Source organism: Euleptes europaea, chromosome 1 (assembly GCF_029931775.1).
Source record: "Euleptes europaea isolate rEulEur1 chromosome 1, rEulEur1.hap1, whole genome shotgun sequence".
NCBI lineage: Eukaryota > Metazoa > Chordata > Lepidosauria > Squamata > Sphaerodactylidae > Euleptes > Euleptes europaea.
Genome location: NC_079312.1, coordinates 7885352 through 7951989, shown reverse-complemented (window position 1 = coordinate 7951989; position 66638 = coordinate 7885352). Strand labels below are relative to the sequence as shown.

At 46.0% G+C, this 66638-nt stretch overlaps 1 protein-coding gene and 1 pseudogene across 1 annotated transcript; one reads left to right on the top strand and one right to left on the bottom strand.

Annotated features, from left to right (window-relative positions):
- Positions 1 to 22008: 22008 nt before the first annotated feature.
- Positions 22009 to 23326, bottom strand: LOC130480652 (zinc finger protein 665-like; annotated as a pseudogene).
- A 22763-nt stretch (positions 23327 to 46089) lies between these two features.
- LOC130480567 (zinc finger protein 345-like) lies at positions 46090 to 55565 on the top strand. The gene is made up of 8 exons (XM_056853195.1): positions 46090 to 46183; positions 47159 to 47229; positions 47440 to 47566; positions 51368 to 51538; positions 52208 to 53434; positions 53601 to 53662; positions 54657 to 54759; positions 55225 to 55565. The coding sequence occupies exons 1-8, from the start codon at positions 46090 to 46092 to the stop codon at positions 55563 to 55565; spliced, it is 2196 nt and encodes a 731-aa protein (XP_056709173.1).
- The last annotated feature ends 11073 nt before the right edge of the window (positions 55566 to 66638 follow it).

The following is a 66638-nucleotide window of genomic DNA, read 5'->3' as shown; positions in this document are numbered from 1 at the left end:
TGGAAATCTGATGAAGCCCGACATAGAATTGATAGCAAAGTGGGTTTGTGATGCATGGGAAGAGATTCCAGAGGACATAGTCCAACGCGCCTTCAAGAAATGTTGCATTAGTAATGCTATGGATGGCAGTGAAGACTGCGCTTTGTATGAGGACGACAGCAGTGATGGTGATGACTGCGAACTCAGAGATTATGACAATGTCTATGCTGATACCCTCACACCAGCTGAAGCTCTGTTTGGACATACAGATGATGAGGAGGAATCCAGTTTTGAGGGATTTTAACTCTTGTGTTTTAGCTTGGTTGCTGATTGAGCTAAGGTTTTTGCACTTTTAACGTTATTGTTGATACCATATTGTTTTTGTTGACCCTCTTTTGCACTTACAGAGCTAGTTTACTGTTTTTCTTTGAAATAAATATTCAAAAACATTTAACCTACTGATGCCTCAAGTAATGTGATTTTATTGGTATCTATTTTTATTTTGACATTCACCAGTAGCTGCTGCATTTCCCACCCTCGGCTTATACTCAAGTCAATCATTTTTCCCCATTTTTTGGGGTGAAATTAGGTGCCTCGGCTTATACTCGGGTCGGCTTATACATGAGTATATATGGTACCTGAAAATGCTGTCTACTGAGTCAGACCCTTGCAGGGTCCTCGCAAGCAGTTACACCATTTTAAACGCAGTGACGGTTGGTCCATCAAAGTCAATATTGTCTGCTCTGACTGGCAGTGCCTCTCCAAGCAGGCGCTCTACCACCGAGCCACTGACCTTCCTCCTCTAGATCCTTCATGGAAAGTTCTTGGTACCCCAAGGGGGGAGTTCTACCTTTAGAGAATACTTGACACACCATTGAACAGGGGTGTCAAACTCATTTGTTACAAGGGCCGGATATGACATAAATGTCACTTGGTTGGGCTGGGCCATGCCTCATCTACCCAGATCAGGACTGGAGGAGGCGTTGCTGCCTTGGCTGGCTCATGGGCTGGATCCGGCTGCAGGCCATATGTTTGACATCCCTGCCATAGAAAAACAATAAAACCTGCCTGGGGAGTCCCACCTTTTGATTCATGGCAGATCAGTGAACTGCACAGCCTCCTGAACAGGCTGCTGCATTACCTTGCTGTTATCAGAAAGCAGTGAAAATTAATTTTATAAATTTATAATTTCAGCATTTTTAGGCCCCTTTTCTCTATGGAGAAATCTAATGCAACTTACCAAGAGAAGAAGGCTGCAAATTACAAAATACCAAGAAATGGTTCCCTTCCAGCCCTGCATTCAAAGGAAGCACCAAGCTGTTCATGATATTCATCCCTTACCTGAGCTGGCTGCATCTTAAGTGTTTCCACTCTGCCCCAAAGAAGAGACGATCTGGAACCTGGCTCTAAAGCTCTTCCACGTCCTGTGAGGGAGACAAATTCATCTTTATTTGTTTACACTTTGCAATCTGACAAGTAGAACAGGATTTGGAGGATTTGGATTTGGATCTTGTATTCCTTGCATAGACATTTTGGCTGGATCCCAGAGGATGAAGAGAAGTAGCACCTGCCAAAATTCCCCTTAACTGCACAGCAATAGAATGGACAAGAACCCCACTATGTCCTCAGGCTCCTTTTGCATGGAGCAACCCTTTCAAATTCTTCTTACAAGCACTCCCCCAAGAGCAAGCTTTGCCATTCATTCCTTGAAGAAACAAGATCCATAGCCCTTTTGAGATAAAACATTCTCTTTCTGGTTCCATGTGGATGGGAAGGGAATAAATCCCGTTGGAAGAGCTGCATAAAACTGGACATGGGGGTCTGTTGCCATACCCTCCTGTCCAGAGCAACTTCATATAACTTATGTTATTATTCATAGCTGCATGATTTTTGTTTATTATTTCATTAGATTTATACTCCGTCATTTCCCAGCCAAAGACGGGCTCAGGTGGCTTACAATCTTCAATACAATGACGTACAATCATATACAAGATAAATTTAAAATTTTACTAGGAATATTATCGAAGGCTTTCACGGTCAGAGTTCATTGTTCTTGTAGGCTATCCGGGTTGTGTGACTGTGGTCTTGGTATCTGTGGCAGGCATCTTCAGAGGAGTAACACTGAAGGACACTGAAGTAACACAGAGAGACACTGTCCTTCAGTGTTACTCCTCTGAAGATGCCTGCCACAGCTGGTGGCGAAACGTCAGGAAAGAAAATACCAGGACCACGGTCACACAACCCAGATAGCCTACAAGAACCAATTTACTAGGAACCTTTGTTTTTAAATTCAAACATTATCATATCTTGTAATTTGTTCGATGATTTCCTGACACCATTGAATGCTGTAATCCATTTACTAATTGGGGAAATGTTTTTTTGGTCATGCTTGTAATTTGTCTTTGGTCCCAGTGAAAATGAAAATAATAAGTCACACAACAGATACACATAACCATACATTAACAAAATGCAACAAAAGAAGGAAACATCCAACAATGACAGATCACAATTTTTAACAAAATAAGAAAAAAAGAAATTAAAATGTTTGCAGTTACTAATACGTAAAACGGTCAGTTATTTGCAGCTGCAAACACATTATTGATATATGAAGTCACCTCTTTTCCTAAATTCCTGGGACTAAATAAAGAATGGGGGAAAGATTTATTTTAGACTGCCAAGAAAATATGTACAGATTTCAAACACCATAAAAAAGATCCGCACTCTTGATTTTTTGCTGATCTAATCTGATCAGCTAATTTTCCAAACAAAGCTATATTATGCAAACACACATGCCATGCAGTTTTTTCATCAGATTGCACTCGATTTCATCCTCCACCGCCCCATTTCTCTCTCTCTCTCGCTTTAATTTCTGCTCCCCCTAAGAAAGACACCCCCACCTCTCCCACCCCATTGCACCTTAAAACTCTGTGTCTCCAAACAGGCTTTCTAACTGCAACCTCCAAAGCTCCCGCTCCCAGGTATTTGCAGAATGAGAAAGGGGCTGGAGCAGGAAGGGGTGCCTGCAATTAACAACCCCCCTCGCCCCCGTCCCCCATTCCCTTCCTCTCTAGGCACTTTGAACTCACCTGGTTTAACCATCAGAGCACCCAACTCAAAAGTTCTGCCTCTGAGGAAGGATTAGGCCAAGTAGGGCTTTCCCCTGGGCTGGGAAGCTGCCTTCCGGGAAAGGGAGCCAGTCAGGAGTCGCGGAGACATTCCTGCCTTGCCAACACCGTGGGAAAGGAGCCTGGGATTTTCCCAAGCAGGCTAGCAGCAGCAAAAGCAGCACTCTCTCCTGTTGCTGCAAAAACCTGATGAGTTTAAAATGCATTTGGGCAGGAAGGGAGTTGCAAGAAAACGAGGGGGAAAGGGGAAATGCAAGAGGGGACAGTGGGGGACATTCTATTTTTTCGGGCTTGCTAGTAGGGCTGGAGATCTCCCAAATTACAACTGGGCTCCAGACGACAGAGATCGGTTCCCTTGGAGAACATGGGTGCATTGGAAGGTGACATTATACCAACTGAAGTCCCTTGCCTCCCTAGGATCCACCCCCCAAACTCTCCAGGTCTTTCCCAACCCAGAGTCGGCAACCCCATTACAGACTTGTAGCACAGGCGGCCCTTCCACACCCTGACACCACAGGCTCTCCTTCCATACATACAGTTGCATGAGCCATTAAAGAAAAGTTTGCTTTATTTCTGAAATTACCGTGACATATCTCACATTGCTTTAAAAAAAAACCAACGCCCACCTTTGCTAGTTTCATTTAATAATGACACCTGCCTGTGTCACGGGCTTTGACATATTAGAGCACTTTTGATATGGTAGAGATACACACTCCTCATCTCTTTTATTGAAACATATAAAAAGGACATCAACCCACCACAAAAGAGAAAGTATGGAAGGGATGGCATATAACTCCTTCCAGGCAGGTTATGTTTTGTTTCAGTTCTCTTTTTCTGTGTATTTTTATTTCGAAAGAGCATTACATATAAAAGCACCAACAACTGCGAAGGAAAAAAATGTCTCTGCGTCGAAATGGGACCACCACCTTCAACCCGCGTCCTATTACTAAGACCACCTGCTCAGGATTCCTCCCTAAATCACCCATTCTCCAGCACCCCAAACAGGAGAGAGACAAGGCCGCAGCCGGCCACCTCCCTCAGCCTTTCCTGGTCCTCTGCTCTGCGCAGCCCGCTGCTAGGGCAAGAGACGGGGTAGAAAACGGCAGACTTAAGGATCCAGCCCCTAACCCCTGGCTGAATTTGTTAGCGGAAAAACTAAAAGTACTGGGACTCCCAATCTCTACTCCCTCTGACAACCTGGTTCCATCTCATTTAGTGGCAATCTTGAAGAGATTGAAGGAGTTAGACTGGGCCAGTACGGTTGGGAGGGCCAGATGTACTTGCTCCGGTTTGGTTCTGGGACTCCCCCCACCAGAGACGCTCCCAGAGTTCCACTCCACGGTTTCAATCTTCTCACATCGCCGGGCTCTTCTTTTAGCTCGTTTAAATGCCTTTCCAACCATGGTCATGTTAGGCAGATATACCAGGATACCTGTTCCGGATCGTCTCTGCCCATGTAACACGGGCGAAATTGAAACGTTGGACCATCTGATGCTCCGCTGTCCTCACTGGGGTCAAGGTAGGAATACTCTTATTGCTCCAATTCTCACCAGGTTGAACCTCCCTTTACATGCCTGGCTGTTGCCTTTTTTGCTTGGCGACTCAACTATTGGTGCAGCCACATCGAATGTTGCTCGTTTCTTGGCCAGAGTGGCTACATTTAAAAAGAATGAACTTTCTACGCCTACCTCTGGCAACTTTTAGTCAGTTCGCTCCGCCCCCGGTTTATTTTAGATAGGAATTTTACTTATTGGGCTGACGCCTAGTTTTTAGCTCTGTTAATTTAAGACTGTTTTACCTTTACTATGTTTACTATGTACTAAGTTCTCTATCCTCCCCGTGTTTCCTCCCTCCCCTCCCTCCTCCCTTGGTCCAAGACTGCGGTTATAGACCTAATAAATATATATATATTAGAGCACATGAACATAACATAAAGGTTGTACATATGCAGAATCATTCAGACAATAACACAACTACAAACAATGCATACAGACTTTAACATTACATACACACATTGCATACATGAAGAACTTAATATTCCTTTTAACAGAACAGACAGAAAGTTAAAAGCAAAAGGCTTCTGTCTTTCACATTCAAATAGAGGCTGCAGTAACATTCAAATGACTTGTCCTTGCTAGAGACATGCTCAGTAAAGATGCCCTCCAGACAGTGTGACATCTGATATGTCCTCTGGATAGAGATAGTGTAAACATCTTTCTAACACAGAGAGAACCCTTCGCAGAGCCTTCATAGACCTTCACAGTTACAGCTGCAATGTCAAAGACTTGTAGATAAGCTAGCTGACTATTTACAGAGAAGCTTCTGTGATACAAAGTTGAAATGTAAACAATATAGTATTTTGTGAATTAAATAAGAATGCTGGGACTTAGAATTTAATGAATGGTATCAAATGAAAGGTCTTGTTCTGTGGAAGAGGATGATATTAATACTGAAAATATAGCGTAAGTATAAAGCTTATAACAGATTTTTAATGATTGTTTATAATTAGCAGCAAAGGCTCCAGTAAGGAGAAAGCCATACAAAGTCATAGCAAAGGACAATGGATTGAAGGATAGCCCAATCCTTCACTAACCTTTAGCTTCTAGATATAAGGACAGTGACACCTGGCTACAGAAAGGGTATCACATGCCTTGACATCACCTAACAGCTACAAGGTGATTGAAAATGTATAAATACAGACACAGAAAGGCTAGTAGCTCAGACTTCTCTCTTAGAAAGTCTCAAAAAAGGCTGATTGGTATTACTAATATATTATTCTAGAGTGTGAATTAGATACTTTAACCTAAATCAGTGGTTTTTGACTGTTATATTTGAAATATTGGATTAAGATTTTGAATCGTATGTAGAACTTGCTTGCTTAACAGTATACATTGTTACATACATTGTTGCTGCATATACAGACATTGTTAAAGACATTGTTACTGAACATAAAGACTTTGTAACTTGCATTTACGCGTATTTACTGGAAGTATAACAATAAAAAGACTTGCTTTTAAAAGTGAGTAAAGTCGTTGAGTCCCGCTAAGTATGTGACTGGCTGATTAAGATAACGTATCACTTCTCAGGAAGTGGTCCATTCTAAGAGTCTAGTCATTAGAACAGCGCAACCCGCTTCACCTGATATTCCACAAGTTTGCTATTTTGTAACTCGTTTGGTCATTAAAAAGGGGTTATTGCCAGCTCTGGGTTGTTATTAGTGGAAGTTGGCAGAGGGAAGGTCGGTTTCCTAGGACAAGATTTCCAGGGCTCTTATCACCTTGTAGAAGGGCTGTCTTTTGCAAGCTGAGTCCTGGTTTCTGCGATGTCCAGTTTGTTTCGTTAAACAAGAGGACCACATTGCCAGTCTAGCAAATGCCAGAGACTTCCAAAGTTAAATTTGGCTCATCATAAAAATTGTATCAAGCAAGAACTGATTACTTAATTCAAAGTCCTCATCCTCTGCAAGGTTCTGTTCTCTGTTACACCTGCGTGCTTAACTAAACAAATCTTGTATTCTGTACTTTGGAGCGTTGTTTAAAAATCATTTTATATATACACACATACAGAACAAAAAAATCAACTTTACAATGACACAAACAAAAGAACCATTTAGTAAGTTCATATCCAATAAAAAAAGGTGATACCATCACGTTATTGTAAAGAAAAACAAAATAAACACACACTTGCACACAACAACAAAAAGGGGGGGAGAGGGTATGTGTGCTTTATATATTAATTTATTTTAAAAAAGGAGAGAAAAATGTTTATCCTCTGATATTATTCAATACCTTATTCAAAGTTTTCATGTAAGGCCCTACAGTTTAATAAATTGTAAAATTATTCTAGTGACCTTGGGCCAATCACGGTTCTCTCTGAACTTTCTCAGCCTTGCCTACCTCACAAGGTGTCTGTTGTGGGGAGAGGACGGGAAGGCCATTGTAAGCCACTTTGAAACTCCTTAAAGGTAGAGAAAAAGTGGGGTATGAAACTCACGCTTCTCGTTCTTCTCACCAGCATCGCTGGAGGACACCTTGCAGCCATTTGATAACAGGCTATTTTCGGAGAGCTGTGGCAGGAAATGGGATCCTCTCTGCTTTCCAAACAGAAGAGAGATCTCAATGATGAAGACTTGGAAATAGTTGTCAACTTTCCCTACAGAGAATGGTCCAAAGACGTGCCAGGATGTTTCTGCTGACTGTTAGGAGGCCAGTGAACAATTATTGCAATCACTGGGAGAAAAGGATACAATTCTGGGCTCTTCAAAGCTTGGCATGGAAAAGTGAATCTGCAGCCCTTTGGGTGGGTTTCCCGTCTACAGGTTCATTTCGAAGGGAATAAATCATTGGAGCTATTTGGGGCTATTATTGTCGTATGGGGTTATCATCTAAACCGATGAAGAGAAAACAGTGCCATTTAGGATTATTCAGCCTAGAATCATAGAGTTGGAAGGGGCCATACAGGCCATCTCGTCCAATCCCCCTGTTCAATGCAAGATCAGCCTAAAGCATCGCTGACAAGTGTTTGTCCAGCCGCTGCTTGAAAACTGCCAGATCATGTTGGAGCATGCTCAGAAGTTGCTGGAATTACAGTCCTCTGGCGGTAATGAGAGAATGCAAACAGTGACTGCAATCCAATTTAGAACTCAATAAATATGGGCATGATGGGCTTTGGGAGGAAGGCAGGAAAAATAGCCAGGGCTGGAAGTCTAGAGAGAAAAACCCACATAGTTTTAACTCCCCCTTCTTCCTCCTCTGCAGGCTCAGGACAACTAAGGATCATCAGGTTTACCACAGATCTCTGAAGCGCTTCTCCATTAACAGGTTCCCTGATGTTTACTAAAGTGGGGGCTCACTGGAAAAAAGGTTATTTCCTAATTAATCATTTAATCATTTGGGGGAGTCTGTGAATTCTTTGGCATCTGTAAAGCTTGTTGTATTAAAAAAAAATTAGTCATTGTTTTAAGTATGTTTGTATTTTAATTTAAAAAATATGATTAATTGGCTTTGCCTGTGTGTTCTATAACAGTAAAAAATAAACATTATCTTTATTGTTATTAACAATAGGAAAACAAAACAAAGAAACAGCTAGAAATAAAACTAATATAATATAAAACGGATGGACTGCATGCTAAATATGAGCAGCCCGTGTGATGCAGCAGCAAAAAAAGCTAATGTGATCTTGGAGGGTATCAACAGAGGCATAACATCCAAATCGCAACATGTCATAGTTCCGCTGTACACTGCATTAGTCAGGCCACACCTGGAGTACTGTGTGCAGTTCTGGAGGCCTCACTTCAAAACGGATTGGACAGAATGGAGCAGGTGCAGAGCAGAGCGATGGGATTGATCAGGGGCCTGGAGACCAAGCCCTACGAGAAAAGGCAGAGGGACTTGGGAATGTTCAGTCGGGAGAAGTTGAGCAAGGGTATGATTGCTCTCTCTGTGTATTTGGAGAAGAGAAGTTTGAGGGGAGACATGATAGCCACGTTAACATATTTGAAGGGATGTCATGTTGATGAGGGAACTAGCTTGTTCTTTGTTACTCCACAGACTAGGACACGGAGTAATGGATTTAAACTAACAGAAAAGCGATTCCACCTAAAAATTAGGAAGAACTTTCTGACAGTGAGGGTTGTTCGATGGTGGAATGCACTGCCTCGGAGGGAGGTGGAGTCCCCCCGTCTTTGGAGGTCTTTAAGCAGAGGCTGGATGGCCATCTGTCGGGAGTGCTTTGATTGTGGGATCCTGCATGGCGGGGGGAGGTTTGGGGTAACTGGGGATGGGGGGGGAGGTAGTTGTTAATTTCCTGCATTGTGCAGGGGGTTGGATTAGATAACCCTGGTGGTCCCTTCCAGCTCTATGATTCTATGAAAGGCTGTCACTTAGAAGAGGGCAGTGAGCTGTTCCTGTTGGCAGCAGAGGATAGGACTCACAACAATGGGTATAAATTACGACGGGGAAACAGCTGGATATTAGGAACTATTATTTTTTTCACAATAAGAGTCAGCAGTGGAATGGGATGTCTAGCAAGGTGGTGCAGTGCCCCTTTCTGGCTGTCTTCAAGCAGAACCTGGACACACACTTGTCAGGGATGCTCTAGGCTGATTAAGCAGGGGGTTGGGCTAGATAGCCTGTAGAGCCCCTTCCACATCTATGATTCTATGAATTACACAAAGGCTGGTGCTGATCTTTAAAGTACTGTATGGTTTGGGACCAACAAACCTGAATAGCGACCTACTGCCTTATGAACCTACCTGACTATGATGTTCATCTTCAGAGGCTCTGTTTCAAGCGCCCTGCCTTCTGAAATGAGGTGGTGGCGATCCAGGAAAGGGTCTTCTTGATTGTGGCACTGGAACTCTGAAACCCCCTTCCTAAGGAGATACTCCTGCCCCCTCTGATTACCATCTTCTGATGAAGGGAGTGAAGACTTTTTAGTTTGGTTTAACCTTCCCTTAATGAGTCTTTCTTATTTGAGCTCTGGTTTCAATTGTTTTAATAATGTGTCTTTGCTCATTTTAATGGTTTTTAAGATGAAATCTTATTTAATACGGTTTAATGTAATAAATAAATCACAAATAAATAAATATAACAATAAATTTGATAGCCGCTTTGGTGGCTATTATGAAGGCAAAAAGGTGGGGTACAAATTGTGTTAAATTAAATTTCTTTAATATTCACACAGAATTCCTGGAGCAAGGTTGCCTGGGGTTTTGTGACTCTAATCCATATGCTGATTACATTTTTTTGAGCCTGTGGGACATCTGGAATCCTGACACAGTATGGTGGGCGCAGCAACAAAATGGCTGCCACAAAATGGCTGCCACAGGAGGCAGAGCCGGTCACAAAATGATCGTGGCTTAACTTCAGTGACACCGTGCGTCCAGCCAATACCTTTCCACCGGGTTCCCTGTTACCCCCACCCTTTTCGGTACTTTATGCTAGAATCCATTTGAGGGGGTGAGCTGCCTGTCTATTTGGTCAAAGCGGTAGAAATTGGTGCACCCTCTTGAGATTTGCTTAGTTTTAGCTGAAATGTAATTATTTTATTGTTTTAAATTTTGATGGTTGATGTGTATTTTAAATGATGTGACCCGCCCTGAGGCCAGCCTTGGGCAAGAAAGCGAATCGAATAAATAAATAATTTCAGCCCATTATTGCAAGCCCGATCCTCTGCTGCCAAGAAGAACAGCCCGTGCCCTCAGTGACAGCCTTTCATGTCTCCCCTTAACCTCCTCTTCTCCAGAGTGAAAATCCCCAAGTCCCTCAGCCTTTCCTCGTCGGGCTGGGTCTCCAGGCCCCTGGTCATTCTCATCGCTCTCTGTGCATCCGCTCCATTCCGTCCACATCCTTTTTGAACTGAGGCCCCCAGAACTGCAAACAGTACGCCAGGTGTGACCTGACCAATGCAGTGTACAGTGGAACTATAACATCTGTCAATCTGGAGATTATGCCTCTGTTGATACGCTCCAAAATCAGATTAGCCATTGTTTTTGCTGCTGCATCACACAGGCTGCTCACTTTAGTTTACAGCCTGCCTGTACCGCACGATCTTATTCACACACACTGCTACGCAAAAGTGTATCATTGTGCATATATTCTTCTTTATGGTTATAACGGCTTATTTCCTTGCCAATCAGTAGATCTCCCCACCCTGCAGCTACTCCTCATCTTTCCTCAGACCTATCAACACTTCCAGGCGATGGAATCAAGGTCAAGATCCAAGACTCACAAATCTAGATCAACATGGAGGAACAGGACTGTTTCAGCCTTCCCATCCCATGTGAACTTTTATGAGGAAGGAAAGGTCAGTGAAACTGTGGGAAGTATCCCTGGGTACATGAGCTCCCAGCCTGAAGGATTGTGGCTATTCAAAACATCTAGCTGCCCTCCATGGAAACCCCTCCATCCCCAGCCAACCAAGGCATCCAGCACCTATCTCAGCACCCACCTGCCGACTGCTCCTCATCTTCAGAGTCTGGAGAAAATGGTGCTTTGCTTTCCTGAAGCCAAGAGATGCCAAGCTTGGGAATTGCTTTGGAGGAAACAAAGGGAATAGTTACGACAAAAGAATCAAGCATTCCTACCTCATCCTTTCTATGTTCACCTTCTAAAAGGGGAGGAGAAAGAAGGAAAGAAGAGTCGGTTTTCATACCCTGCTTTTCTCTACTATAAGTCTCAAAGCCTATATTTACAATAAAAATTATATATGTATTTATAAAGCACCTTACAATTGCCTTCTCTCTTCCCCCACAACAGGCACTTTGTGAGGTTGGTGGGGCTGAGAGAGTTCTGAGGGAACTGTCACTGGCCCAAGATCGCCCAGCAGGCTTCATGTGGAGGAGCGGGGAATCAAACTTGGTTCTCCCATTTAAGAGTTCACCATTCTTGACCACAAAACCACGCTGGCTCTTGACACCAACATGGCTCTTAACTACTACACCACGCTGGCTTTCGTCACCAACATGGCTCTCAACACCCACAGCTCTGAACACCAACATGTGAGGATGTAACAGAAATTGCCACAGACTCCTAAAAGACTCCATCTTCAAGTAGGGCTACTGTTCATGAAACTTGGCTAGACATGCCAGTTAGGAATCCCATTTTAACTAATGTTTTAGTTTAAATTATATATTTAATTATAGTTTAAATTATATATGTAAAATGTTGTAAGCCACTCTGAGCCACATAGGGCTGATGGAAGAAAAATGGGACTGGTGTAGGCAGACAAAGATGGAGGAAACCTGGAAAAATGGCCGATTAGAGGACACTGTCTGATTTGGAAGCCAAAGCTGCACAAAACATTTGCATGGAGGTAGCACTAATCAACGCCCAGTCAAGGATGGGGGAATTATCTAGCTACATTCAGAAAATGTAACGAGTAACCAGATAAGGCCTCCGTAACTCCCATCCTAGAATAGAGGCAGTCCAGTGTGGCACTGGACATGTCTACTGCTAGAGGGGTAACTACACCCTGTAAATCTGACTATTAACATACTAACTGCTGACTATTGATATACTGTTAGTTCTTTCTCACCTTATGGGGATGAGGAAGAATATTTAGGATCTACAAAATCCTTACCCATAGGGCTCAGCCCTTAAACCGCTTACTCATTAAAGGGATTGGAGAGGGAGGAGAATGACGCAGTGTGACATTACTATCAGTCATGGAATCATAGAATCCGAGTTGGAAGGGACCACCAGGGTCATCTCGTTAAACCCCCTGCACAATGCAGGAAATTCACAACCACTCCCCCCACAACACACACAGTGACCCTTACTCCATGCCCAGAAGATGGCCAAGATGCCTTCCCTCTCATGACCTGCCTAAGGTCATAGAATCAGCATTGCTGACAGATGGCCATCTAACCTCTTCCCACCACCTCCTGAGGAAGCCTGTTCCACTAAGGAACTGCTCTAACTGCTCGAAAAGTGTTCCTAATGTCTAAATGGAAACTCTTTTAATTTAATTTCAACCCGCTGGTTGTGGTCTGACCTTCTAGGGCAACAGAAAACAACTCGGCACCCTCCTCTATGTGACAGCCCTTCAAGGATTTGAAGATGGTTATCATGTCACCTCTCAGTCTTCTCCTCTTCAGACTACACATACAATTGCCAGTTCTAACCGATACACTGTAAAGACGGCAATTACATTCATCACCCATTTCAAGGGGATGCACAATTGTCATGTTGAAATGGGAGTTTGGGATTCAACAAATGCTATTGGTCAGGCTGAAAACTTCATGGCCAACCAGGTATGTCCAGGGACACCCACTTCCACATCAGATGGGAGGACATTTTAATAAAGAAATAAGGCTATGTTGTAACAGAACAATTCTGGAACGCATTTCAACAGACGGAACAGGGCGGTGGACAATACTGGTGGTGGAAAGTGCCATTAAGTCACAGCTGACTTATGACAACCCAGTAGGGTTTTCAAGGCAAGAGATGTCCAGAGATGGTTCGCCATTCCCTGCCCTCCCCCCATGCAGATGAATGGCCTCCCATCCAAGTACTCACCAGGGTCAACCCTACTTAGCTTCCAAGACCTGACAAGACTGAACTAACCTGGCCTGTCCAGGTCAGGGAATGGACATCGCTACTAATACAAGCTACTTGTTGCTATTTGTTATCTTGCTGTCACTGCATTACATTTGTACAAACGTAATACCATATCTTGCATTGCCTAACCTGTCATATTTAATACTCAAGACTTGTTTCAGATTTCTGCTAAACGAGTCCTATAAATAATAATAATAATTTTGTGCCATTAAGTTGCAGTCAGCTCATGGTGAGCCCAAGACTGTGGGGTTGTCAAGCCAAGAGATGAGCAGAGATGGTTTGCCATTGCTTTCCTCTGCACAGCAACTTCAGTCTTCTCCTTGGTGACCTTCCGTCCAAGTCCTAGAACGTTGTTTATTAGCTGTCTCTTCACCCTATTGATTGAACTGACTGACACTCTCTAATCTTCCTTGAGTTTCAGTGAGAATGTGGACTATAAATAGCTCATTCCGGGGATTCCTCATTACCAATGCTGTTTTCTCCATGCCTGCTACCCCTCTGCATATCACACCTAATCCAATCACCCCTGCTAATGTTATTTACCTGCTACTGACATTTACATGCTATTGCCATTGGGTGTCTGAATTCACTCTTCTCTACTTAAGGACAGACGGACTCACATTCTAGATGTATCTGAAGAGGTGAGCTGTAATTCACAAAAGCTCATACCCTGTCCGAAATTTTGTTAGGTCTTTAAGGTGCTAAGTCTTTTGTTTCAGTCTTTAAGAAATATTGTCAAATCTTTACTGGACTCTTGCTCTCTTCTACTGATATAAATAGCATAAATAATCCAAGTAGCAATGGGGGCAAAAAATCACAACTTCCACATCTACCAAATCAAAATAAAAGGGATCCTCACCCAGAGAGGCCACGTTCTCATAATTCTCCACCATGACTTCCCTATACAAAGCTCTCTGGTAGGGATTCAGCAGCGCCCACTCAGCCTTGGTGAAGCGCACAGCCACCTCCTCAAAGGAAATCGGACACTGGAAAAAAGAAGACACTTCTTCCTCACAAATAATCCTGCTCAAACATGCTTTTGCTCACCATCTGAAAACAAACACGCACCAAGCAGCCTTATACTGAATCAAACCATTGGTCTATCAAGGTCATTACTGTCTGATCAGACCAGCTGCAGCTCTCCAGAAATTCACGCCGGGAATTGAACCGGGGACTTTCTGGATGCCAACCAGATCCTCCACCGCTGAGCCACAGCCCTTCCTCAAGCAACTGTGGATATTGAAAGAGGAATACCTGAAAATGCTGTCTACTGAGTCAGACCCTTGCAAGGTCCTTGCAAGCAGTTACACCATTTTAAACGCAGTAACGGTTGGTCCATCAAAGTCAGTAATGTCTACTCTGACTGGCAGTGGCTCTCCAGGGTCCCAGGCAGAGTCCTTTGACATCACCTCTTACCTGATCCTTTTATTATCTTTAGATGAGGGACCTTCTGCATGCCAAGCAGGCACTCTACCACCGAGCCACTGATCCTCCTCCTCTAGATCCTTCATGGAAAGTTCTTGGTACCCCAAGGGGGGAGTTCTACCTTCAGAGAATACTTGACACACCATAGAACAGGGGTGTCAAACTAATTTGTTACAAGGGCCGGATATGACATAAATGTCACTTGGTTGGGCTGGGCCATGTCTCGCCAGCCCAGATCGACAGAGGAAGGGGTGGCTGCCTCGGCTGGCTCATCGGCTGGATCCGGCCGTGGGCCCTATGTTTGACATCCCTGCCATGGAAAAAGAATAAAACCTGCCTGGGGAGTGTATGGGCACCCCACCTTTTGATTCATGGGAGAAGATCAGTGAACTGCACGGCCTCCTGAACAGGCTGCTGTGTTACCTTGCCGCTATCAGAAAGCCTTGGACATTAATTTTATGTATTTACGTCAGCATTTTTCACCCGTTTGCTCTATGGAGAAATCTAATGTAACTTACCAAGAAAGGAAGACTGCAAATTACAAAAAAAACCAGAAATTGTTCCCTTCCAGCCCTGCATTAAAAAGAAGCACCAAGCTGATCCTGTGATTCATCCCTTACCTGAGCTAGCTGCATCTTAAGTGTTTCCGCTCTGCCCCAAAGAAGAGATGATCTGGAACCTGGCTCTGAAGCTCCTCCGCGTCCTGTGAGGGAGACAAATTCATCTTTATTTGTTTACACTTTGTGTTTTTCCCAACAGAGACTTAAAGTGGCCAATATTGTTCTCTCGTCCTCCATTCTGTCCTCACAACAACCCTGGGAAGTGGGCCAGACTGACAGGGCGCAACTGGCCCAAAGCCAGTCAGCCCCCTTCAGCTGATGAATGCCAAAACAGGTCAGTATTTGGCTCCCTGAGACATGTTTCCCCTCACTGGGTCTCTGTCCAAAGAAGAGATGGTTATATGGGGGCCGATGGCTTTCCCTAATTGCCAGAAAGCAGATCACCCTGAAGGAGAGAGACAAACAAGGGCAGCGCAATTTGAAGCAAGGCATTTTTCTAGAAGAGAAAAAGAGGCCTCTGCTGGATCAGACCATTCAGTCCAGAATCCCATTTCTGACAGTGGCTATGCAGACATCTACAGGGGAAACCTGACCATCTTCTCCACTCATCACCTGACATATTTTAAGTAAAGTGCCTTGGAACATGGAGGATCTATTTCAGTGTTTTCTTAAGCTTGCCAGGAGACACAGCAAATGTTTCCTCGCAATCTGACAAGTAGAACAGGATTTGGAGGAGGGGGCAGCTCAGATCTGGTATTCCTTGCATAGACATTTTGGCTTATTCGCAGAGGATGAAGAGAAGTAGCACCTGTCAAAATTCCCCTCATCTGCACAGCAATAGAAGGACCAAGAACCCCACTATGTCCTCAGGCTCCCTTTGCATGCAGCAACCCTTTCCATTCTTCTTACACACACTCCCCCAAGAGCAAGTTTTGCCATTCAATCCCTGAAGAAACAAGATCCATAGTCCTTTGGAGATAACACCTTCGCTTTCTGGGAAGGGAATAATTCCCTTGGAAGGGCTGCATAAAAGTGGACAAGGGGGTCTTTCGCCATACCCTCCAGTCCAGAGCAACTTCATATAACTTATGTTATTATTCATAGCTGCATGATACCATATCTTGTAATTTGTTCGATGATTTCCTGACACCATTGAACGCTGTAACCCATTTACTGATTGATTGGGGAACTATTTTTTTGTCATGCTTGTAATTTGTCTTTGGTCCCAGTGACAATGAAAATAGTAAGTCACACAACAGATACACATAACCATACATTAACAAAATGCAACAAAAGAAGGAAACATCCAAAAAAGACACATCGCATTTTTTAAAAAAAGAAAGGGAAAAAAACTAAAATGTTTGCATTTACTATTACGTGAAACAGTCAGTTATTTGCAGCTGCAAACACATTATTGATATATGAAGTCACCTCTTTTCCTAAATTCCTGGAACTAAATAAAGAATGGGGGAAAGGTGCATTTTAGACTGCCAAGAAAATATATACAGATTTCAAACACCATAAAAAAGATCTGCACTCTCTTGATTTGCTGCTAATCTAATCCCTTAATTTTCCAAACAAAGCTATGTTATGCAAACACACGTGCCACGCAGGTTTTCATCAGATTGCACTCGATTTGCATCCTCCACCGCCCCATTTCTTTCTCTCTCTCTCGGTTTAATTTCTCCTCCCCAAGAAAGACACACACCCACCCCTTTGCACCTTAAAACTCTTGTGTCTCCAAACAGGCTTTCTAACTGCAACCTCCACAGCTCCCGTTCCCAGGTACCTGCAGAATGAGAAAGGGGCTGGAGCAGGAAGGGGGGCCTGCAAATAACACCCCCCTCCTGCCCCCAGTTCCCTTCCTCTCTAGGCACTTTGAACTCGCCTGGTTTAACCATCAGAGCACCCAACCCAAAAGCTCTGGCCAAGCAGGGCTTTCCCCTGGGCTGGGAAGCGGCCTTCCTGCAAAGGGAGCCAATCAGGAGCCGCGGAGACATTCCTTCCTCGCCCCCCCCCGTGGGAAAGGAGCCGGGGATCTTCCCACGCAGGCCAGCAGCAGCACAAGAGCAGCCCTCTCTCCGCCCCCCTGCAGCTGCAAAAACCTGATGAGCTTAAAATGCATTTGGGCAGGAAGGGAGTTGCAATAAAAGGAGGGGGAAAGGGGAGATGCAAAAGGGGACAGTGGGGACAATTTTTTTCTTTTTTTTGCATGCTTGCTAGTAGGGCTGGAGATCTCCCGGAATTACAGCTGGGCTCCAGACGACAGGGATAGGTTTCCTTGGAGAACGTGGGTGCATTGGAAGGTGACATTATACCAACTGAAGTCCCTTGCCTCCCTAGGATCCACCCCCCCCCAAAAAAAAGAAATCTCCAGGTCTTTCCCAACCCAGAGCCAACAACCCTAGTACAGACTTGTAGCACAGGCTGCCCTTCCGCACCCTGACACCACAGGCTCTCCTTCCATACATACAACTGCATGAGCCATGAGAAAAAAAGTTTGCTTTATTTCTGAAATTACCGTGACATATCCCACATTGCTTTAAAAAACAACACTCACCTTTGCTAGTTTCGTTTAATGACACCTGCCTGTTTGCTAACTATTTTGTAACTCGTTTGGTCATTAAAAAGGAGTTATCCTATCGCCAGCTTTGGGTTGTTATTGATGGAAGTTGGCAGAGGGAGAGTCAGTTTCCTGGGACAAGATTTCCAGGGCTCTTATCACTTCGTAGAAGGGCTGTCTTTTGCAAGCAGAGTCCTGGTTTCTGCGATGTCCAGTTTGTTCCTTTAAGCAAGAGGACCACACTGGAAGTCTCCGGCATTTGCTAGACTGGAAAAGTTGAATTTTGCTCATCATAAAAGTTGTATCAAGCAAGAACTGGTTACTGCAAAGTCCTTATCCTCTGCAAGGTTCTGTTCTGTTACACCTGCGTGCTTAGCTAAACAAATCTTGTATTCTGTACTTTGGAGTGTTGTTTAAAAATCATTTCATATATACACGCATACAGAACAAAAAATCCACTTTACAATGAGACAAACAAAAGAACCATATAGTAAGCTCATATCCAATATAAAAGATGATACCATCAAGTTATTGTAAAGAAAAACAAAATAAACACACACTTGCACACAACAAAAAAAGAGAAGAGGGTATATGTGCTTTACATATTCATTTCTTTAAAAAAAGAGAAAAATGTTTATCCTCTGATATTATTCAATATCTTATTAAAAGTTTTAATGTAAGGCCCTCCAGTTTAATAAATTGTAAAAGTATTCTAGTGACCTTGGGTCAATCACGGTTCTCTCTGAACTCTCTCAACCTAGCCTACCTCAAAAGGTGTCTGTTGTGGGGAGAGGACGGGAAGGCCGTTGTAGGCCACTTTGAAACTCCTTAAAGGTAGAGAAAAAGTGGGGTATGAAACTCACGCTTCTCGTTCTCCTCACCAGCATTGCTGGAGGACAACTTGCAGCCATTTGGTAAAGGCTATTTTCGGACAGCTGTGGCAGGAAATGGGATCCTCTCTGCTTTCCAAACAGAAGAGAGATCTCAATGAAGACGACTTGGAAATGGTTATCAACTTTGTCTACAGAGAATGGTCCAAAGACGTGCCAGGATGTTTCTGCTGACTGTTAGGAGGCCAGTGAACAATTATTGCAATCACTGGGAGAAAAGGATACAATTCTGGGCTGTTCAATGCTTGGCCTGCAGCCCTTTGGGTGGGTTTCCCGTCTACAGGTTCATTTCAAAGAGAATAAATCATTGGGGCTATTTGGGGCTATTATTGTCATATGGGGTTATCAGCTAAACCCATGAAGAGAAAACAGTGCCATTTAGGATTATTCATCCTAGAATCAGAGTTGGAAGGGGCCATACAGGCCATCTCGTCCAACCCCCTGTTCAATGCAGGATCAGCCTAGAGCATCGCTGACAAGTGTTTGTCCAGCCGCAGCTTGAAGACTGCCCGATCATGTTGGAGCATGCTCAGAGGTTGCTGGAATTACAGTCCTCAGGTAGTAGTGAGAGAATGCAAACAGTGGCTGCAACCCAATTCATAACACTCAGTAAATATGGGCATGATGGGCTTTGGGAGGTAGGCAGGAAAAATAGCCAGGGCTGGAAGTCTAGAGAGAAAAACCCACAGAGTTTTAACTCCCCCTTCTTCCTCCTCTGCAGGCTCAAGACAACTAAGGATGGTCAGGTTTACCACAGGTCTATGAAGCGCTTCTCCATTGGCAGGTTCCCTGATGTTTACTAAAGTTGGAGGCTCTCTGGAAAAAAAGTTATTTCCTAATTAATCATTAAATCATTTGGGGGACTCTGAATTCTGTAAAGATTGTTGTAGTACGAAAAATTTTTTAGTGTGGTCATTTCTATGATTTCTCCTCTTCATGCATTCTTTGATGGGATTTAAAATGGCATCTTCATCTGAATCTTTTTCCACAGTCCCTGCATCTATATCAGGGGTGTCAAACTCATTTGTTATGATGGCCGGATATGCCATAAATATCAATAGGTTGAGCCAGGCCATGTGTACCAAATAAATACCATAAAATGTAATGCTAGGTACCAGAGACACGAACTTCATAGAAGACACAGGCAAAGTCAATTAATGATATTATTTTTGTCATTGCTTCCCTTTGTCTTCTGTAGTTTGTATCTCTGGTCCCTGGTATTAAATTTGATCTGGACTGGGGGGGGGGGTTGCCTGGACAGAATTTTTGCTCTGAGTCTGGAATGACGTGTCGCAGAATGGAGTGACAGCCCCTGGGAGTAGCAGAAGCATTCTGGGACTGCCATTCCAGTCCCAGAACACTTCTGCTACTCCCAGGGACTGTCATTACAATTGGGGGCGGTCATTTCATTCCTGAACACTTCTGCTACTCCCAGGGGCTGTCATTCCACTCAGCAACCTGTCATTCCAGCCCCAGAACACTTCTGCTACTCCCACTGGATGTCATTCTACTCCTGACCTGTCATTCTAGTCACAGATCAGTTCTGCTACTCCTAGGTGCTGTCATTCCACTTGGGGGCTGTCATTCCATTCCCAGAACACTTCTGATACCCAGAGGTTGTCATTCCACTCTGTGACCTGTCATTCCAGTCCCAGAGTAGTCTACTTGGGCATAAAGACTTTAATGGAAAATCCATTCTGCACTTTCTTTGCATCTTTTTTGGGCTGTAATGTATTTCAATGGAGCCCATGCAAGTCAACTGGTATTCCTGTTCCCATTATCTCCAGTGAGCCTGCAAGCCTCTCCCATTGTTTCCAATGGGCAATCTTGTCATTCCTTTTAGTACACCCTCTTGTTTGTTTTAGGAATTGCATGAATTAACATTTGGGAAGTTCTTCTGCCTATAGAGCAGCAGTGCAAGATTGCTGAGGCTTGAGGATAGGAGATCAGCATCTTGCTCACTTAGTCCTGACCCTCAGAAGTTGCCCTGAAGCTCCAGCTGCTGAGGTTTACACTTGATGAGCAGGAGGTTGGTCATCAACCTGCATAATTTAAGCAATGCAACTTAGGGAGGGAAATAGAAATACCTTTTTAGGAAATACATATTTAGGGTGTTGGAGGAAAGTATTACGGATACTGTGGACTGTCAAAAAACAAATCAGTGGGTTATAGATCAAATCAAGCCTGAATTGAGCCTAGAAGCTAAAATTACTAAACTGAGGCTCTTGTACTTTGGACACATTATGAGTCACTGGAAAAGACAATCATGCCAGGAAAAGTTGAAGGCAGCAGGAAAAGAGGAAGACCCCACAAGAGATGGATTGACTCGAAAGCCACTACCCTTAATTTGCAAGACCTGAGCAAGGCGGTTAAGGATAGGACGTTTGGGGGGACATTGATTCATAGGGTCGTCATGAGTTGGAAGCGACTTCACAGCACTTCACACACACACAAGCACAGTTTCCCCCTCCCCCATTCAAGCTCCACATGGAGCTTGGCTGGGGCAGGGAGGGCATGAAGATCGCACTGCCTCCCGGCGGGAAGACAACACAATCTTCAGTTTTTGGGAAGCCCAGAAAGGGACAGAGGAAGGCAGCTGGCTGGTCTTGCGGGCGGGAGCAGCTCCAGGAAGCCCAGAAAGGGGAGGGGGAGTGGAGGCCAGCTGTCTTGCGTGCTGGAGGGAAGCCCTCTGGGGGCCGCATCCGGTTTGCGGACCACATGTTTGACACCCCTGGTCTATATTTCCCCCCCTCTCTGGTGTGGGCTTTAAGATGATCTCTTTCTGATTACAGGACAAGACTGGGAAGGGCAACCATGAAGGAGACAGAAAAGATTCTTAATGGTAAGAATGCGTCACTGGCCACCAAGATCAAGTTAATTCATGCCACAGTATTCCCTATGTGTATGGGTGTGAAAGCAGGACAGTGCAGAAAGCTGATAGGGAAAAAGTAGATTCCTCTGAAATGTGGTGTTGGAGGAGAGTGTTATGGATACCGTGGACTGCCGAACAACAAATCAGTGGAATTTAGATCAAATCAAGCCTGAAGTGACCGTAGAGGCTAAAATGACTAAACTGAGGCTATTGTACTTTGGTCACATTATGAGAAGACAGGAGTCACTAGAAAAGACAATCCTGCTAGGAAACGATGAAGGCAGCAGGAAAAGAGAAGACCCAACAAGAGATGGATTGACTCTATAAAGGATGCCACGGCCCTCAGTTAACAAGACCTGAGAAGGCTGTTAAGGATGGGATGTTTTGGAGGACCTTGATTTACAGGGTTGCCATGAGTTGGAAGCGACCTGGCGGCACTTAACACACACAAGCTGAGCACCACTGGTGAAGTCCTTTCCACACTGCAGGCATTTAACACTTTATCCCATGAGAGTTCTCTTGTGCGATGTAAGTTATGAACGGCTGCCAAAACTCTTTTCACATTCTATGCATTTAAATGGCTTGTCTCCTATGTGGACTGTTTGATGTATAGTAAGGGTTGAGCTCCGACTGAAGCTTCTCCTACATTCCATGCATTTATACGGCTTCTCCCGTGTGGACTCTTTGATGTAGATTAAGGCGTGAGCGCTGATTGAAGCTTTTCCCACAGTCCAGGCATTTATATGGCTTCTCCCCTATGTGGATTGTTTTGTGTACTTTAAGGGACTGGCTAGAAATGAAACTCTTTCCACATTCCAAGCATTTATACGGCTTCTCCCCTGTGTGGACTCTTTGATGTATAGTCAGGTCTGAGCTGCAACTGAAGCTTCTCCCACATTCCATGCATTTATATGGCTTCTCCCCTGTGTGGACTCTTCGATGTACCTTAAGGCTTGAGCTCTGATTGAAGCTTTTCCCACAATCCAGACATTTATATGGTTTTTCCCCTGTGTGAATTCTTTCATGTGTTTTAAGGTAATGCTTGCAAGTGAAACTCTTTCCACATTCCAAGCATTTATGCGGCTTCTCTCCCGTGTGGATTCTTTGGTGTATAGTCAGGTGTGAGCTCTGACTGAAGCCTTTTCCACACTGCTGGCATTGATAGGGTTTCTCTCCAGAATGGATTCTTCGGTGGGAAGTCAGGTGTGCACGCTGATTAAAGCATTTCCCACATACTGTGCACTGGTACGGTTTCTCCCCTGAGTGGATTCTCAGATGGGAAGTGAGGTATAAGCTCAAACGGAAGGCTTTCCCACACGCCAAGCAAACATATGGTTTCTCCTTTGTGTGGCTACTCATATGTGAAGTGAGGCATGAGCTCGAACGGAAGGTTTTCCCACACTTCAAGCACACATATGGCTTCTCCTTTGTGTGGATTCTCTGATGGTAAGTGAGGGCTGGCTTCCAACGGAAGGTTTTCCCACACTTCAAGCACACATATGGCTTCTCTTTTGTGTGGATTCTCTGATGGGAAGTGAGTCCTCGTTTGTGAGTGAAGTTCTTTCCACACTCCAAGCATTTATATGGTTTCTCTTTTGTGTGGATTCTCTGATGCTCAGTGAAGTGTGTTCGCCGGTGGAAGAGCTTTCCACATTCCAAGCATTTATATTGTTTTCCCTCTGAATGGATTCTCTGATGCAAAGTAGACGTTGTGTTACTCCTGAACCTTTTCCTACACTCTGAGCATCGGCATGGTTTTTGGCCTGTGTGGGTGCTTTGATGGGAAGTAAGGCTTTCCCTCAGACCAAAACTGTTTTCACACTCTGAACTCTCAGATGGTTCCTCCCTCATATGGATTCTCTTATGAGAAGTGAGGCTGACGAGCCTACTGAACCCCTTACCACATTCAGAGCATTTATAAGTTTCATACCCTGTAGAGATCCTCTGATGGGAAGAAAAGTTGGATTCGCATCTCAATATTTCTCCACTTTCAGAAGGTTCATTCCTCCTCTTTCCCTTGTGATTCTTTTCTTCGGCTGGCTTTGTGAGCAAGCTACTGGCCTGGAAGACAAAAGACTGACCCCCTGACTTCTCCCCTTTGTTTTCCTGCTGCTTCCTTGACTCTTCTTGATTCCCAGAAGGCTCTTCCTCCACTTCGTGGCTGGTTGTTTCGAAAGAAACCCCACATCGTTCTCTATAATTCTCGTCAACCTTCCTGTTACCTGAAGAAGAAGAAGAAGAAGAAGAGTTGGTTTTTATATGCCAACTTTCTCTATCTTTGAAGGAGAATCAAACCGACGAACCCTTCCCTTCCTCTCCCCACAACAGGCACCTTGTGAGGTAGGTGAGGCTGAAAGAGTTCTGAGAGAACTGTGATTAGCCCAAGGTAACCCTGCAGGCTTCATATGTAAGAGTGGGAAAACCAACCCGGTTCACCAGATTAAAGTTTGCCGCTCATGTAGAGGAGTGGGGAATCAAATCCGGATCTCCAGATTAGAGTCCACCACTCTTAAACACTAGCCCACACTAGCTCTGGTTCCACCTGGTGGAACAAAGCTGTCTGATTAGAAGGGGAAGTAAGTCTATAATCTGGAGTTAGAACAGAGTTAATCGTTTTGCAAAGTGAATGCAGACCAAGTGATTTTTTCCATTTTAATTTGGTTTCTAAACTGGCCATGGGACACAGGCAAATTTGGCTCTCTTCACCCGCTATTTGACTCCCTGCAGTAAACCAGGTGATACACACTGTTGGAGTGTATCAACAGAGGTGTAACATCAAAATTGCAACATGTCATAGTTCCGCTGTACACTGTATTGGTCAGGCCGCACCTGGAGTAGTGTGTGCAGTTCTGGAGACCTCACTTCAAAAAGGATGTGGACCAAATGGAGCAGATGCAAAGAGAGCAATGGGGATGATTACAGGCCTGGAGACCAAACGCTACAAGGAAAGGCTGAGGGAGATGTTATGCCCCTGTTGATACACTCCAAGATCAGATTAGCCATTTTTGCTGCTGCTTCATGCTGGCTGCTCATATTTAGTTTACAGCCCACCTGTACCCCATGATCTTATTCACACACACTGCTACGCAAAAGTGTATCATTGTGTATATATTCTTCTTTATGGTTACAATGGCTTATTTCCTTGACAATCAGTAGATCTCCCCACCCTGCAGCTACTCCTCATCTTTCCTCAGACCTATCAACACTTCCAGGCAGATGGAATCAAGGTCAAGGTCCAAGACTCACAAATCTAGATCAAAACTGAGAGGAACAGGACTGTTTCAGCCTTCCCATCCCACGCGAAATTTTATGAGGAAGGAAAGGTAAGTGGAACTGTGGGAGGTATCCTAGGGTACATGAGCTCCCAGCCTGAAGGATTGTTGCTATTCAAAACATCTAGCTGCTCTCCATGGAAACCCCTCCATTCCCAGCCAACCAAGGTATCCAGCACACATCTAAGCACCCACCTGCCGACTGCTTCTCATCTTCAGAGTCTGGGGGAAATGGTGCTTCACTTTCCTGTAGCCAGGAGATGAGGCCAGGCTTGGGAATTGCTTTGGAGGAAACAAATGGACTAGTTACTACAAAAGAGCCATGCATTCTTCTGTCATCCATTTCTACATTCACCTTCTAAAAAGCAACAAGAAAGAAGGAAATAATTGGTTTTCATACCCTGCTTTTCTCTACCATAAGGCACCTCAAAGTGCCTTACAATCGTCTTCCCTCCTCCCCCACAACAGCCACCTTGTGAGGTTGGTGGGGCTCAGAGAGCTTTGAGGGAACTGTGACTGGCCCAAGATCACCCAGCAGGCTTCATATGGAGGAGCAGGGAATCAAACCCGGTTCTCCCAATTAAGAGTCCACCACTCTTAACCACTACACAATGCTGGCTCTTGACACCAACATGGTTCTTAACCACCACACCATGCTGGCTCTCTTCACCAACATGGCTCTCAACACAAATACCTTTTAAACACCAATATATGAGCATGTAACAAAAACCACCACAGATGCCTAAAAGACTCCATCTTCAAGTAGGGCTACTGTTCATGAAACTTGGCTAGACACGCCAGTTAGGAATCCAGTTTTAACTAACGTTTTAGTTTAAATTATATATTTAATTATAGTTCAAATTATATATGCAAAATGTTGTAAGCCGCTCTGAGCCACGTAGGGCTGACACATAGGGCTGATGGAAGGGAAATGGCGCTGATGTAGGCAGGGTCTCTAGAAACATTGGGACGAAGATGGAGGAAACCTGAAAAAATGGGCAATTAGAGGACACTGTCCAATTTGGAAGCCAAAGCTGCACAAAACGTTAGCACGGAGGTAGCCCTAATCAACGTCCAGTCAAGGATGGGGGAATTATCTAGTTACATTCAGAAACTGTAACGATTAACCAGATAAGGCCTCTGTAGCTCCCAGCCTAGCTGGATAAAGGCAGTCCAGTGTGGCACTTGACATGTCTGGTGCTAGAGCGGATAACTGCAACCTGTAAATCTGACTATTAACATACTAACTTCTGACTATTAATATACTGTTAGTCCTTTTGTCGCAGTTCGTGCCTTTCAGTGCCTAACTCTTAGAAAGGACCCCTTCCTGAGAAGGAATATGTTATCTTATTCAGCTAGACACCTATTAAGCAGGAATCAACATTTCTTACCTAACGTAAGCTTTTTCTTGAGATGCGCCAATAAATTTATGAAAAGTGGGTATTCTTATTAACCATTTATTTCACATAAAATATATACATGTGAAAGTTCACACAATTCATAAAACATGTCATAAAGTACAAACATTATGATTCTGTTCATATATGCAAGCAATCTTAAAACAGTCTCTATTTCTTTATATTTCTCTGTATAAGAGTTCAAACGTTAAACCTGTAATGTCATTTCATTCAGGAATATATCAGTTACAGAAATCCTGTAAAATATGATTAATACAATGGGAAAAGACTTATTATGTTAAAAGCATCTTAATTCAGAGTATCTAGAATAAAATATAAAACAAGACTTTGCTTAGTTATGTCATTTCCAAACCTCTCCATCTTATATGCTTAGCTTAGGGAGATTTGCAAAGGTCCTAATTCATGTTTAGGATATTTACCGGTAAACCTTTTTCTATGAGGACATAGTTTTATTCCAATGTATCTCTTCAGCATATGCAAAGGTCAGAGAAACCTCTTCATGTAAGAGCTGAAGTCATAAGCTCTTAAAGTAGTCCATGAAACTCACCTGTTACTAGTCCTTGTAAGGCCTCTGATTTATTGTTAGGATCAGGGAATCTATGTGTATGCAAAGCTGAAGTCAGTCAGTGCTTTGTAGCTATGTGTAGCTTTAATATTCAAGAGTTGTACTTAAAAACAGTTCTGAGGTCTCTCTGGTTATGCCAATATTAGAGAAATTTGTATAGGAACATATAGTTCCATGTAAGAGCACAATAGCTCTATATACATCATGTAATCTGTGTAAGCACTATGTGAGTACTATTACAGACTACAGAGGCTCTCCTGCCATTTTGGAAGACCTCTGGCATCTGCTCAGAGAAAGTTCAGAATTCTCTCTGTAGTCTAGAGAAGATATCTGACACAAACTCAGAGAATTAGCTTTTAGTCCTATATTAAGGAGAATATCTTCATGCTTACTGGGAAGCTGAGCAGGACTTGATAGATCTTTGTGAGACTCCATTAATCCTTGTTAGAACAAATGGGTTCTCAGTGTTCCAAATATGGATAGATCCAATACTCTTAGACCCCACCATAAAGTTAGTAGGAATTCTAAGAGCCTCCAATATATGGAGAAGTCTGCAAGCATTCATTTCAGGCATCCAGCCTTAGCAAGCCATCTTGAAATGAATCTCCCTCAAAAGGAGTCTTTCCCATTTTCACAAGAAGGTTTGTGAAATGTTAAAGGTCTCAGTTAGCATCCAAAACATACAAGATTTAAACGCTTAAAGAGACCCCTGCTTTAACTCATGCAAGAGTCAAAGTCCCAAGTCTTTACATCTCATGCAAGACATGGAGAGAGTCATGTCAGATCTGCAAGGTGTCAGCCTTCCAATAACTCTCTAACTTTCTGGCTGTCAGGCTCTATCTTATATACCCTTTAGATCAGTATGTATCTGAACTAGGGTCAAGGTGCTCTCGCATCCCTGGAGCACAGGGTTATGGTGCCCCTGTACCCCTGGAGCGCAGGGCTACGATGCTCCTGTACCTCTGGAGCACAGGGCTTCTGTAGAATGTACCTGTAGAATGCAGGCTCCGTTATTCTCCCTGATGGACAACATTTTTCAGCATTGTCTTGTCAAGCATACAATATGGAGAATAGTTTATTTCTCTAGGTTAGCACTTCTAGGAAAGCTTTCTCTGCTAACCCATCAAGGCTTGTTTTATCTCATTACATCATAGTTCTCAGTCAGCACTTCCACAGGATAGTTTGAACAATTCCCCACTTCACAGGGAAGCTAGATAACTCCACTCTTTGCTTATCTGACCTTAAGAGAGGTAAAAGCTCCCAGACAAGAACAGTATTAGGGTACAGAGCTAGACCCGTGCCTTTCTTAGAGGAAGACAGGTCAACCTACCCTCTTGGGAACAAGCATTACATCAGCATTTCAGTTCAGGGAGGCTTCTGCAACCCTTATATTCTTTACATTTGAGCTTTATATGAATTTCTATTCATAGCAAATTTTATATTCTATTTGCTATTTTAACCTTAGACTGTGACAATTTCTCACCTTATTGGGATGAGGAAGGATATTTAGGATCCATAAAATAATTACCCATAGGGCCTGGCCTTTAGACCACTTACCCATTAAAGGCATTGGAGAGAGAGAATGTCTCAGTGTGAATCACAGAGTTGGAAGGGACTACCAGGGTCATCTAGTCCAACCCCCTGCACAATGCAGGAAATTCACAATGACCTCCCCTCCCACACACACACCCCAGTGACCCCTACTCCATACCCAGAAGATGGCCAAGGTGCCCTCCGTCTCATGATCTGCCTAAGGTCATAGAATCAGCATTGCTGACAGATGGCCATCTAGCCTCTGCTTAAAAACCTCCAGGGAAGGAGAGCCCACCACCTCCTGAGGAAGCCTGTTCCACTAAGGAACTGCTCTAACTGTTAGAAAATTCCTCCTAATGTCTAGATGGAAATTCTCTTGATTTAATTTCAACCCATTGATCGTCCGGCCTTCTGGGGCAACAGGAAACAACTCGGCACCATCCTCTATGTGACAGCACTTCAAGTACTCGAAGATGGTTATCATGTCCCCTCTCAGTCTTCTCCTCTTCAGACTAAACATACAATTGCCAGTTCTAACCGATACACTGTCAAGACGGAAATTACATTCATCATCCATTTCGAGGGGATGCACAATTGTCATGCCTGTTAAAATGGGAGTTTGGGATTCAACAAATGACATTGGTCAGGCTGAAAACCTCATCGCTGACCACGTATGTCCAACCACTTCCACAGCAGATGGGAGGACATTTTTATACAGAAATAAGGCTATGTTGTAACAGAACCATTCTGGAACGCATTTCAACAGACGGAACAGGTTGGTGGACAAGACTGGTGGTGGTAGAAAGTGTTATTAAGTCACAGCTGACTTATGACAACCCAGTAGGGTTTTCAAGGCAAGATATGTCCAGAAGTGGTTCGTCATTCCCTGCCCCCACCCTGTAGACGCATAGCCTCCCATCCAAGTACTCACCAGGATCAACCCTACTTACCTTCCAAGACCAGACAAGACTGAGCTGACCTAAACTATCCAGGTCAGGATATGGACATCACAACTAATACAAACTACTTGTTGCTATTTGTTATCTTGCTGTCACTGCATTACATTTCTACAAAAATAATACCATATCTCGCATTGCCTAACCTGTCATATTTAATACTTAACACTTGTTTCAGATGTCTGCTAAACGAGTCCTATAAATAATAATAATAATTTTGTGCCATTAAGCTGCAGTCAGCTCATGGTGAGCCAAAGACCGTGGGTTTGTCAAGCCAAGAGATGAGCAGAGGTGGTTTCCCATTAACTTCCTCTACACAGCAACCTCAGTCTTCTCCTTGGTGACCTTCCATCCAAGTCCTATATCACTGTTTGTTAGCTGTCTCTTCATCCTATTGATTGAACTGACTGGCACTCTCTAATCTTCCTTGAGTTTCAGTGAGAATGTGGACAATAAATAGCTCATTCCCAGGGATTCCTCATTACCAATGCTGATTTCGCCATGCCTGCTACACCACTGCATATCACACCTAATCCAATCACCCCTGCTAATGTCATTTACCTGCTACTGACATTTACATGCTATAGCCATTGGGTGTCTGAATTCACTCTTCTCCACTTAAGGACAGACAGACTCACATTCTAGCTGTATGTGAAGAGGTGAGCTGTAATTCACGAAAGCTCATACCCTGTCCGAAATTTTGTTTGGTCATTAAAGTTAAGTCTTTAAGGTGCTAAGTCTTTTGTTTAAGTCTATAAATTTTTTTATCGAATCTTTACTGGACTCTTGCTCTCTTCTATTGATATGAATAGCATAAATAATCCAAGTAGCAATGGGGGCAAAAAATCACACCTTCCACATCTACCAAATCACGATAAAAGGGATCCTCACCCAGAGAGGCCACGTTCTTGTAATTCTCCACCATGACTTCCCTATACAAAGCTCTCTGGTCGGGATTCAGCAGCACCCACTCAGCCTTGGTGAAACGCACAGCCACCTCCTCAAAGGAAACCGGGCACTGGAAAAAAGAAGACACTTATGCCTCACAAATAATCCACCCATTCCTGTCCAAACATGCTTTTGCTCACCATCTGAAAACAAACACATGCGAAGCAGCCTTATACTGAATCAGACCATTGGTCTATCGAGGTCATAACTGTCTGATCAGACCAGCTGCAGCTCTCCAGAAATGCATGCCTGGAATTGAATCTGGGACTTTCTGGATGCTAAGCAGATGCTCCACCTCTGAGCTACAGCCCCTCCTCAAGCAGCTGTGGATATTGAAAGAGGAATACCTGAAAATGCGGTCTTCTGAGTAAGACCCTTGCAGGGTCCTTGCAAGCAGTAACATCATTTTAAACGCAGTAACGGTTGGTCCATCAAAGTCAGTAATGTCTACTCTGACTGGCAGTGGCTCTCCAGGGTCCCAAGCAGAGTCCTTTCACATCACCTCTTACCTGATCCTTTTATTATCTTTAGATGAGGGACCTTCTGCATGCCAAGCAGGCGCTCTATCACCGAGCCACTGATCCTCCTCCTCTAGATCCTTCATGGAAAGTTCTTGGTACCCCAAGGGGGGAGTTCTACCTTCAGAGAATACTTGACACACCATAGAACAGGGGTGTCAAACTCATTTGTTACAAGGGCCGGATATGACATAAATGTCACTTGGTTGGGCTGGGCCATGTCTCGCCAGCCCAGATCGACAGGGGAGGGGGTGGCTGCCTCGGCTGGCTCATGGGCTGGATCTGGCCGTGGGCCATATGTTTGACATCCCTGCCATAGAAAAAGAATAAAACCTGCCTGGGGAGTGTATGGGCACTCCCCTTTTGATTCATGGGAGAAGATCAGTGAACTGCATGGCCTCCTGAACAGGCTGCTGTGTTACCTTGCCGCTATCAGAAAGCCTTGGACATTAATTTTATGTATTTACGTCAGCATTTTTCACCCCTTTGCTCTATGGAGAAATCTAATGTAACTTACCAAGAAAGGAAGACTGCAAATTACAAAAAAACCAGAAATTGTTCCCTTCCAGCCCTGCATTAAAAAGAAGCACCAAGCTGATCCTGTGATTCATCCCTTACCTGAGCTGAATGCATCTTAAATGTTTCCACTCCGCCCCAAATAAGAGATGATCTGGAACCTGGCTCTCAGTCTCTTCCACTGCCTGTGAGGGATACAAATTCATCTTTATTTGTTTACACTTTGCCTTTTTCCCCAACAGGGATCCAAAGTGGCTTATATTATTCTCCTCCATTCTGTCCTCACAACCCTAGGAGGTGGGTCAGACCAACAGGGCACAAACGGCCCAAAGTCAGCCAGCAACCTTCTGTGGCAGAGTGGAGATTTCAACTTGGACCGCCAAGATATCCTAGTCAAACAAACAAACAAAAACACACTGCCTCTTATAGCTCAGGAAGATTCTTAAACTCCCTTTGTTTTTTAAAGAAGAGGATATTCTTTCACCCTCCCAGTCTGTGCAGCCTTCCTTCCCAATGGGGACTTTTACAGTTTACTGTTTACAGTTTACACTGTTGTCCTCTTCTCCAGTTTATCCTCACAATATCCTTGGTGAAGTAGGCAACACTGAGTGTGTGTTACTGGCCAAGGTTCCATGGCAGAGTGGAGATTCGAACCTGGGCCTGCAAGATCCTAGTTTGACACACTAACCACTTCTTACCTCTTTTGACCTTTTTAGAGAGAGCAGGAGAGAAAGAAAGAGAATTACCTAAAAAACAAGGCCTGCTGTTAATGTTGGACAGGTCCTGATTCTCATAGACAGTTGATGACTGATAAGTTCGGCTGATGAATGCCAAAACAGTTCAGTATTTGGCTCCCTCAGACATGTTGCCCATCACTGGGTCTCTGTCCAAAGAAGAGATAGTTGTATGGAGGCCATTGGCTTTCCCTACCTGCCAGAGAGCAGATCACCCTGGAGGAGAGTCACAAACAAGGACAGTGTAATTTGAAGCAAAGAGTGTTTCTAAAAGAAAAAAGAGGCCTCTGCTGGATCAGACCATCCAGTCCAGTCTCCTATTTCTGACAGTGGCTATGCAGACACCTACAGAGGAAACCTGACAACCTTCTCCACTCATCACCTAACACATTTTAAGTAAACTACCTTGGAACATGGGGGGTCTATTTCAGTGTTTTCTTAAGCTTGCCAGGAGACACAGCAAATCTATCCTCGCGATCTGACAAGTAGAACAAGATTTGGAGGAGGGGGCAGCTCAGATCTTGTATTCCTTGTGTAGACATTTTGGCTGATTCGCAGAGGATGAAGAGAAGTAGCATCTGCCAAAATTCCCCTCATCTGCACAGCAATGGAAGGGACAGGAACCCCACTATGTCCTCAGGCTCCTTTTTCATGGAGCAACCCTTTAAATTCTTACACACACAACGTTCTCTTTCTGGCCCCCAGTGTGGATGGGAAGGGAATAATTCCCCTTGGAAGGGCTGCACAAAACTGGACAAGGTGGGGGGGGGGGGGTCTGTCGCCATACCCTCCTGTCTAGAACATCATATAACTTATGTTATTATTCACAGCTGCATGATTTTTATTTTTTATTTTATTAGATTTATACTTCCCCCTTTCCCAGCCAAAGCCGGGCTCAGGGTGGCTTACAACGCTTCAATACAATGACATACAATCATATACAAGATAAATTTATAAATTTTACTAGGAACCTTTTTTTTAGATTCAAACATTATCATAGCTTGTAATTTGTTCAATGATTCCCTGACATCACTGAATGTTGTAATCCATTTGTTGATTGGAAATTTTTTTTGTCATGTTTGTAATTTATCCTTGGTCAGAGTAAAAATACGCATAACCATACATTAGCAAAATGCAACAAAATAAGGAAAAATAAAAAAACAGATCACAATAAAAAGAAAGAAGAAATTAAAATGCTTGCAGTTACTAAAATGTAAAACAGTCAGTTATTTGCGGCTGCATACATATTACCGATATATGAAGTCACCTCTTATCCTAAGTTCCTGGGACTAAATAAGGAAAAGAGGAAGACCCAACAAGAGACGGATGGACTCTACAAAGGAAGCCACGGCCCTCAATTTGCAAGATCTGAGCAAGGCTGTTAAGGATAGGACACTTTGGAGGACATGGATTCATAGGGTCGCCATGACTTGACGGCACTTGACACACTGTCAGCAAGGGCATCCATTCGGGCCCCGGATAAGCAAGCTCTGTGCTCGGCATTAGCGTTTCAATAGCCATCCGCTGTGAGCTAGCTGGAGCCGCAGGGCTATGCCTGGGAGCCCAAGAGATCGCCCAGTCGTTTACTAGTCAATTTCACCAGTATGTCTGGTAATGGGTAATCACTGGCAAATACTTCCTTATTGCAAACTTGTATTCCTTTCCTATTCAGGACAGCTCTGCTGCATCTCATCCTTTTGTGTTCCGCCATTGTGTGTGCAGCTGACTTATGGCGACCCCTTTGGGGGTTTTCGAGGCAAATACTAACCAGGGCTGACCCCGCTTAGCTTCTGAGATCTGACGAGATATACGTGTAATCAATTCTATTGTATTGGTTCTTGTAGGTTATCCGGGCTGTGTGACCGTGGTCTTGGTATTTTTTTTCTTGGCAGCCCGGATAACCTACAAGAACCAATGAACTCAGACCGTGAAAGCCTTCGACAATAGTTCTATTGTATGTTCCCTATAAAGATGACCAGTATTTCCCCCATCTGTATTCTGACCTTAGGACCTACTGAACTCGTTTTGCTTTCTTAATAAAACTTTTAACTCGCTGCACCGTCTGGAGTGAAGTTTACTATTACTGATATGCAACGAAGTCTTGGCACACACACACACACACACAAATAAAGAATGGGAAAAGGGGTATTTTAGACTGCCAAGAAAATATATTCAGATTTCCAACACCATAAAAAAGATCTGCACCACTCACTTGATTTGCTGCAAATCTAATCTGATCATTTAATTTTCCAAACAAAGCTATGTTATGCAAACACACGTGCCAGGCAGTTTTTCATCAGATTGCATCCTCCACCGCCCCATTTCTATCTCTCTCTCTCTCGCTTTAATTTCTCCTCCCCCTAAGAAAGACACCCCCCACCCACCCCATTGCACCTTAAAACTCTGCGTCTCCAAACAGGGTTTCTAACTGCAACCTCCACAGCTCCCGTTCACAGGTCTTTGCAAAATGAGAAAGGGGCTGGAGCAGGAAGGGGGGCCTGCAAATAACACCCCCCCGCCCCCCAGTTTCCTTCCTCTCTAGGCACTTTGAACTCGCCTGTTTTAACCATTAGAGCACCTAACTCAAAAGCTCTGGCCCAGCAGGGATTTCCCCTGGGCTGGGAAGCTGCCTCTTCCTGCAAAGGGAGCCAATCAGGAGCCGCGGAGACCTTCCTGCCTCGCCCCCCCCCCCGTGGGAAAGGAGCCGGGGATCTTCCCACGCAGGCCAGCAGCAGCAGCAGCAGCAAAAGCACCAACTCCTCCTCCTACACACAGCCGGTCGCTGCAAAAACCTGATGAGTTTTAAAATGCATTTGGGCAGAAAGGGAGTTGCAAGAAAAGGAGGGGGAAAGTGGAAGTGCAAGAGGGGACTTCAGGTATTGGTCCAACAAAGTATTTATTGAACTTCTATAACACAAAGGAAAGTCAACAGGTCCTCCTGCTTGCTCCATCTCCCTCAAGTCTCCTTGTAACTTCCTTTTTCGTTGCTCTTCCCCTGTTCCAATCCCTTAATTAAGATTACATTTCACTACAGGGACAGTGGGTTCCCCCCTCCCTATTTTCCCGGGTTTTCTAGTAGGGCTGGAGATCTCCCGGAATTACAACTGGGCTCCAGAAAACGGAGATAAGTTCCCTTGGAGCAAATGGCTGAGTTGGAAGGTGGACTCTATGGCATTCTACCTATCTATCGAAGTCCCTCGCCTCCCCAGGATCCACCCCGAAAAATCTCCAGGTATTTCTTTGAGCTTTTTTTTTTTTAAATTGCTTCAGGGGGCCCCTCCAGGATTAGGGACCCTGACGCTTACGTATCATCAGTTTCACAACTGATCCACCTCTGGGGGAGGGTGCAGAAGAGAGATGCTGCAGTTCTCCAGGAGGATGGAAAAGGCTCCTCCTGATGTCCTGGCAGCAGAAGGCAAATTGTATCCTTGTGAACCCCTGTGAGTCTGCCTGAGCATGCAGTTCTAAGGGGCGAGCTTGTATACGAGCTGCTAAAAGTGTTTTTGACCAGTGCTGTAAACAGCCGCGCTTTAGGTTGCAAATCTGGTGGTTTTGTTTTGTTTTGCAAAGCAACTACTTTGGGGGGAGCTATGAAAAACCTGAACAGATCAGTATGATGAATGAGGCCCCACCCCGGGTGGGCCATCCCGATAGCTCCATGTCCTCGCCATACTTTGGGGGGCGGGGGGCCTCTGTCCCCGAGGAGTAGCCCCTAAAGTGGAGTTTGGCCAGATTTTCCTCCTAGAAGGATAACTGTTGTCAGCACAGTTGCTTCCTCCGGATCTTCCTCCTCCACTGCTGCTATCTAGAATATTATGCCAGGATGCATCCATCACGCTCAAGAAGACCTCTTCATTGGCAGGGGGTCTGAAGGCCTGTAGAGTCTCGCCTCCATTGCCACCAGCCTCCAAATCAGACCATCTTTGCCTGGGTCTAACGTGGGGGGGGGGGAGCTTCCCATTTGTTGGAGAAAATAAAGTCCCCAAGGAGAAAGGGGGCCTCTGCTTGCCAGCTCCCCTCCTCCTTCGGGGCTCCCACGAAGGCCAGTGAATCTGAGCCAGGGAACAGGGGGGCTGGAGCCTGCTTGGGGAAAGGCCGCATCTCCCGCTTCCAGAGGTTAGGCGGGGCTGGGGGGCTGGGGGGGGTCCTCCAGCTTCCCCAGATGTTCCCCCAAACGTTTCCGGCCTCCACAAGCAGCCCAGCCCAGCCCAGCCCAGGCAGAGTGGGCGGAGGGCTCCCCCTGCCGGCCGTCTCCGCCCCGCAGAAACCGAGGCCAGCGAGTCCCACGTCCTAGAGGGGCCGCCGGGGAAGCCCGTCAACTTCCTTCCTTCCTTCCGGCATGCCCACCCGCCCACCGTGGGAATGGCGGCCTTTGTCGCTCTCGCCCGTCAGCTCCTTCCGGGTGAGTCCAGGGGGGATCCGGGGAGGGGGGCCGGGGCCGGGGGATGTGGGGCGGGGGTGAGAGGGAAAGGCCAGGGAGGTCAGAGGCGGGTCCCGATCCGAGAGAGCCCCCTCCGAAGAGCCTCGGGGGCTGCTCCGTCTTGCGCCCCTCTTCCCCCCCTCCTCTCTGCAAAAGGATGTGGGGGGGGGGGAGAGATGCAGCCCCCTTCCCTGCATCGCGGAGGCCTCGCGAGTGATCCAGATTTGTAGGGAGGGTTGGGAGGGAGGGAGGGGCCGGGGAGGGTCTGGGTGGGCCCTCTTATGGGGGGTGGGGGAGAAAGGTAGGGCCAGGCTCCGCTGTGCTGGACCCAATGAGTTGCGAAAGGAAGGGGAAGCAATGAATCCCCTTCCCCCGCAGCTCACCTACGCCTTCCTGGGCCAGAAAGAGCTGCTTTGTGCTAAACAATGACGTCCCCAAAGGGCAAAAAGCCAGGGATTAAGACCCGCAGGAGACATGAATACGAAAGGGCCCTTCTAGCCACTTTAGACTGGGGCAGGAGCTGATGGGCCAAGGTTCAGGAGGGGCAGGAGAATTTTGCCCCATGCTTCTTGGCAGCCTTGCCCCAGCAGGCCTTTCCTTCCCTCCCTCCCATCAGGATCACAGGCACCGCAGCCATCTCCTTTGCTCTTTGGGAGACAGTTGAGGCGATACGGGACATGGTGTATTAGATTATGAATCAATCCTCTTCTATATTAGATTTTATATCTAATCCCTGCTTTGTTTACCCTCTGCCCTCCTGGGGTGGAATGTTATGGGGAAGAAGGCTGACAGGCAAGGTTCCTTGAGAAAATGCCAAAGGGAGCTGGTGTAACGAACAATATGCATCGATAGATAGGCTGACCATACTTCCTTGAGACAAAAACGGGACATTGGGATGGCCAACACGGGACAGGGGTTAGGTAATATTCTGTAATCATGAACAAGCAAGATGATTAAAAAATGTTTTATTACCGAAACGTATTGAGCTTCTTCAGTGACAGAACCCATACAAAAAATTAGGTAGACGTAGAGGGGGACTGGCTAAAATCAAATTGAGAAATTTAAAAATAATGCTGTTATGTTATACTACATACAACGTTTCACTATATTTCAGTTGTTTTAGCTAATCACTATATTTCTCAAACCAAGAGCTAAAATGAAAATATGTTTTATGCTCCTGGGGCCACATTTTCTCAATATGTCCCAACTATACAGCAATAGGAACAAGAGAACATGGATGCCCTATTCAGAAAAATAACGTGCAATAGGAAAATATAGGAAATATCCACTCTAGGAAATAAAAGTATTTAATTGTAATAATTTTATATAATTTTACAGCAACAAGATAAAAATGCACTGCTGATGTCATACTGCCCTTGTACAAATCTGTGGTGAGACCACACTTGGAATCCTGTGTTCAGTTCTGGTCACCACACCTAAGAAAGGATCTTGCAGAACTTGAGAAGGTGCAGAAAAGAGCAAACAAAATGATCAGGGGACTAGAGCAACTGCCCTATGAGAAGCAGTTAAAACGCTTAGGGCTGTTTGGCTTGAAAGAAGGCAGTTAAGGGGCAGACTGGGTAGAGGTCTATAAAATGATGCATGGGACAGGGAGAGTGGACAGGGAGAAGCTTTTCTCCCGCTCTCATAATACTAGGATGTGGGGTCATCTGCTGAAGCTGGAGGGTGAGAGATTCAAAACTGATAAAAGGAAATATTTCCTCACACAATGAGCAGTTAAATTGTGGAACTCTCTGCCCCAGGATGTGGTGATGGCTGCCAACTTGGAAAGCTTTAAGAGGGGAGTGGACATGTTCATGGAGCAGAGGGGTATTCATGGCTACTAGTTAAAATTGATGATGCATACCTATTCTCCTCTGAGGCTCCAGGCGTCTTGAGCAATGAGTTATTTTCCTTGATCCATCCGGGGAAGGCAGGACTAAAATCAAACTTCCTGTCTTCCTGGCGGGAAAATAGCCTGGAGCAGCCCAGTTTCCTCCTGCCTTCGTATGGGGAAAGTAGGTTTCTGACGCAGCTCTGCGCTCAGTCAATATAGTTTAGCCTTAGTTCTTTTCCTTCCTGTCTTATAATTTCTAATTCTATCCTTTCTAAGTCCCCTGTGTTCTCTACCCTCCCAACTTTCCCCGTGTGTATCTCTAACCTTCGGCTGGGTGTTTTTTCTGTTAGCTGAGGGGATCGGGAGGGCGATCCAAGATGGCGGACGCCATTAATCCTCGGGAGGACGATTTGTTATCTGTCGAGGATTACCAGCTAGGACTGGTACAATCAGCACAAAACCTCCCTAATTCTCCCAACGGCTGCAATAGCGAGCCCTTAGGGAACAAGATTGAGAACGCGCTGGCAAGCGCGGAGGCCGAGTCACAGCAGGCAGCGCCTAATAAGGAGCGAAAGACCGCGCCGGCAAGACATGGAACCGGGAGGAAGAGGCGCGGTTCCAAGCCTGCAGGCACTTCAAAAGCGATCGGCCACAAAATGAAAGGGAGAAAAAAGCCTCCTGCTTCCCCTGCAGCCGCAGCAGAGAGATCACCCACGACTAGTTAAGCGGTTGTCTCCGCGTTTCCAGTGGACGCTTTCTCCCGGCCTGGAGTTGGTAACGTACCCCCCCCCTCTCTTGAAGAGGCGGGAAGCCGCCATTTTACTCAACAGGAAACCGATGATATGATAAATTATGCACTGCAAAGGCAATGGCAAGCCTTCCAGGCTTACCAATACAGGATTCCTCCCCCTTTCCATGGGCGGGTCCCCCTCTTCCCCCCTCCCGTGGGCTCTCCTTCCAATTCCTTTTCTCAATGTTCTAGGGACAATTCAGGGGGAGAACCCGGCCCGAGTCAGGCGAATCCGGCCCAGGTTCAGGCTCAGGCCTCTGCTCCAACACAATGGCCAACCAAGGCCGCATTAAAATCCAAGGGCACTGAAACCCGTTCTAAACAGTTGGAATCTTCCTTATCCACTGAGTCAGATCCAGAGCTAGAGGAGGGCGAATTTGACTCCGATGACGAGTCCTCACATTCAGATGAACAACCCAATAGGCTCTTCAATGGGGAAGACTACCAGGGCTTATTAGCCAAAGCAATCCTGGCCTTAGAATTAAATGAACCTCCCCTGAGGAAAACGTTCCTAAACTAAAACAAGGGGTTAAGGAATGTTTCCCACGTAAGAAAGCCTCTAACAATGTAGTCCCTTTTCCCTACCTGTTTTCCAGAACGGTCAGGGAGGAATGGGATAATCCATCAGCCACAAAACAATTAAAAAGCTTTACTCCTTGGCACCACATGCTATGTCATTGCTTAAAGTACCTCTCGTGGACGCTCAAGTAGCTGATTTACAAAATCCAGGTCTAGTACCAGAGGATGGTGTGGGTACGCTGAGGGACCAGCTTGACAGAAAGTCTGACTCCCTAGCCAGAAAAGCCCATGAGGCTGCTGCCTTATCTATTCAGGCAAATGCTACCATGTCTATATTCGCGAGAGCCTCCTTCCTATGGGTCAGGAAATTAATCCAGTTGGTTCCAGATGACAATATCAGAGTTATTGGTGGCCTAGAGAGAGTCCTAAGCGCAGTCAGTCTAATGGCTGACGCCTCATTAGACTCTGTTTCTTTCACGGCCCGCTCCATGGCCTCAGTTACTGCTATCAGACGGGCCCTCTGGTTAAGAGTGTGGCCAGCGGACTTTAGGGCCAAAACCACCCTTATGGCATATCCTATTCAAGGGGAAAAGCTCTTCGGAGAAAAGTTTAAAAAAAATACTAATTGAGACAAAAGATAAGAAGCATGTCATGCCCCGGCAGTTACATAAGGAACAGAGATCCGTTAATTACCAGCCCTTTCGTTCCTTTCGCCCCTCTAACAGGGGCAGACCAGAATATAGGAGAGGATCATGGAACACTAACTTTCGATCCTTCCGCAGAGGCGGCAGGTTCCAAAGACCTCAAAGCAATAACAGAACTGACAAAGGAGACAAGTTCTCCAAATCCAGCACCCAGTGACGCCCAGCTCACGGGCATAGGGGAGAGACTTCAATTCTTCAAGAATGTGTGGTTGGCCTCCAACCCCGACAACTGGGTTTCCAGGATAATAACAGAGGGTTACCTTCTGGAATTCTCAACCAAACCACGAGACCGATTCATCTCCCCAATTTCTCTCAAGAGGGAGAAACGAGACAGAACATTCAGGGCCATTCAGCATCTCCAACATATCAGGGCCATAGAGCAAGTACCCATGCAGGAGAGACATCAAGGGGTCTACTCCATATTTTTCACCGTCCCGAAGAAAAACGGGGACTGGAGAGCCATTTTGGATCTCAAGTATGTAAACAGGAGAATCATTCGCAAACATTTCAGAATGGAGACGCTCCGCTCTATAGTGGAATCCCTATGTCCAAACACATTTATGACAGCAGTAGATTTAACAGAAGCGTACCTGCATGTCCCTATCCATCCACATCACAGACGCTCTCTCAGGTTTGCAATTGGCCGGCTCCACTTTCAATTCAGGGCCCTCCCATTCGGGTTGGCTTCCGCCCTGAGGGCCTTTACGAATATCCTCGTGACCATTGTCGCGATCATCAGACAGGACGGAATCCAGGTACATCCGTACCTGGAAGACATCCTGATCTGTGCCCAATCCAGGCCTCAGTCTCTCCAACATACATCCATGGTAATGCAGTCTCTCCAACGGCAAGGGTACTTAATCAGTTTCAAAAAGAGCTCTCTCACACCCTCTCGCTCCCTGATTCACTTAGGAGTCCGAATAGATTCTCAGGCAAATACCTTATCCCTTCCCCCAGAGCGAATTTCCAAGATCATCACCTTGACATCCGCAGTCATAAAAGCACGATCAGCACGCCTAATGCGGCTGGCGAGACTCCTGGGACTAATGATCTCTTGTATAGCAGTGGTCCCATGGGCACGCTTTCATTCAAGACCTCTAATATGGCTACTAAGGTGCTTCCAAAAGGATATAGCCAGGAAAAGGGACAAACTTGTCCCTCTTACCCAGAAAACAAAGCAGGGATTGCTATGGTGGAGACACAAGTCAAATCTACAGAGAGCCAGTCAGTACATCCATGACGAGCCATTACAGGTGTTCACAGATGCCAGTCTGGAGGGGTGCCACCCTCAACACACGCATAGCCCAGGGGCGATGGTCACCACACGAGACAAAGCTCCACATCAATATTCTGGAGCTGAGAGCAGTCAGATTAGCCCTAATGGAATTCTCCGATTCCCTCCGAGGGCATCATGTCCTCGTGAGGACCGACAACACCACTACAAAGGCACACATCAACAAACAGGGAGGGACGAGATCATCCTCCCTACATCTGGAAGCAGTGGCACTGTTCACCTGGGCACAAATACACCTACATTCGATCAGAGCAGAACACATAAAGGGAGCCCTCAACGTCCAGGCGGACTGGCTCAGCCGCCAAACCGTAGACGAGGGAGAGTGGTCTCTAGAACTAGATGTCTTTCAGCTCGTTACTTCCAAGTTTGGTGTACCACAGGTAGATTTATTCGCCTCAGGCGAAAACAACAGACTACCAAGATTTTTCACCCGCTACTTCCATCAGAAGGCGGAAGGGACAGACGCCCTCACCACTCCATGGCCCACGGGCCTGATGTATGCCTTTCCCCCTCTACCAATAATACCAAAGGTGCTGAGAAAGATACAGAAAGAAAGAGCCAAGGTCATATTCATTGCCCCCTTCTGGCCCCACAGACCATGGTTTGCAACACTTCTACAAATGTCAGTGCAGGAACCCTGGAAAATCCCAACACACTGGGGAACACTTTGGCAGGGGCCCTTAGTACACCCAGACCCTGCGTGGTTTTGCTTAACCGCATGGCTATTGAACGGGGACTCCTCTTAGATAAAGGTTACTCACAGGAGGGCGCAGACACTATTATGGAGGCGTGACGTCCAAGCACTCAGCGCATAAGCAATGCCTCCTGGAAAGCTGGGCAAGGAGAAAAAAGATCGACCCGTTGAACCCAGGCGTACAAGGGGTTCTTGAGTTCCTCCAAGAGGGAGTACGTCTAAAACTATCAGCCTCTACCTTGAGGAGACAAATAGCTGCAATTGCCACAGTAATCCCCACCTTAGAAGGATTTTCCACTTCCAGACACAAGCATATAGTAGCCTTCCTGAAAGGGGTGTCTCAAACCCAACCACCGGTCTCACACAGATTTCCGTCATGGAGCCTTAATCTAGTTCTTAATGCACTGACATCTGCCCCATTTGAACCTTTAGACTCAGTACCCTTAAAACTCCTGCGTATGAAGGTCCTATTCTTGGTAGCCATCACCTCTGCTAGGAGGGTTTCGGAAATTAGGGCTTTGTCTATCAGGGAAGGTCTCTGTGTCTTTCACAGGTTCAAAGTGGTCTTAAGGCCGGATCCGACCTTTCGTCCAAAAGTAAGCTCCTCCTTCCACTCCTCTCAAGAAATCAACTTGCCTTCCTTTTGTCCAAAGCCCTCCTGCGCCAAGGAACGCGCCTGGCATTCCCTAGATCTTAGGAGAACGCTTAAAATATTTATCCGTAGGACAGCAGAATTCAGGGAATCGGATTACTTGTTCATAGGCATTTCCAACCCCACTAGGGGCAAACGCATGTCAACAGCGGCAATCAGCTACACTCTCAGACTCTGCATTGTTGAGGCTTACAAGGCCACCGGTACGCCTGTTCCGGAGGGCATAACCGCTCACTCCCTTCGTAGTGCAGCAACCACAGCCGCCTTTAACAAGCAGGCTCCACTAGAAGAGATTTGTAGGGCAGCAACCTGGTCCACGGTCTCTACTTTTATTAAGCATTACAAAATCAACACATGGTCTTCCGCACAAGCATCCTTCGGCTGAAGGGTGTTACAACAGGTTGTCTAGGAAGTTTCTTTGCCCACCCTTTTGGGAGCTCTTGAAGGTCCCATTGCTCAAGACGCCTGGAGCCTCAGAGGAGAACGGAGCCTTGAATACTTACCGTGAAGGCTCCTTCTCTCCTGAGGCAAAGGGCATCTTGCCCACCCATAGAACGAAACGGACATTAAGGGAAACTTCATTCAGCATAGGGTACATACCAAAAAGAGTAGCAGTAACAACTATACTATCTAGAATTGTTGGGTTATATATTCTGCTTACGGGATGGTGGGTCTCTTCGCCTTTCTATCCCTCATGTACTGTTGTCATTATCTGTACGTTATGTTCAGGTTGACTATGTTATCAGTTTTCGGTTGTAACTCCTGTCCAATGAGCTAGGTTAGTCGGGAACTGGGCTGCTCCAGGCTATTTTCCCGCCAGGAAGACAGGAAGTTTGATTTTAGTCCTGCCTTCCCCGGATGGATCAAGGAAAATAACCCATTGCTCAAGACGCCTTTCGCCTCAGAAGAGAAGGAGCCTTCACGGTAAGTATCCAAGGCTCCGTTCTCTCCAGGATCAGAGGAGCGTGCCTATTATATTAGGTGCATTGGAACACAGGCAGGAGAATGCTGCTGCATCATCTTGTTTGTGGGTTTCCTAGAGGCACCCAGTCGGCCACTGTGTGAACACACTGCTGGACTTGATGGGCCTTGGTCTGATCCAGCATTGCTTTTCTAATGTTCTCCTAATATGCAACAAGGAATTTGAAGCCGAACATAGAACATGATCAACTGTATTCTGAGTGTTCAAGTAACAGCAGAATTAGGCACCTTAACGTGGAAAACCACAACTAAAACTGGCGGTGTAGCCGAGGCATTTTGTGTCCCACGTATTCCACCCCTGGGGCTGTCAATCTAGTCCCAAAACACTTCTGCTAGTCCCAGGGGCTGTCATTCCACTCTTGGGGGGGGGGGGGCTGCCATTCCAGTCCCAGAACACTTGGGCTAGTCCCGGGTGCTGTCATTCCATCTTGGGGGATGTCATTCCATCTTAGTAGCCAGCCGAAGCCCCCAGGACAGATTGGCCCAAAGTAATCAGAGGAAAGCTTGTAACATCTTTAGACAGGCAGAAACTGTTAATGTTCCCAAGGAGCCAAACAGGCATATCTAAAAAAGCTTGGTATGCAACATAGCCATATGCTATTACAAACCACGAGAAATACTTTTGTCCTGATCCACCAGGTATCTCTTTTTTTGTCTCTCCACCCCCACAGGAGAAGCCATGGCCAAGTGAGTAAAGGCATCTTCTCACAGTCGGAGTCGACCCACTAGGAGAGGAAGGAGATGGATGAGCAGGATCCGGAAGGAGTCAGATCTGGCAAGAGAGCAAGGAAAGGGCCCCATCCCATCGGAGTTGGGAGTGGCGTTGAATTCGGGGACCAGGAATCCATGAACTCAGAAGTAATTTGCCAATGCTTCCGGCAGTTCAGCTACTGTGAGTCCGATGGACCCCGAGATGTTTGCAGCCAGCTCCATGGACTTTGCAACCACTGGCTGAAGCCAGAGAGACACACCAAGAAGCAGATCGTGGATCTGGTGATCTTGGAGCAGTTCCTGACCATCCTGCCCCAGGAAATGCAGTGCTGGGTCAGAGAATGCGGACCGGAGACCAGTTCCCAGGCGGTGGCCCTAGCTGAAGGTTTCCTCCTGAGTCAGGCAGAGGAGAAGAGACAGGTAGAACAGGTGAGGCCTTTTTTTACCAGGTATTTCCAATTCAAGATACGATGTCTGACCTTATCCTAAGCACACGATAAAGAGAAAAAGCCTAAATAATCACGAATGCCACAAATATATTAGCATAACAATCAGCTCAAAGTCCTAACAAGCAAATGTAACCTCTAGTGTTTGTTTGTTGGCCTGGGGCCATGTCTCAGTGGTTAGAGCATCTGCTTGGCATGCAGAAGGATCCAGGTTCAATCCCCGGTATCTCCAGTTAAAGGGTCCAGGCAGGTAGGTGATGTGAATGACCCCTGCCTGAGACCCCGAAGAGCCGCTTCGGGTCTGAGTAGACAATACTGACTTTGATGGACCAAAGGTCTGATTCAGCAGAAGGCAGCTTCATGTGTTCCATGTGTTCATCCCCAGTAAGACAGTATTTAAGGTGATTTCCTTTGCCAACGGGATATACAGCTGATGAAAATATTGGATTAGAAATGGTCACTTTACCAAAACACCGTAGTGTACTTATCTTGTTGCAATATCCTTATCTCCCTGCTCTGACTTTGTTATTCGCCCTAATTGGCTCTCACTTTGTTCTTCTGACGACTTCCCGTGGAGTCAGTGTCTTTCTGGAGTCCTTTCAAGACTCCGTGTTCTTTCTTCGTCTTTTGAAGACTCCCACATGTCTTTTAAGTCTTTGGACTGTTTTGATTGATTACATATGTGTTGCTTGGGCGCTGTGCTTCGTTTACCTGTTTACATTTGTTTGTCAGGACTTTGCGCTGATTGTTGTACTAATATATTTGTGGCATTCGTGCTTATTTAGGCTTTTTTTCTTTATTGCGTGCTTGCTTGGCCACCTTGCTGTGATTTTTTGGCTGAGCTTATCCTAAAGCTTCTTTGCCTAATATTTGTCCAAGTGTTAGTCAACCAAACGGGAAGTTTAACAACCTGATTCAGCAGCCACTTCTTCTAGGGAAGTTCTCATCCCTCTAGATAATTCCCCAGGGTTAAAAGAAAACCCTACCAGGTGTGCTGAAAGGAATGGAGCCTGGGAGTGGGGAAGGATCCATTCCTTGGTGTCTTCCATTTCATCGCCTATCCATCTTCCTCACTGCTGTTTCAGAGGTGGGGTCCATCCGTCAAGATGGAAGCTACGTTCTGTGAGATGGAAAGAGCTCCATCAGAGGAAGGGCAGCAAGCCCAGCCACAGGAACATGCCCCAAATGCCCTCTCATGCGGTAAGGACTCATTGCGCCTGGATGGGATTGGGGAATCCAGTGAATTTGATGGGCAGAGAGTTCTACTCAGAAAAAAACCAAAATGCTTCTTCAACCAAAAATTCACGGAGGCAATTTCTAACACTGATTACAGTATTCATATCCCACCTTTTTTCCATTTGAGGGACTCAAGGTAGATCTAAACAAAAGGTAGACAAATCACAGATGACCTCTTCAATCTTGTGAATAAATGGAGCCTGCATGTTGTGGGTAGCAAATCTCTGAAAACCAGTTGCTAAGGGGCTCAAAATAGTGGGCGAATGTGTTCTCATGCTGATTGCGGCATCTGACGGGTCGCTGTAGGAAATAGGATGCTGAACGAGATGCCAGGCTGTGGTCTGGCATCCATGGCATCTTTGGGGAGGGGTTTGGGGCAGATGTGATGTCACATTGATGTTGCCTCTAGCCGAAAACCTATATGTGGCATTAGTGGCTCAGTAGATGCTCTCAAAACCCATTGATATTACACTGAGTTTCCAGATGCACTAAAGCCACGTGAAGGATCTCGGCCAGATGTGACAATGAGGTGCCAGGCGATGTCATTTTCTCCTCCCTTTTTTTCTCCCACCTCCCTGGACTCAAGGGTGTGTGCAACAGCCCAGCTGCTGGGAGAATAGCATGCCTAGGCCTTTGGTCTGATCCAGCACAGATACTTTCAAGTTTTTGAGCTCCAGCATTCACAGGAGAAGTTTCAAGTATCACAGGAGTCTGAAATGTGTCAGCAACTTTTAAAGCCCCTCAAGGCTCTTTGGTTCCTTTTGCTTCTCTTCTACCTCTCCCACTGCTTACTACAAAGAGTTACAATTATTTTTGAGTGTACATAGGGCAAGGTTTCACAGCCCTAGGAATGGGGTTACATAAAGCACAATTCACACAAGCAAACAGAATATAAAGTGGAGACTGATACCCTTTCTTCCCCCTTTCTCTCCTTTGCAGGAATTGAAGAGACAGTGTTGATCCATTCTTTTTGCGGAGGAATGGAAACAGCTGCTGCACCTCCATTCAAGGTAGGGTAGAAGATGGGGGCACAGCCTGGGTCCCCCCTCCTTTCTCAGGGGGGAGTTTTCTCCTGCAGTTGCTGGTAAGGGGCCAAGGCGAGAGGCTCTGACCGCCACTCCTTTTACTCCTTTTAAACTCTCCATCCTGCACCCTCCCAGAACAGCCCCTTCCAGAGTGCAGTCTCTGCTTGGCTTGAGGCAATCCTCTTTTTCCTTCAGCCTCTCGTTTCCTTTGAGGAAGTGGCCGTGTATTTCACCGAGGCAGAGTGGGCCCTGCTGGATCCACACCAAAGAGCTCTTTGTGAAGAAGTCATGCTGGAGAACTATGCGAGCGCGGCCTTTCTGGGTAAGGAACTGTACCGATTACCACGCTTTGGGTTTCAAGGTTGCAGCGTCTTGGAAACAGAGAGCATGAAGGGTTCCAGAAGTCAGGGTCTTGTAGTCCAAGATCAGTTGCCAGGGGTTTAGCAGGCACTATTCGTCAGAGTTTCAGTCAGCAGAGTGGCGTCAGGCAAGCATTTGCCATACTCCTTGCAGCCACACCCAACGGATTCCTCTGAGAGCCTTTTATGCTTTGCTCCCACTAATTCAGTCAGCATCCTGCAACAACTCATCTCTGGTATTGGCAAACAGCTGCTTTCGGCTCTGAAGGTGAGCACTGTGCCTTCTCTCTCACAATTCCATTTGCAGTCTCTTCCTACATTCCTGCAAAAGTGTAGGTGATCTGGAAGGGCCAGGCACCACTGCTTGCCCTTTGTCTGCTGGCTCAGGGCTGGGGGGTGGGTGTGACTCGTCTGCTGGCTCAGGGCTGAAAGGGGGCTATGACTAAGCCTCAGTTAAGGGAAGCTGAACCCTAGAATGACCAACTTAGACTAGGGAAAGCCCCAGGTGCTGATTTTATCCCACCCAAACCTTTGAAGAACAACAAAGACTGGTGGGTTCCTTTCTTGGCCTCGTTTTTCACCTATATAGATAGGACTGGACATATGCCAAAGGACCGGGGCAGGGCGATTGTGGTGCCGTTTTTTTTTAGAAAGGAAAGGAGGACAATCGAGCCAACTACAGGCGTATTAGTCTCCTCAGCATTATTAGTAAATTGTATGCCAAGCACCTTCTCGACAAATTTACCAGCTGGCTAGATCAAGAGAACATTATTGTCAACGAACAAGCTGACTTTAGAGAGAGCAGGTCTACTTTAGACCACTGCCTGATTTTACAGCATTTAATTGAAAAAATACTCTTCCAAGGGTCCAATCGCTTTGTTCACAGCCTTTATAGACCTTAAAGCAGCATTTGACTCTATTGCTTCTATACTTGATCCGTATTCTGTATGATAACACCACCCTTCAGGTCAGATGCAGCAGACAAGGGCATCTTTCAAGAGTTGTAAACACCTACCAAGGAGTGAAGCAGGGCTGCATTCTGTCACCTAAGCTATTTAATTACTACATCAACAATGCAGTTAGCAACTTAAAAGACCCAGCTTTACATCCTCCAAAGCTAGCCCATCGTGATATCTCTGTCTTACTCCATGCTGATGACACGGTCCTGCAATACAGGACCCCGGTGGGCCTTAAAAGAGCCATGCAGAGGCTATTGTAATTGTAATATTGTAATATTGTTCCATTGAACAATTGGACATTAATTACTCAAAGACAAAAGTTATGGCCTTTGGTGAGAGCGCCCTAAAGTACGAAAATGGAGCATTAATGGCCACAAAATAGACCAGGTACTCAAGTTTAAATACTTAGTAGTAGTCTTACAAGCCTCTAGTTCTAGAAAAGCTCACAGCAATTACACTGCAGAGAAAGGGCAAAACTGCCTTAAAAATCATTAAATTTTCAAGAACTAAGGGAGGGCATGACCTTCCAACCACTCTTAAGCTTTACCAAGCGAAAACACTGGCACAACTGACATATGGGACTATACTTGGGCTGCCTTCATCTACCTTTGTCCCATTGGAGTGGGTTCAATCTAAATTTTTGAGAGCAGCCCTCCAGTTGCCTCGTTGCGTATCAAATGCTACTGCTAGACTGGAGGCAGGACTGGTGAGGGTGTGTCGCGGTTCTCCCCTGTGTGGATTCTTTGATGTGAGGGTGGAGGCAAGGGTTTGTATTGCTTCCATTATTCTTTGGCTTAAATTAAACCTTAACCCTCAAGGTCTACTTCCCCTGCTTCTACAGGAAAAGTTCCAGTTAACATGGCTAAAGACGATCCTTAATAAAATGGCCTGCCTGGGCCTTTCTCCACCTACCCTGTTAGCCATGGGCCTAGACCAAGCATCAAGTTACTTGAAGCAAAGGGTGGAAGACATTGAATGCCAGACATACCTTGGAACCCTAGCCCCGGATAAATCTAGATACTTGATTTTACCTGCAGCTTATTTTTCTCATCTTGAACCTATTAATTACAGGAAGGCCTTTACCCTTGCCAGATGTCAGGCCCTACCATCAGCTGTTTTGGAAGGGAAATAGAAGAAGATCCCTAGACCAGAGAGGTTTTGTCCATGTAGGATAGGGGACATTGAAACCATGCAGCGATATTTTGCTCATTCTGCTGCGAAGTTAGAACAAAGCCTATTTTCCCCTTGCTTGGTAAACTCCCTGAAGAGTCAGTTGAGCTTTTGGCAAAGGAGCTCCTATTAGGAGAAGTTCCTCAGCTCGTGCTCCAAACTGCCAAGTTCTGTGCTGTTGCTATTAAAATATGCAGAACTTTATTAGAGAATGATCATTAAAATATTTTACAATTTTATAAATTTCAAGGTGATAATTGAATGAGGGGTTGTTTGTATTGATCTTAAACCTTTATTCGTATGGGCAGTTTGTGATTCCGTGGTGCACAACTATTGAGTCTGGACATTTTGTTGTGCTGGCATGTGATTGGTCAGTTGACCGTATTAATACATTTGATTTGATTGAGCCTCAGTCCCTTGCTGGCCACCTTCTGTTGGCTCTGGGTTGGCTACACAGGGCCCCTCTTCCTCTGATGAGTCCTCACCGTCATCCTGACTGACCCTCGACAGGAACATTCATAGGTGACAATGGTGCAAATTGGTGCGATTACGATTGTGTCATTGGGATGATGCATGAATCAAAATATTGAACAGCAATACGTTGTTTTGAGGCTTGCCCCGCTACTTGCTCCCTTCTGGAGGCCTTGAGGTGGTGGAGAGACAGCAAAAGTAATATATAGCGTGGCTGGGTAGAATGACCCAAGCGGCCAGACAGGCCCAGGGGAAATTGAGGCCAGTGTTGTGGTCATCACCCAAGCCAGAGAGGGTGTCCTGGACTGAGGCCGATGTGGTACTGAGAGGCCCTCATGAAAACTAGAAGGGGTCCCATCCGTATTTCTCAACCATTATAACACAGTTGTCTCCCCACAGGTGGGGTTACCATCATTCTCTCTACCTGAGTTCTGGAATGAATTCGTTCCGGTGACACTGGTTGGCATTGTTAGCATTAATCGTGACCAGATTTCCATTCTTCCAGAAAAAAGTTTCTTCTTCCTTGGATATCTTTTCCTCCCCCATATAAGAATAATCTCTCTCTCTAACTTCTTGTGGACAACCAGTGTGGTGTAGTGGTTAAGAGTAGGGGAGTAGTGCTGTGGTTAAGAATGTGGGAGTCTAGTCTGGCGAAAGAGGTTTGTTTCCCTGCTGCTCCACATGAAGCCTGCTGGGTGATCTTGGGCCAGCCAAAGTTCTCTCAGAATTCTCTCAACCCCACCTACCTCACTAGATGCCTGTTGTTGGGAGAGGCGAGGAATGTGATTTGTAAGGTGCTTTGAGACTCTTTAGGCTAGAGTAAAGAGAGGTATCAAAACATCTCTTCTATTTAATCATCAGTACCAGAATCATAAAGTTGGAAGGGGCCAGACTCAAAAGAATGCACAAGTCAAATGTGACCATTGGGAGAATGTTTCTTTGCCACGTTTCCACCTTAAGGTACATACAGGGAGTTTCGGGAGGGGGTGGATAGGCAGATTATAAAAGCTGCTACCTGAGGAGTTCTGGCTGGGAATGTGTCCGATGGCCCATTTAGGGGAGGAGGGAAGGTCTGAGAAAAAATGCCACCCATTAGTGGGCAGTGCCTGATAGGTGGCTTGGATTCTTTCATATGTGCTGACTGGGCCTCTTTCTTTATTCCAGAAGCTCAAGTAGAGGAGACAGTTGGGGGATTCCAAGGGTTCTCTTTGGAAAAAGCCAAGAATGAAAACGCCAAAGGAAACGTCAAGGATGGAGATGGACCACAGAGGCAGGAGGAAAGCCGCACAGCCAAGAGGAGGGATAAGCCTATTCTGTCCGAAGGAGGAGGCTTCCGTGAAATCCCAGTCCAAGAAGAAAGGTCAACCAAAACAAGAAGGAATAAAGACTTCCGTGCCAACTGGAGAATCCGCTCCAGGGAACATGAAAGTGAAAATATGGCCTTTAGAAAGACCTTCCGTAGGAACATGAATGTTAGTTCCAAAAGGCAAATCCCCTCAGGAGTTAAACCATATGCTTGCATGGAACGCAGAATGACCTTCAATTGGGAATCAGCCCTTACTTCACATCAAAGAACTCACTCAGATCCTATTCAACACCAAAGGATTCATTCAGGACAGAAGTCCTTGATCTGCATTGGTAGTGGATGGACGTTCTCTCAAGGAAGAAGGAGTAAGGCCATTTTCCCAAAACATAGTATAACGGAGGCACATAAATGCTTGCGGTGTTGGAAGTACTTCATATGCAGATCACAGCTTCTTGTGCACCAAAGAACCCACACAGGGGGGAAGCCTATTGACAGCTCAGAGCATGAAAAGAGATTCAGTCACAGTGGCAGTCTTAAAACACGTCAAAGAATCCAAACGGTGTGTGGAAAGAGATTCATTCGAAGTGGCCATCTTCAAAGACATCCCCACACAGGGGAGAAAACTTTTGAATGCTCAGTGTATGGAAAGAGATTCAATGACAGTAGCAGTCTTCAAAGACATGAAAGAATCCACGCAGGGGAGAAACCTTTTGAATGCTCAGAGTGTGGAAAGAGATTCAGTCAAAGTGGCAACCTTGAAACACATAAAAGAATCCACACAGGGGAGAAATCTTTTGAATGCTCAGACTGCGGAAAGAGATTCAGTCGAAGTGGCACACTTCAAAAACATCAAATAATCCACACAGGGGAGAAACCTTTTGAATGCTCAGAGTGTGGAAAGAGATTCAGTCAAAGTGGCAGCCTTGAAACACATAAAAGAATCCACACAGGGGAGAAATCTTTTGAATGCTCAGACTGCGGAAAGAGATTCAGTCGAAGTGGCCATCTTCAAATACATCAAAGAATCCATACAGGGGAGAAACCTTTTGAATGCTCAGATTGTGAAAAGAAATTCAGTCAAAGTGGCAGTCTTCAAAAACATCAAAGAATCCACACAGGGGAGAAACCTTTTGAATGCTCAGAGTGTGGAAAGAGATTCAGTCGAAGTGGCACTCTTCAAACACATCAAAGAATCCACACAGGGGAGAAACCTTTTGAATGCTCAGACTGCGGAAAGAGATTCAATATCAGTAGCAATCTTCAAAAACATCAAAGAATCCACACAGGGGAGAAACCGTTTAAATGCTCAGAGTGTGGTAAGAGATTCAATGACATTAGCAGTCTTCAAAATCATCAAAGAATCCACACAGGGGAGAAACCTTTTAAATGCTCAGAGTGTGGAAAGAGATTCAGTCGAAGTGGCACCCTTCAAACACATAAAAGAATCCACACAGAGGAGAAACCTTTTGAATGCTCAGAGTGTGGAAAGAGATTCAATGACAGTAGCAGCCTTCAAAAACATCAAAGCATCCACACAGGGGAGAAATCTTTTGAATGCTCAGACTGCAGAAAGAGATTCAGTCAAAGTTGCACTCTTCAAACACATCAAAGAATCCACACAGGGGAGAAACCTTTTGAATGCTCAGACTGCGGAAAGAGATTCAATATCAGTAGCAATCTTCAAACACATCAAAGAATCCACACAGGAGAGAAACCTTTTGAATGCTCAGTTTGTGGAAAGAGATTCAGTCAAAGTGGTCATCTTCAAAAACATCAAAGAATCCACACAGGGGAGAAATCCTTTAAATGCTCAGAGTGTGGTAAGAGATTCAATGACAGTAGCAGTCTTCAAACACATCAAAGAATCCACACAGGGGAGAAACCTTTTAAATGCTCAGAGTGTGGAAAGAGATTCAGTCGAAGTGGCACTCTTCAAACACATCAAAGAATCCACACAGGGGAGAAACCTTTTAAATGCTCAGAGTGTGGAAAGAGATTCAATGACAGTAGCAGCCTTCAAACACATCAAAGAATCCACACAGGGGAGAAATCTTTTGAATGCTCAGTGTGTGGAAAGAGATTCCGTCAAAGTTGCAATCTTCAAAAACATCAAAGAATCCACACAGGGGAGAAACCCTTTGAATGCTCAGAGTGTGGAAAGAAATTCAGTCAAAGTGGCCATCTTCGAATACATCAAGGAATCCACACAGGGGAGAAACCTTTTAAATGCTCAGTTTGTGGAAAGAGATTCAGTCAAAGTGGCAATCTTCAAACACATCAAAGAATCCACACAGGAGAGAAACCTTTTGAATGCTCAGAGTGTGGAAAGAGATTCAGTCAAAGTGGCAGTCTTCAAAAACATCGAAGAATCCACACGGGAGAAACCTTTTGAATGCTCAGAGTGTGGAAAGAGATTCAGTGTCAGTAGCAGTCTTCAAAAACATCAAAGAATCCACACAGGGGAGAAACCTTTTGAATGCTCAGAGTGTGGAAAGAGATTCAATGACAGCAGGAATCTTCAAAAACATCAAAGAATCCACACGGGAGAAACCTTTTGAATGCTGAGTGTGTGGAAAGAGATTCAATGTCAGTAGCAGTCTTCAAATGCATCAAAGAATCCACACAGGGGAGAAACCTTTTGAATTCTCAGAGTGTGGAAAGAGATTCAGTCGAAGATGCCATCTTCAAAATATCAAAGAATCCACACAGGGGATAAATCTTTTGAATGCTCAGTCTGCGGAAAGAGATTCAATGACAGTAGGAATCTTCAAAAATATCAAAGAATCCACACAGGTGTCAGGCCTGGCTGGAGCCCGGGAGGGCTCGCCTATTCATAGCTCCAAGCCCCCTTTGTGGAATCCTGGTGGACTTGGACCACTGGGCCCTGCTGCTGGGGACGTCGACTTGTCCTGACGATCCTACTCTCCTGCGGGATGTGCTACTGGAAGCAATACGGACTGATGCAGAAATCAATCGCCTAGTGGAACTTATTCGGGGCCAGTGGCAGTCACTAGCCGCTGTACAACCTTGGACCTCTGAGGACTTGGATCGAGACGCCTACCACGAACTTTTGATCCTGGACGGGCTTCTGGATGAAGTACATGCTGCCCAGGACGACCTGGTCACCTTAACTCGCTTGTTGGCGAGGTTGACTTTGCAGGAGGCTCAACAGTGACCTTTGGCAGCGTCCCCAATCCGACCCGACGTATCCCCAGCCGTGGCGGGAGCATCGCCGGAGTGTGTTCCACAGGTGCCAGATTCGGCTGAATGTCAAGCGGAGGCACAACGGGTTGCTATCCAAACGGCGTTACTGTTTGTGGGCCTACCTCCCGATACCACGGTAGCTGATCTAACACAGTTGTTGACTCCAACCTTTGGGGCTGGGGTACCCGCACTAGCAGTCCAGGTCCAACCCTACTGGGCGGGGAATCAACTCCGCTCCTCGCCCTTCTGGAGCAGGAGCTCCTGCCGATCGTTACCACCGCCGCCGCTTTGAAGCTCGAAGCTGCCCAGACTCTCGCTGACCAAAAGACAGCAACGGAAGTGGCGGCCAAAGCTCAGGCCGAGCGGGAAAGGGAATAGCGGTTGGCCGCCGAACGGGCGCGAGTGGATGTACGTCCCAAAGACACCTCGAGAACTGGTCCCTCGTTGGGGCCAACGTTTTCTCTGGTCTTTGCTCCGTCTTGCACCACACAACGTGCACGGCGCCTTGCAGAACATCTACAGGACTCTGATTACTCTGACGAGGAAGACTTGTATGGGGACGGTTCCCACTGGGCCACTGGTCTTCGGGTCAGCCAAGCCCGTCGTACGGGTGGTCCTAGGGACGAAGTACACCTCTTGCGGAACCAAAACCGGGACTTGAACGACCGTATAAACCGTCTCAAGGACCAAATGGAACTTTTGTTCCGAGAAAATGACCGCTTACAACAAGCACTGACGACTCCGGCCCAACCAATTCCTGCGCAACCAGTTCTCCTGGCCCAGGGGTACCAGCTCAGCCACCTCCACCAGCTCTACCCGACCCCGGGGCTCCGGTGGTGCCAGCCCCGTTAGCGCCGCAACAGCCACTCCCGGGGCAACTGCCGACCCCTGGAGCACTGGTTATGCCGATTCCTGGGCACCTGTGCAACTGGGACAACCCATACCCGTGCAGTGGAAGCAGCCTCGGCTGAAGATGACCTACGATGGTTCACTCGATACTCTGCCCTGTTTCCTACATCATGTGGACAATTACATGAGAGAACAAGGACAATACTTCCCCACTGAGGACAGCCGAGTTCGTTTCGTAGCCTCCTTATAGACAGGGAAAGCAGCTACTGGATGGTTCTCCAATTTGACACCAGGTCCCGATCCATTCGATCCCTTAACAACTTCATGTTTGCTTTGCGGAGACGGTTTGAGGACCCCTTCATGGGGGAACGTGCCAAAGCAGAACTGTTACAACTCAGGCAGGGCTCCTCTCCGGTCCGGGGATTCGCAGATGAATTCCAGAGACTTGCCAGTAAAATAGTGGACTGGCCAGAAGCTACCTTCATTCATTATTTCCGGGAAGCCTTACACCCTGACATTTTGAACTGGTCATACATGCGGGGTGATCCTGAGACTCTTGAGGATTGGATTTTACTAGCAGAGGAGGTTGAGAGCTGCCGGCGTTTCATTTCCCTGGTCCGGCAATGGACCAAAGAAAAAAAGCAACCAAAACCCCCCACCGAAAGTGTCGCTTTCCAGCCCGCGGAAACCCACGCGGCCCCCTCTGGATCGCGAAACTCGGTTCCAGAGGGGTGCTTGTCTCATTTGTGGTGCCATGGGTCACTTCGCGGTGACTTGCCCCCAGCGCCCCGTTCAGCCTAGATCCAATGCACCACCTCGGGCTCGAGGACGACCCCAACGCAGAGGCACCGCGGCCGCCCGCAGCACAGCGCCGGGACGACCCACACCCTCTGCACTCCATGTCGGGGAACCGTCCACCCTTTCTACGCTCATCGACCCCTCAGGGTCTCGGATTACAAGTGCCCCAGTTGGGGACAATTCTCTGTCCTCAGACGAGGATCGTCATTGGGATTCCCCGGCTCTTAACTTGGAATCCCCTCTCGACCTGTCAAAAACGGACACGGTCTGTGGTGCGTGGAGCGTCCCCGCAGACCCATGCAGCTTCTGCAAAACCCAAGGCTCCAGTTATGGTGAGTGAGGTCAAAAATACTGTATACGTAGACGTTGTATTACAACACTATAAAGAGAGCCCCCAATTACGTGTCAAGGCTCTCATAGATTCCGGCTGCGGGCGCTCTTTAATCAACGAGGCCACGTTCGCAGCGCTGCAAGTCAAGTCCGAGAATCTACCAGCCCCCGTCCAATTCGCCCAAATGGACGGCAGTAGCTTCAAAGGGGGCCCAGTTGACCGTCGCACTCGCGGAGTAGCGATGGGCATTGGTTCCCATTGGGAACAGATAGACTTTACCATAGCCCCTATTCGATACGAAGTTGTTCTGGGAATTAACTGGCTCAAGGGGCATGGCCCCTCCATAGACTGGAAGGCTGATGTTATCTCGTTTCCCGATCCTGATTGCGAGCAACATCGACACGAGGTCGCGGTAGTCCTTCCACCCGCCTCGGCCTTAGCCTCCGATACTCTACCATCGACCCAATTACCTGATGCTTACCAAGATTTCCGTGATGTTTTTGATGTGAAAGAGTGCAATGCATTACCCCCCCACCGCAACACGGACTGTGCGATTGAAGTAGTGGGGGACCACAAACTGACTAAAAGTAAAATTTACCCTATGAGCGCTGCCGAACGTGCCGTGCTGCGAGACTTTCTAGACAAAAATCTCGCCCGAGGGTTCATTTGACCATCCACCGCCCCCAGCTCAGCCCCTGCTTTCTTTGTCCGAAAGAAGACGGGGGACTTGCGCTTATGCATTGACTTTCGAAAACTCAAATCAGTCACCCAATCCAATGCCTACCCCATCCCATTGATCTCAAACATCTTGGGACAACTAAGAGAAGGGCGCATTTTCACCAAATTGGACTTAGTTGAAGCTTACTACCAAGTTAGGATTCGAGATGGGGACGAACCCCTCACAGCCTTCTCCAGCTGTTTCGGAATGTATTAATTTCTAGTGATGCCTTTTGGGGGTCTTCATGCAACTCATTAATGAGGTCCTCCATTATTTGTTATATCGGGGCGTGGTGGTTTATCTCGATGATATCATTATTTACTCTAATTCCATGGATGAGCATGTTGCTCTTGTCAAAGAAGTGTTGCAGCGCCTCAGAGACAATCAACTTTACACTAAGTTGTCTAAATGTGAATTCCACCAAAAACAACTGGCTTTCTTGGGATACATAGTTTCACATCAGGGCCTCATCATGGATCCTGCTAAAATACAATCTGTGCTTGATTGGGCTCCCCCCTCTACCCACAAGCAAGTGCAACAATTTCTTGGCTTTGCCAATTTTTGTACAAGTGGCACTGCCACTCACTGACCTCCTAAAAACTAAAGGTAAAGGAGTCTCTGCCACGTTGCCCACCGCCAAGATTCATTGGACCGCTCAATGTCAAGATGCCTTTACAACCCTCAAACAGTTGTTTACTTCTGAGTCAGTGCTGCAACATCCTGATCCTGACCAAATATTTGTTGTACAGGTAGATGCATCTGACGTAGCCATGGGAGGGGCTCTATTGCAAAGGGGGCCAGACGGTCTCCTTCGCCCCTGTGCATATTTTTCCAAGAAATTTGCACACTCTCAACTGAACTGGCCAATTTGGGAGAAGGAGGCTGCGGCTGTCCATCATGCCCTCACTACATGGAGGCAATTTCTGGAAGGATCTCGGGTCCCCTTTGAGGTCTGGACCGATCACAAGAATCTAGAAGCCCTCACGGGGGTCCACAAACTCTCCGCGAAACAACAGCGTTGGGCTGAATTCTTTGCTCAATTCCAGTTTGTACTCAAACACGTCCCTGGAAAGCAAAACGTGCTAGCCGATGCTCTTTCCAGACTCCCCCAATACCCGGTAAAGATCGACCGTTCCACGGTCTCCTTATTCACCCCAGTGCAAAAGGAGGCTCTACCAGTTTTGGCTGTACAAACCTGTCCCAAACTTTGCTCCAGTCCCGACCCCATGGAGCAGATGGCACAGCCTCAGTTAGGAAGGACTCAATTCCTCCCCCAGACCCACCTACGCCCAGTACCACACAACAATCAGCCCTTCCTCTCACCCCTTCACCACTGCCAGCAGATCCTACTACACCCCCCTTCGCGGGAGGGGTGACCCTGCCCGACTCCTTCCTGGACTCCCTTTGCACCCAGTGCCTGGCCGAGCGCACCGCTCAGGCGCTGCCCCCAAGCCTACTAGAACGGGGTGGTTGTTGGTACAAAGACTCAAAATTATATGTGCCCAAGATGCTTTGGAAGGAGGTCCTCCAATTGGCCCATGGAGCCAAAACGGCAGGACACTTTGGATTTTTGAAAACCCTTCACCTGCTGCGCAGACAGTTTTGGTGGGCAGGCATGCGCACTGACGTGGACTCCTTCATTCGCAGCTGCCCCATCTGTGCCACTGTCAAATGATCCCAGGGTAAACCCCCTGGACTGCTGCAGCCGCTGGAAGTTCCCACCAAACCCTGGGAGGTGATTGCAATGGATTTCATGACTGATCTCCCTCTCAGTGAGGGTAAGACTGTTCTATGGGTTATAACTGACTTATTTTCCAAACAGGTGCATCTTGTTCCGTGTGCAGGTATACCCTCCGCCCCAAAGTTGGCCCCCTCTTTATGTCACATGTTGTCTGTTTGCATTCCTTCCTGAGTAAGATAATCAGTGACCGCGGGGGTACATACGTGGCTAAATTCTGGAAGGCCTTTCTTAAGTTGGTGGGGGTGGAGCAGGGTTTGTCTAGCGCTTTTCACCCCCAAACCGATGGACAAACTGAACGTGTAAATGCAGTACTGGAATGCTATCTCCGTTGCTATGTGAATCACCATCAAGATAATTGGGTGGAACTGTTACCTTTTGCTGAGTATGCTTACAATAATGTTGTACATCAATCCACAGGCTTTAGCCCTTTTTATGCGGTATATGGTCATGACTTTGGTCCTGTCGGTTGTGTTAATGTTGCGGGGAAGGAGGGAGGTGATGATGTGGCATCTTGGGCTCAAGCTATCCGCACCACCTGGCCCTGGCTAGTGAAACATTTGGAAAGAGCCAAACGCAAATACAAAGCCCAAGCAGATAAACATCACTTCCCCAGCAAAGACTTCAGTGTTGGTGACCTGGTGTACCTGTCCACCAAAAATCTACGGTCTTCCCAGCCGTGTAAAAAACTCAGTGCCAAATACGTTGGGCCGTATCCCGTTGCTCGGGTTATTAACCCTGTCACTGTTGAACTGACCCTTCCTAAGGCCTTGAGGCTCATCCACCCTGTCTTCCATGTCAGCCTCCTCAAGCCTCACGTTGCCGCCGCAAACTGGCACCCGGAACCGCCTCCCGAACAGCCAGTAATGGTGGGGGGGGGGGAGAACATTTTGAAGTGTCTAAAATCCTGGACTCCCATTTGCACCATGGCTCTCTGCAATATCTTGTTCGTTGGAAACATTTCCCCTCTGCCTATGACGAATGGGTACGTTCCCGCGATGTATCCGCCCCCCGACTGGTACGTACATTCCATCACGCCTACCCAGACAAACCCGCCCCTCGCGGCGGGAGGGAGCCCTAAGGGGGGCAGAATGTCAGGCCTCTTCGCTGTTTCAGAGACCGTTTCGTTTCTCACAGACTCTGTTCAAGGAATCTGTTGCTCTGCTGCCCGCATTCCTTTCCCCTCCTTTTCCTTTGAAGCTGACAGGTGCCTGTACTGTTGAAGGTTATCTCATGATACTGCATTGCCACTGCCTTTCTAGTGTACTCGTATAATCCAGTGTTTGCTCCTTTTACTCCATTCCTGCCTTTTGGGCTTTTGTGCTCTGTTTTCCTATGAAACCATTAAAGTCATCTCTTTTGAACCGTTCCGTTTCCTGGTGTGACTCTGTGGTTCTTCTGGGGAACAAGTGCTCACAACAGGGGAGAAACCTTTTGAATGCTCAAAGTGTGGAAAGAGATTCAGTCAAAGTGGCAGTCTTCAAACACATCAAAGAATCCACACAGGGGAGAATCCTTTTGAATGCTGAGAGTGTGGAAAGAGATTCAATGTCAGTAGCAGTCTTCAAACGCATCAAAGAATCCACACCAGGGAGAAACCTTTTGAATTCTCAGAGTGTGGAAAGAGATTCAGTCGAAATGGCACTCTTCAAACACATGAAAGAATCCACACAGGGGAGAAACCTTGTGAATGCTCAGTGTGTGGAAAGAGTTTTAATCAATTTGACCAACTTCAAAGGCATCAAAGAACCCACAGAGGAGAAATCTTCAGAGTGTGGAAAGAGATTCAGTCAGAGTAGTAATCTTCAAAGACATTGAAGAATCCCCACAGGTAAAATGTTTTTGAATCCTCAAAATGTGGAAAGATATTCAGCCAGAATAGTGATGTTCCTTGGCATTTAAGAAAGCCCACAGGGCAGAAACCTTTTGAATGCTCAAAATGTGGAAAGAGATTTTGCCAGAGTAGCAATCTTCAAATATATCATTTAACCACACAGAGTATAAATCTTTTGAATGCTCAGAGTGTGGACAGAGATTAAATCAGAATGGCAGTCTTCAACAACATCTAAGAAAGCACACGGGAATAACCTTTTGAATGCTCAAAGTATGGAAAGGGATTCAGTTGAGTGGTGATCTTGAACAGCATCACAGAACCCACACAGGGGAGAAACTTTAAATACACAAGAGTGTGGAAAGAGTTTCATATAGAGTAGCCATCTGGCATGGCATCTAAGAAACCCACACATAGGAAAACCCTTTTTGAATGCTCAGTGTAAGACCCCTGTCCTCTGTCAGCTGAGACACCCCAATTTGATCCCCAGTCTTATTTGTTTTGAAGGGCATCCCCTTGAAACCCAAAGTTCAAAGGGGGGATCTTTGGGATAAGTTTGAGAGAGCGCATCTGTTTGTAATGTTTAGAGCACATTCCATCTCGGTGCCATGATTTCACTAGGGCTTTTACATACCCCCCAGCGACTCTCATCAAAGGAATACTAGACCATTTCAAGTTAATGGGCAATTACCTCTGAGCCATCAAGGCAGCCAAACCCGCTACTTTGAAAACTTCTGTGCCTTGGAACGTGGGGTGTCCTTTCTGACTCTTCCCTCTGAATTTGGAGGGCAGCTACTTCAAACTGCCCAGTCAAATCCAACTTAATTTCTTGAACCAATCACGACCATATGAAAGTCCGGTCCCATGCCAAACTATGCGACGTTTCTCTATCAAAGTGGGAGCTGAAAAGGGTGCGCCAGATTTTGTCTATTACCTGGACACCCCCCCCCCGGGTTTCTCGTTGGACTAATTTTGCACTGTAATCTCTTCAGTTCTCAGGTTCAAAACTCATTGACTCATTGCTCCTGCCAATTTGTTGTCATCTGCAAATTTAATGAGTAGCCCCTCCACACCCTCATCCAGATCATTTATAAAAATATTGAAAAGTACCGGGCCCAGAACTGACCCCTGTGGCACCCCACTGGACATCTCTTTCTATTCAGATGAAATGTCATTGACAACTACTCTTTGAGTACGGTTCTCCAACCGGTTCCAAATCCACCTAACTTTCCTAAAGTCCAGTCCACAGTAATTTAGTTTACCCATCAGAACATCATGGGGAACCCTGCCAAAAGTCTTATTGAAATCCTCAGCTCACTTTGAGCTTTGGCCTCTCTAATGGCTGATATACAGTGCCTAGCAAGCCGCAGATACTCTTCTTTAGAGGTGTGTCCTTGGATGTGAGGGCGATCTGGCTGCGACATCTGTCACCCCATTGATCGCTAGGGTTGATTCGGCTGATCTGGCTGGCAAGGCGGGTGTCCCCAACCCTCACCGCTCCACTTGCGTCCCTCCCGAAGCTATGCGCTCGGTGGAAGAGGACGACCATCCCAGATAGGAGGAGCGTACCGTTCTTCGGTCAAAGGGTATACGATAGCTGCGCTCCCTTGCTAGAACCTCCAAACAAGAGGTATGTCCTTGCCTCCATTTCTTGAACATTTCCTTTTTCTCCCTTAGCTCATCATGGAGTTCTCTGTTGATCCACATTGGATTCTTGTATCCCCTACCATGTTTCCTTCTTGTTGGAATACTGAGGGCTTGAGCTTGCAAGAGCTCATGTTTTAGGAGAGCCCACCCTTCACTTGCTCCTTTCCCTTCCAGCAGTCTTGTGCATGGAATGATTCTCATCAGGCCTCTGAGTTTATTAAAATCTGCTTTACCAAAATCTAACTGACGTGTGTGGCTACGAACTTCCTTGGTCCCCCCCAACAAAACTAATTCTAGGAGGACATGATCACTTCCCTCTAAGGTCCCCACCCCTTTACCTCATCTACTATTTCTTGCCTGTTGGTCAGTATTAAATTGAGTATACTGAGCTCCTTGTAGCTACCTCCACCATTTGATGAAGGAAGTTGTCTGCCAGGCAGGTGAGGAACTTACGTAACTGTGGTCGCTTCATCTCCCAGCACACATCAGGGAAGTTGAAATCACCCATCACTACCAGCTCTTGTCATTTGGATACCCTGTCAAGCTGCTCACGGAGGGCAGCAATCACCTCCTCACCCTGGTCAGGAGGTCTATTAGCAAAGCTTCTTAAAGTCTGGGTCATACGGGGTCACATAACTGAATGTGGGGGTCGCAGAATATTTGATTTATTATAAGTAAATGTTTGATTTGTATACCGGTTTATATATATACCTATATACCCGGCGTGGCGTAAACATTTCTCAGGCGAAAAGCGGTCGTATGTGGAAAAAGTTTAAGAAGCCCTGGTCTATTGCACACTCCAGCCACAATACTGTTTGTCCTTCCCTTATCCTCACCCAGATACTTTCCACTGGGCTGTCTCCTTCCTCCTCCAGTATTATTGCCCAAGCTTTGGGCATTGGTACATAGACACCTGAAGCCCAGCACCTTTGTCTCCATTAGACCCATCCCTCCCAGGTGGGCCTCTGCTGTTTGCTCTCCCTCATTTAAATCCCTACATTGATTGTCTCGGTTAGATCATGGCTGCATTAGAAATTTGAATTACTACCACTCATTCATTGCCCTACTTAAAAACCCCATGGTTTTGTGGCTATTTTAATTGTGACTTCAATTTGCTATCTTATAGTATGTATTTAATATTTACTTTTGCCTTAAAGTGCTGAGTGTTTCTTTCCCATGTATTTCAATTATTGTTACATTATTTTGTCTAAAAGCCTATGTACTACATAGACTTCTTTGAAGAAATGAAATGAAAATAGCAACCCCCTCATCTCTCTTGCTTGCTCTTCAAACACCCAGACAAGCCCTGGCAACCAAGCAGGCCTTGCAGCACCTCCTGAAGATTTCAAAGGAGGGCTCCCCTTCGCCTCTTCAGGGAGCCCCATCCCTGGTAAATGATATGCATTAGATGGGTTGGTTGTGTGCCAAAATACCAGCTTTTTGTATATTGTCAGAATGCTTCTCCTTTTATGAAGGAGAGGGGTAGAATCCTCCCAATCATCTCCTAATCCAACAATTGAGTGCAGAGAGAAGTGGCATCAATCTCTAGGTTTAAACATTTGGATGTGGGATCGTTCTCAATCCATGTTTGAGGGAGGATTTTGGAGGTGCAGCTGGTTCAGTGGCTGTGAGGGAAGATGTGTTGTGGGAAAGACAGAGGGGTGGAGAGTGTCCCTGTTGAGTCTCCATTAATACAGTAGATGGTGGTATCCTTCTATGCCAAGAAGCCAAGATCGTAATTGGGGGCATCATCCTCTGGTGGTTCCAGCCCTATCTGGATGATGGGTCTCAGAAGTGGGACTAAGGGACCCCTGCGTGACACTTGCTATAGTATCCCAAAGGGCTTTCGCTTGTCCTCTTTGGGTTCTGGAAAGTTCTAGAGAACTTTGAGAGTCCAAGTAATGTCACTGTTGGAGTCTGTGTTCAGGCCTCAAATGTGAGGCTCTTTGAAGCATTGGATGGGATCTCTTTCCTGTGTCCTCTCCTTCCTTCAAACAGGAGCCTACCCCAAAGCTGGAGAAAGACCAAGCCACTATTTTCTATGCCCATCAAGTAAACTTTCCTTTGGACTGTACTGTTCAAGAAGGTTAACAGAGATGTGGAGAGAGAAAATTTTACAGTACTTAAATTTCCTGCTAAAACATCTCCATTTCTAAAGAGTTCTTGTTTCCTAAAATTAATAGCAAAAGGGTGCCTTTGCCAATACAATATTTAGTCTGTTTTGCAGTTTTGAAATTGTAATGAATGGTGTTCTTGTAAGAAGTTGGTTGCCATTTGGGGGCTGTACAGCAACCACAAGTAACAGTGCTGAGCCATTCCTGCCTTAGTTAATGTGTTCACTTCTATTGTCTGGATAGCTTAGAGCAAGATTCCCTCTCCTTTTTGAGCCTGGGGGAATCTTTGGGAATTAAAAATAAGAACATAAGAAAGACCATGCTGGATCAGACCAAGGTCCATCAAGTCCAGCAGTCTGTTCACACAGTGGCCAACCAGGTGCCTTTAGGAAGCCCACAAACAAGATGACTGCAGCAGCATCCTGCCTGTTTCACAGCACCCAATGTAAAAGCCATGGTCCTCTGATCCTGATTCGGACATAGCATGCTGGGTATGACTCCAAAATGGCTGCTGCAGGAGGCAAAGCCAAAGACCAGAGGAAGTGCAAGTGGAAGGGAGAAGAGGGATAAATACACTGGGAAGAGGAGTGGGAGAGAATAAAACAAATATTGGTGGCAGCTACCTCTCAAACAACTTTATTCTAATATGCGCAGCCACATGAACAGAGTGTCTTGCCATCCCCACTGAGCAACCGCAGCCAAACTTTAAACCTCTGGATTAGAATGCAGGTTTTGTTGGCCAGGTTGGGGCTTAAAATACTCATGTAATGTTTTCCTTCCCTCTCTGTCCACAAGAGCTAATCAGGTGTTAAGAAGCAGATAGAAATGCGGTTCCTAGAGAGGATACAAAAAGGAGGAGAGTGGTGAGAATTTTTATATTAAAGATTAGTTTGGCTTAAGAAGAACCATATTTATACCTTAATATTATAACCTGTAGCTTAGAAGCCACACGAAGGCCTGACGATGGCTTTCAGGGGACAGGCCTCTAGCTGACCCCAGCTTCAACTAGGCCCCTGACCTTAAAGGGTACAGGAGATTGCATTGCTAGGAATCAACCAAAACACATTAGGTGCCCAAAATTATGTTTAGGGATAACAAGGTCATTTAGACAGGCAGCAAATTGCCTGCTTAAGCATGGGGAGAATTGTTTTTGTACACAGATGAACAAGTAGTTGTCAGAGACCCTGGATCTGGGAAACTTATTTTGGAACAGGACATTTCCAAACAAGATTAGCCATGATTTGTGAAACCCATCTCCTGAAGAATTTGAAAGGGAGGTGTCGGTTTGGGACCCTCCTCTCACGGTTTAGCCTATAAAAGGGCGTTCAAGATGCCCAGTCCTTTGTCCTTCTAACGGAGAGACCAGGGCTCCATACTTTGTGGTTGCCATCTCTGTCTTTCCTTGGAATGACCCAGAGTACTCTGCTAGCTGTCTGTTTTGTGTGTCAACTTGTGTGTGGGTTGTAAAATTCTGCCGTATATATTTAGTTAAGTATTGCTTCTTTCTTTGCCTTATATTCTTTTGTAAGTTCAATAAAGCTGCATGGTTTACTGGTATACGTTTGTGTGCCATTTAAGAGTGTCTTGTGTGCAAGGTCTATCTTTCCTATCAAATTCTCTGGGCTCTGCTTTTGGTAAGTGAGCAGGCAGGGAAAACCAATCACAAAGGACGGAGAGGTGGGAAAGTGAAATCCCACAACAGAGAGAAACACCCAAGTCCTCCAACTTCCTCCTTTTGGGATCCTGCTTTGTTTGCAGGAGTGCTGGAGGATGTAGGCTCCAGAAGCTGGGGGATCCTGGAGGGGTTTAGAGTGGCAGGGTGGGGAAGGAGGCAAAGTCCCCTATGCTGGGCAGCCTTGGCCATAATTAGGGCATAGAGAATAAAACTGATGCTATCCT

Excerpts from the sequence above, each read along its gene's own strand:
- LOC130480567 (XM_056853195.1), top strand. The coding sequence starts at position 46,090 with ATGGAAGCTACGTTCTGTGAGATGGAAAGAGCTCCATCAGAGGAAGGG. Across the intron at positions 47,230-47,439 it reads CTGCTGCACCTCCATTCAAG|CCTCTCGTTTCCTTTGAGGA; the intron begins GTAGGGTAGAAG and ends TTTTTCCTTCAG. Across the intron at positions 53,435-53,600 it reads AAAGAGATTCAGTCGAAGTG|TTGCAATCTTCAAAAACATC; the intron begins GCACTCTTCAAA and ends ATTCCGTCAAAG.